General features: G+C 52.1%; 2 protein-coding genes across 4 annotated transcripts; one reads left to right on the top strand and one right to left on the bottom strand.

Moving 5' to 3' along the window:
- The first annotated feature begins 193 nt into the window (after positions 1-193).
- LOC110584102 (testis development related protein) lies at positions 194-4,704 on the top strand. Its single transcript, XM_021694151.2, has 4 exons — positions 194-281; positions 519-694; positions 2,737-2,840; positions 3,908-4,704. Exons 1-4 carry the CDS (start codon positions 194-196, stop codon positions 4,251-4,253), a joined length of 714 nt encoding a protein of 237 aa, XP_021549826.1. The 3' UTR covers positions 4,254-4,704.
- Positions 4,705-14,627: 9,923 nt separating this feature from the next.
- Positions 14,628-65,965, bottom strand: FBXO25 (F-box protein 25). Of its 3 annotated transcripts, XM_021694235.2 has the most exons (11): positions 65,826-65,965; positions 57,966-58,106; positions 39,491-39,594; positions 38,354-38,403; positions 35,911-36,003; positions 25,365-25,458; positions 24,396-24,580; positions 20,843-21,022; positions 18,438-18,581; positions 16,214-16,240; positions 14,628-15,703 (listed from the first exon to the last, which is right to left on the bottom strand). In XM_021694235.2, the coding sequence occupies exons 2-11, from the start codon at positions 58,097-58,099 to the stop codon at positions 15,614-15,616; spliced, it is 1,101 nt and encodes a 366-aa protein (XP_021549910.1). In that variant the 5' UTR covers positions 58,100-58,106; positions 65,826-65,965; the 3' UTR covers positions 14,628-15,613. The 3 variants fall into 3 exon arrangements, with proteins under 3 accessions (XP_021549910.1, XP_021549908.1, XP_021549909.1); XM_021694233.1 differs by lacking the exon at positions 16,214-16,240; XM_021694234.1 differs by lacking the exon at positions 16,214-16,240 and having other exon boundaries at positions 14,964-15,640.
- Between the last annotated feature and the right edge of the window lie 4,820 nt (positions 65,966-70,785).

Below are 70,785 nucleotides of genomic sequence, written 5' to 3'. Positions count from 1 at the left end.
ACGTTTGTTACAGGGTGTGCTGCCCCCGGATGGGATGAAGATGCCCGACAGACACAGCCCACACTGGCTCTCCACCGCAGGAGAAACTCAGGTCCTCGCGAGCACACCCAGTCGCGGGAGTCCTTTAGAATGGTGTTCGGGCCGGGGCCCCTCTGAGGTCAGGCCCGCTGGGACCTGTGGGGTGACTGCAGTCATGTACGAGTGCGGCACGTGCGACGTTCCCTCGGGCCCTCCCTGGCACAAGGCGCAGATGCCAGCGAGGGAGCCTGCCGTCGAGCCCGGTGCGGGGAGCGTGTGTTCAGGACCAGAGTCGCGGGCTGAGACGACCCCCTCCCGGCCGAGCCCGGGTCTGTCTGCCCCGTGGCGTCATGGGCGCTCACGCGGAACTCCTCGGCCGTGTCTGTGTCTCTGCTGTTTATCATCTCAGTGCGGTCGCTCCTGTGACTTGGCCTCTTCCAACGGCTCATCCGCGCCGAGCGTGTTGCTCGCTTGTCCTGACGACTCGCGGTGCCTCCAAGACCGAGTCCCAGCCGTGACCCTGGACGAGCGCGCGCTGGGCGGCGGAGCCTCGCTGTCGTGCCAGCGGCCCGTGCCGAGGGGAGGCGAGGTGCAGGTGGAGGCTGGTGTTACCGGCAGTCCGCGCTGGGCCGTGTGGGGTGGAGATCGGGGCCTGCGGCCTCCGCGGGCTGAGGACGTTGGTGCGCCTGCGGGCGGTGAGCGTGAACTGGCCGCCGGGGAGCGGGCGCCGCGGAGGCGCGGCGGCCCGAGGCGCAGAGCGCAGGCAGGGAGCGCGTTCCCTGCACCGCGCCCAGTAGCCGAGGTTCTTACTCCTCGGACTGGCATTTTAAGGCGCTTCCCTCGGGGTTCCCGTTCGCTGGCTGTGTGGTGGAGGCGGACGTGCCCTTCGGCCCCACTGCCGCCCCCGCGTCTTACTGAGAACGGCGACGCCTGGCACCGTGTGAGCTGAACGCGTAGGGCACGACGGTGTGAAGTGATGCCCACACCCCGCTCGCCTGACACCCGTCTTGTCGGAAACGTTTCCGCTGTGATGAGCGTCCCGGGGTCCGCCGTGCTCCGTCCCAGCTGTCGTGCGCCCGCACACCCCAGCGCTGGTTTCTCAGCGCCTGCACCTGTCCCCTCCCCCAACCTCCTGCGGCCGCCGGAAGTTCTTTGGGGACAGTGTGGTCTTCTGGTTTGGATTGCACTTGCGTGAGACCCAGTGGCGCTGATTCTCAGCACAGCCGTGTCCGAGGGCGGGACCCCTCGTTGTTCACGGCCGAGAAACAGCCCGTGCGCGCACGGGACCCTTCCGCTGGCCGTGCGTATGGGCATCTGCTTCCTTCACTGTGAAGTCCCCCCAGGCATGCGCCCGCTGCCCCGTTTCCCGCCGCGCCTTCACCTGTCAGGAGCCTTGGGAGGACGTCTGCGGCTGCTGGGCTCCCCGGCGACTGCGCCCAGAGATGCTGGGAAGGGTCGACGTGAACGGGGTCTACCCCCGCATGGCGCGTGTCCTCGGAGCAACCGCGGGGTGGGGGTGGCGCCGCCGTGGCGGACCGGCCTGGGGGCAGGTGTGACGGGAAGGACCTCAGCCTCTCAGGAGGCCCACTGTCCTCGCCGCCCACGCTTATGAGACGTGCCCCACAAGTCTCTGACCGTCCGGCCAGGAGCCCATGAGCACCCGGCTTCGGGGGAGGCCCCTGAATGCGGGGGGAGACTGACGAGTTCGCACTGGGAATTCGGTGACGGCCCAGGGAGTTGTGCGTCCGCGAGGACGCGGGGCGGCAGGAGGGCCTGGGACTGAGCAGGCGGGCGGGGGGGGGGGGGGGGGGGGGGGGCCCCTGGCCCGGGTGGGGCCCCGGGGCTGGCAGGTGCCTGCTGAACCAGGTCCTGCGGCAGAGCCGGTGGAAGGACGGGGCCTCCCCAGACCTCGTCAGGGGGTGAGCAGGAGCGCGTGCGGGGAGGTCCCTGCCGGAGCCTGGGCTCCTGCGTGCTGAGCGGACACCCGTCCTCCCTCTCTGCCGGGGCTGTTTCCGCCTGGGCGGTGTGAACGCTGCCGCCCCGGCCCTGCCCGGCCCTTGCGACGCGTCTGCGGGCCTCCCGGCCTGCTGGCTGCTCCCCCCGGCACCCCCGCCTCGAGGCTGCCTGCGTCCGCGTCCGTGAGGCAGGCTCCTGAGGCCTGTCCCCGCGCGGCCCTGACCGGTCCCCACCCCCAGTGGCCCCGCGGGCTGGCGACCCAGCCTCTGGCGTCAGAGTCTCAGACGCGGAGTCAGCACTGTCACGCCGCCTCCTGGTCCAGTTTCTGGGGTTGCTTTAGGTCATGTTACGTGTTTAAGGTTTCAGAGCGTTAGGGTCACCGTCCTCCAGGCCCAGCTGTACGACCCCAGGCGCCGAGTGAGTTCACGGGGACCTTCCTTTCCCTCCGACGCTTCCTTCTTCCTAACGCAGACCTTGGGATCTGCGCAGAGCCAGACGCCGAGGGTCAGACACAGCCTGACGCGGTGCCTTCCTGTCGGCCTCCGGCCGAGGGGCTGAGCAGACGCTGCCCAGCCTGTTCCTGAGTGAGGCGACCGGGCCCGGCCGTGGGCTCTGCAGCCAGGGGACCGCGTGTGCGCGGAGCTGGCAGAGGCGGGACGAGTCTGCGCTGTTGTGATCGCCTGAGGCTCCAGGGTCACCGGGTACAGAACCGTCTTCTTTCTTTCCTCCATCGGAGTTGACCTTTTTCTAACCTCCTGTTAGGTTCAGGGAGCAAGTTTCCGAGGCTGGAAAGAAGTGACTTCTTTGTTTAATAAAGACGACGAACAACACCTGCTGGAAAGATGTAAATCCCCCAAGTCCAAAGGGTAAGTGTCCGTGGGTTCCGGGGCCGGGGGGGGGGGGGGGGGCAGTGAGTGGACAGAGACGCGCTGTGCTCATTTTGATGTCGTGGCAACAGAAGAAAGTAGGAAGTGAGATGCGCTTTCCCAGACCAGCTCTCGAACTCAGAATCGGAAACCACTCAGCCTTCAAGCAGCCTCTAGCCATGCATGAGAGGTTTACTGACTGCAGAAAATCAGGGGAGAGAAAATTTAAAAATGCAAAGGATTGGTGAACTGTAAAAGATTTTAGAAAATTGAATATATTTAAACTGACATATTGCTATTATACACAGAATTTTTAAAAGTGTATTTAAACATGAAAAGATAAACTCAGTGAGAGCTGAGTGGGATTGCCAACAGCGTGTTTGATGAGAGGGTGAGCCTCAGGGGGCCTGGCCGCAGAGGAGGAGCTGCTGTGGGGGCCAGGGGCGCCCAGGCTGCCCCGCTCCAGCCCCATGGCCGGGACTCCTCCTCCTCACCCTCCTGCCCGCCCCACGGAGGGCTGTGGGCCTGGGTCCCCGGGGTCAGTGTCTGTGGGGTCCCCCAGTCCAGTGCACAGGACTCTTGGAGGGTGCGGCCTGGGCTGTGCGTGCACCGTGGCGTCCCGGGGATGCCCCTGCTGTCGGGCCAGAGGGACAGCGGCCTGTCCCCAGCCCCCTCGTGTCTGAGTCTCATTTGTGTTCAGCAAATTACCCACTCACTGCTCTGTGTGTATGTGAATAGCTGTTGAAAACGGATTTGATAAATGGAGTATTTGTCCCCATATTTCTTAACTAGGACCCTGCATTTCCTGCTTTCTACTTTGCTCAAATACTCGAGTATTTCCTTGTGTGAAAACTAGCTCTTTGTGTACGGCCAAGTGTGGTACCTTAAAATACAGCTTTCACGGTTTCCCTAATACGCAGTGATGAATTTTTTTACTAATTTTAATTAAAATTCTTTATTACAGATTTGTGGTCACTTTCTAAATGACTTAAACTTTTAAAAGAGTGTTAGGTGTATACGGTGGACACTAATTGAGGCCCAACACTTGGCTGTCTTGTCTCCCACAGAACTAACTTGCGGTTAAGAGAGGAGTTGAAGACAGAGAAGAAGTCTGGATTTTGGGACAATTTGGTTTTAAAACAGAATATTCAGTCTAAGAAACCAGATGAGATTGAAGGTTGGGAGCCTCCAGTGCTTGCTCCTGAAGATGTGACGGCCGACACGGGTGAGGCGGCGAGTGGCCGTCCCCCTCGGCCAGGCTGGGAGGAGGACGCCAAGGGCCGTAGCAAGTACAGCAGCCTGGCAAGCTCAGGGAACAGCTCCCGCTGGAGCCTCCGGTCGGCCGGGAGGCTGGTCGGCATCCGACGGCAGAGCAGGGGCCACCTGACCGACAACTGGGAAGAGCTGGAGTGACCATCCGGCCCCGCTGCGGACGGGAGAGGCGCACAGAGCCGAGTGTTCCCAAACCACAACTGACGCGGCCCCTGCGTCTTCTCTCCCCGTGCCGGTCTGAGAGTTTGCGGTCTCACGCTGTGTTCGTTCCCACATCCGCTGGTCCTTCCCACGTGGACGAGAGCAGAGCACCTTCTCTGCCCGCCCGCGTCCAGACGTTCCTGTCCGTGGACTGACGGAGGAGAGCCCCAGCCGGCGGCCGCCTCCTGGGAAACGTCTGCCCCTTCTGGTCGCAGTGCTGCCGGGTGCGGTCCTGTGGGCTGTGCCCTGTCCTCCCCTGCGTGCCCTGTTCCCCCCCCCCCCCCGTGACCCCCGTGTCCTGCATGTGGTGTCCATGTGTGTCCATGACATTCGACTGTAGAGGCGGGGCTGGGCCCTCTTTTCTTCCCAGAAGCCCGTGATCCAGCTGTGAAGCCAATCTTCCAAAGGTTATGTTAAATTGTATTCAACCTGGCAAATTAAACCTTTTTTCATCTAAATACCAGGAAAGCAAAGGTTACATTTGATGCAGCATGAAATGCCACTCTCCGCAAAGCATCTTCATCACTTGCGCTGGGAGGGGGCGTCTCCCGCGTGCACGGAGGATGGGGACAGTGGTTCTTACTTTAGGGTTCATCTTACTCATCCTGATCTTCATGTTCTTCTGAAAATGTGTTCTGCGATTGCAGGTTAAATACCGTCAGTGTGGATCAGGTTTAGCAACTTGATTCTCTGAATTGTTATTGGAAAACACTAATTTGCTGATGGAGTTAAAACTGTAGATAAAATACTGCAAGTGCCTCTTTTCTATAATGTGCAGGTGTTTGGTTTCCAAAGTGAGCCAGTTGCGGTGGCTAGTGATGGACGCCCAGGAAGGATGGGCCGCGCACCACGCACGGGGCTCCTTCGCAGCACGGCCGGGTCCACAGCTGGTGCCACGGCTGCCTGAGGCAATGGTGGTTTGGAGGGAAAGGTTTAGGGTGTTTCTGATTAAAAACAAAAACCTCCAGTGACACTGTGCACACCTCTCGTGAGAAAACCCGGTCCCCCGTTGGCTCCGTGTGCACGTCTGTGCCGTGTAGTGAACACACCTGTGGGAACCTGCTCAGGTCCCGTGGCGGGACTCCTGATGGTACAGCGTCAGTCTGTCCTCCATCCATCCATCTGTCCACCTGTCTTTTCTTACTAGAAGCTTACTTGACGGAGTTTTGAACAGGGGGGCATGTTTAAGTGGCATGAAAATCAAGATCCGGTTAGTACCTTGAGATGCTGGGGGTGTGTCTGGTGATGCTGGTAGATGTTGGTGGAACAAGTCCTCAGGGAAAGGGCTCCGTAGGCAGCGGTGGCCCCCACGTGGCTGTGACCTGGGTGCGTGTGTTAGAGCCCGAGCTGCAGGCGCAGGGGAGGAGGCGCTGTGTCTGGGACTCGGCGTGGGCGGAGTGGAGTTGGGACCCCGAGACCTGCTGCAGGTCGCTGCACCCACGTGTGGCGACGCCAAGTGCCTGTAACTCACCTCCGTGCAAATCGGTGACGCAAGGCTGACAACAGTCCATAATATGGTTTCTCAAAATCTGAAGACGAAGCCAGATCGGAATTGGAACGTGCACCGTAAATCACATTTTTCTTATCTACAAAGATTAATGTAAGAATAAACTTTTTCTTCTGTTGTATTTGATTAAATGAAAATAAGTATGTTTGCGGTTTTTAATTTATTTATTGGTGTGCTTTTGGGAGAGAAGTATTTTTTCTGATAGAATTTACCAAAGCAACTTTGTGTTGTTCACGGCTTAACGAGGGAATGTGGTTTTGACTTTGGGGTTCTTGTTTGCATTCTGTGAACACACGACTTCACTGTGTAAAGAGCGAGCGGTCTCTGCTCCTTCTGTTGCTTACTTTGTAAAAGGAAAGTGATGGGCTTCGAAGAAGGCAGAATTCATTCTCAACACTGAGGTTTTAAAAAAATAAAGTATCGTTCATTTCCTCTTTCGTTATTAGTCTGCATGGTTATTGGCATCGACTTCGAGGTGACTCCTTATGGTGACTTCAGTCACAAAGCTGATGGCACTTTCTTGATACCTGAAATCTCATTTAAAAGTGCAAACAGTACACGTAGACTATTTCATAAATAAATGACCAATTCCAACCAAAGTTTTTGGGATGTATCTTTTGCATATTTGAGCCGCCTGCTTCCACCGTCCTGCCGGTGAGGAACCAGGGGGGCGCGCCTGTGCTCTGGGCGGAGTTTAGGGTCAGGAATTAGAGCCGCACCCAGCTGAGAAGCCGCGAGCATCCCAGCAACAGTACTTTTACTTAATCACCCTTGTCTTCTGAAAAGATCACCGTCTCTTACAAGAAAGTCTGTGAGGAAGAGTGGCCTGTTCCAGAGGAGACAGGTACGTACCTCAAAAACTGGGCATGCACGCGGCCAGCCGAGCTCTGCCTCCGGGCGCAGGTCCTTCAGGGAGCAGGCGTGGGGGGCACGGTGCCCGTCTTGTCCTCGGGGTCCTGCCTCTGGAGATTTCCTTTCTTGTCTCAAGGGAGAGCTAGTCCACGTCCTGTCAGCGAGGGGGCCGGGGGACCCCGCCTGGGGAGTAGGGTTCCCCTGTGTCCAGGGAGCCGCCTCCGCCTGCCCCTCCCAGGTTACTTCTAGCCACTTCCCGACCTTCTGGTCCCATGCTTATCCTTCAGTGGGTATTTCTTGGCCTGAACAGAAGACCAGCAGGGCTCTCTATTCAGGAAGCTTTGCAGATTAATTGGCGAAGACAGTTTTTTTAACTTTGTGATCCTTTTAAACAAATGTTCAGAATCACCCACTGGGTGAGGAGCTGAACGCCAGGGTGAGCTGGGGGGGGGAGCCGAGGAGGCGTCCGCCTGACCTTTCCTGAGGGATCCGGTGCGTTCCCAGGGGTGGGGAGCCGTCTGTCCCCATGTTCTGGTCCCGTGGCTGTGCCGGCAGCCGGCAATCCCACCAGCTGGCCCTGGGCAGGTCCTCGCCCCCAGATCCCCCAGGCCCCACCTGCCAGTCCAGGCGCTGGCTCACCGGCCCCGGGCTGTCCCACAGGATCCGTTCCCGGGCCCGGCCTGGGCCTTCCTGCAGCCCTGCTGGAGTAGCCCAAGTACAAGGGGTTCACGGGCGTGCCCCCCACCCTGCGCCCCACGGCCACTGTGCTGCCACCTTCACAGAAACCAGGGCCGAGGGTGGTTTCTGTGCTGGTCAGACTCCCCGGGGTCGTGGGATCTGTGCTGTGGGGGGGGGTGGACGGTCCCCTGCGCCCACAGAACGTGTTTCCCAGACCCCCAGCTGAGACCGCGGACACCTGGAGCCACAGGGCACCGGGAGCTGGTAACCGATGAGCCGGGCACGGTGGTGGAGTCGCGTGGATGCTGTCCCTCTCAGATACCCCGCGTCCCCACAGAATGCCTGTGACAGATGGAGGGAGGGCAGCGGTCGGGCCTCAGGCCACCAGCGGCCTCTGGTGCCGTGGCAGGAGGGGCCCGATGGCATCGGTGGCTGGAGGCGCCGCCGCAGAGGCCGTGAGCCCGGCGACCACAGGGACTTCAGCGAGGGTCCATGCAGTCAGAGACCCTCCGGCGGGTTTCAGGAGCGCCCACGCTGCGTGCTGGTCCTCGCAGTCCCTCGGTGCGTCCCCCACTTGGCCGCCCGGCTCCCTCTCCATGTCGGTCTGCTCGTCGGCCTTGAGAACCACTGGCACTTCACTCCCCGCATCCCCGGCGGCGGCGGCGGCAAGGACCTCTGGCGCGCGTCGGGTCCAGAGCAGGGTCTGCGCTGTGTGCCCTCGGAATGTGTCACGGGGTCACAGAGCCCACAGGGCCGCGACAAGCCCGAGGCCCTGGCGGGGGGCCGCAGCGACAAGGCTGCCCCTGAGGTCAGTACGCGGGCCGGCAGGTGCCGCTTCCGCCCACAGGCCTGTGGACCCAAACCCCTCCTGTTCCGAGCGCTTCCACGCTGTCGAGATGAAGCGCTGCTGGTGCCCCTCCACCGACGAGCGGTGGCCCTGTGGCTCCCGGCCGCCCTCCCTGGGGGCCTCCTCGCGGTTGAGGGCTGGCTCCGGTCCGCGGCTCTGCTGGGACACGGCAGACGCGGCGTCCCCAGGGGCCCGTGACGAGTGCGGCACGGCGGCAGGACGGGCGCCCTGCCTCGCAGTGGACGGCGCCCGTGGTCCCTCGTGGCTCTCCCCCTGCTCACCTTCTGTGACGGGCAGCGCGGCAGTGACTTCCACTGCAAACACCGGGGCGCTGCAGCCCTGAGTGCTGTCCCCGGCACCACCGGCCGGATTACTGGTCCTCTCCCGACGCCCACATGCAGAGTTCTCCAACTGGCTGGAAAATGTCTTTTTAGCTCCTTTTAACTTTTTCCTCAGAAGCAGGACACGGGGTGTGAGCTGTTAAACGCGGTAAGTTGGGGGTTGGGTGTCCTCACAGCAGGGAAGGCCAGGCTGAAGGCCCCGGGTCCTGCTGGTGCCCTGGGGACCGGGCTCCGGGCAGCACCACTGTCAGGACGCGCCACGTTTCTGTGCGGCCCGTGGCCTCCTGCAGGGATCACACAGCCCCCGTGGCTCCCCGGGCTCCACCAGCCTGCCTCCCGGAACGGTTTGTCAGAGAACCTCCCGTTCGGATCTCGCCGCGAGGCCCTCACAACCTCTGCCTCTCGGTCCACAGTCTCTCCCATGTCCAGCAGCAGCTGTGCTGGGCAGCAAGCCTGTCACCTTGGGTGGAAACATTTACATAATTAACACGGTCTTCCAGAATTGCAGGTGAGATGAGGTCATTTGGGTAGAATTTCAGCTTTCCAAATAAGTGATTATTATTGATCTCTTTGGGATTATGTCTATTGAATGTCATTTCCTTAGTAAGTCAAAATTAGTGTTGGGATTTTAGGCAAATATTTATAGGATTTTAAATAGTACAAAGTTTAGATAATTTAACTGTAATTTCAAGAAAGCTGAACGAGTCTGGAAGCAGAGGGGACGATGGGAAATACCAATCACTCATTGGAGTTTTGAGAAGTGAGGTGTGTTTTTCCCTTGGAGACTAGAATTTCCAAAGTCTCCCCCGTGGAGACTTCAGAACTGGTGCAGGAGGTGAGCCGGAGACGCCAAGAATTTCTGTTCTGTAAGAAGTCTTCCAAGCCCCACACGTGGAAGCAGCACATGAGCAAGCTCAACCAGTGAGGAGAACCCGTCCGTCAGGAACACACAACTCCAGGGCATCATATTCTCATACTTCTCTCCCTTTATGTTTGGGAGCCTAGGTGTCTTCAAAAGTAATGTAAAATATTGGGAAAATCTATCTAAATATGAATAATTACTTCAAGTAGAATTATGGGTAGCATTTAAAATTTTCTGTGTATTGGGTTTTTTAAAAAGCTTTTTACAGTGAACATCTATTACTTTTGTAATAAAAAAAGTAACAGCTATTTTAAAAAATAAAATGGAAAGTGTCAAACATATATAAAAGGAAAGAAAAATACAAGTAATGGGTTGGCAAAACTACAGCCTGTTGGCCAAATTAGGGCCACCACCTGTTTTTTCCTGGTCCAGGAGAATTATTTTTACATTTTTAAATGGTGAAAAAACTTAAAAGAATCCTCTATCATGACACATGGAAAGTACAGGAAATGCACATTTCTGTGTCGGTGAAGTCTGACTGGACGCAGCACACTCCCTCATGCACAGGCTGCTTGCATGACGGTGTTGCCGCTGAGTGAGTGCAGAAGGGGGCACGTGGCCCACAAGCCCAGTATGTTTGCAGAACAAGTTTGCTGAGCCCTGGTGTAAACTCCTGTGTGGGCCATCCTCCTAGCCTCAGTGATGGTCCGATTTTGTTTTATCTAGGTACTCCTGACTGCAAGCAATAATGTTAAAGTCAATCCCAGACATCCTTTAATTTCATCATCCTCATGTTTAAATAAAAAACAGTTGAGAACTCATCAAGAAGATAAAATAATTATAAACATACCTGCAGCAAACAGTGACAGAATTGAAGGAGGAAATAGGCAGCTCCAGGATACCAGTAGAGACCTCAATCCTCCACTTTCAATAAGGGATAAAATCCACCAAATGATAATTTACTACACACATTAATAGAATGAAAGGGAAAACATGATCATTTCCATTGATGCAGAAAAAGGATGTGCTTTAAAAAAACACTCAACTAACTCCGAATAGAAGGAATCTGCCCTGACTTATTAAGGAGCATATAAAAAGCCCACAGCTAACCTTCTACTTGGTGAAAAAAGACTGAAATTTTCCTCTAAGGTCAGGAACAAGACAAGGATGTCCACTCTCCCCACTCCTATTACATACATATCGTACTAGAAGTCCTCACCACAGCAATTAGGCAAGAAAAAGAAAAGGCATCCTAACTGTAAGAAGTAAAACTATCTGTTTATAAATGATAGGATCTTATTTGTAGAAAACCCTAAAGATTGTACCAAAAAAATCCCAAGAAAACCAAAACCACCACCAAAAAGTGGAATAGACAAGCTCAGGAAAGTTGCAGGATACAAAAATCAATGTAAAAACAACAGTTGCGTTTCTATATGTGAACAATGGAAAACTACAAAGGGAAATTAAGAAAATCCCATTTATAACAGCAACAAAGAATAAAACAGGAGTAAACTCAGCCACAGAGGCTAAAGTATTGTGCACTGAAAACTATAACGTGGCTTAAAGCAATCAGAGCAGGCACAGATAAACGGAAAGAACAACTGTGCTTGTGGGCTGTATGACTTACTAAGATGACACCACCACCCAAGGTGATCTATAGATTAACTGGACTCATCAAAATCTAGCAGTTTTTGCAGGAATAGAAAAAATCCTAAAATTTACATGGCCTCTCAAGGGATCCCAAATAGCCAAAACAATCCTGAAAAAGAATAAAGTTGCAGGATTCGCATATCCTGATTTCAGAACTCACTATGGAGCTACAGGAATGAAAACAGTTTGGTCCTAGAATGAGAACACACAGACAGACACACAGACCAATGAGACAGGACAGACAGCTCAGAAACAAACTGCCACATACACAATCATGATTTTCAACAAAGGTGCCAACACCATTCAGTGGGGGAAAGGGCAGTGTTTTCAACAAACGGTGCTGGGAAAACTGGATGTCCACATGTGAAAGGATGAAGTTGGGCCTTACCTGACACCATACACAAGTGTTAGCTCAGTGGACCAAAGGCCTAAACATAAAAGCTAAATAAAACTATAAAGTTCTGGGCAAAAACAGCAAGTTTCATGACCTTGGATTTGTCAACCATCTCTTAGGAGATGAAAAGGTCAGCTAACACAGAAAAAAGGGAAATGAGCTCCATCAAATTAACACTTGCATGCCTCAAGGACACAACAGTGAAAAGGCACCTTCACAATGGGGGAAAATACCTTCCACTCACATACCTGTAAGGTGTTGATATCTAGAATATACAGAGAACTCATGCAACTCAACAACAAAACACACAACTTGACTAAAAAATGGGCGCAGGACTTGAATAGACATCTCTCCAAATACAACACACAGATGGCCAACAGCCACACGAGAAGGTGCTCCGGACCACTGATCACCAAGGAGATGCAAATCCAAACCAGCAGGAGACACCACCTCACACCCGTTAGGATGGTCACTGTACAGCAACCATCCCAGAAAGCAGGTGTTGGCAAGAACGTGGAGAAACTGGGGCACCTGAGCACTGCTGGTGGGATGGAGAAGGGTGCAGCGTCTGTGGAACACGGTGTAGGAGTTCCTCAAAATATGATCAGCATGGAGTTAGCATCTGATCCACCAATTCTGCTTCTGGGTATTTATCCAAAGGAAGTGAGTGGAGTCCTGGAGAGATACTTGCACACCCATGTCCACAGGAGTCCACAGGTGGAAGCCACCCAGTGTCTACAGACAAACAAAACAAAATGCGGTCCATCCATGCAACAGAACAGGACTCAGCCCTAAAGAGTTAGGAAATCCTGAGACAGGCCACGGCACGGATGGACCCTGAGGACATGATTTAAGTGCAACAAGCCGGTCACAAAAGGACAAGTACCGTAAGATTCCAGGTATATTCTGCATCCAGGGTAGTCAAATCCACTGAGACAATAGATGGCGGGAGCTGAGTGCAGGGGACTGGAAGTTAGTGTCTAACGGGGATAGATGGGTGCCCAGGGCGGGCAGGTGCTAATGGTCTTCCTGGTGCCCTGTGCAAGCCCTCAGGCATTCCACTGGGCAGTGTCTGATGCACGAGGTAGGGATAAGGGTGGAGGGTGAGGTCAAGCATGCACCTGCACACAGTTCATGAAGGATGTAACAGTATGTTTCATAAACACGAGACCTTCTGCCTTTTAAGACTGGTTTTCAGAGGGCAGCACCCCTTACTGCTGGTAATTATGGAACCAAGCAGCAGAGTCCCTGTCACGGCCGTTTATCTTAGGGTGGCCTTACCTCTGAAAGAGGATTTTCCAAGAAAGGATTCCAAGCTGCTCCTCGGTAACCACGACCCCTAGAGTTCTACCGAATGTTTAAAGCAGATTTAACAACAGTCCTTCACAAACTCTTCCCCTAAAACAGCAGAGGGACCACTTCTAAGGCAAGCTCATCCTAAGTCTGCCAAGACATGTTCATCCTGACACCAAAACAAGACAAAGACAGCACAAGACAGTGCAGGCAGACATCTATGAAAAAGCCTCAGTGTAATACCAGCAAACCAACAACTCTGTACAAAAAGGACAATTTACTACCACAACCAAGTGGGATTTCAGCCCAAAATGCAAGGATGGTTCAACGTACCAAAAGCAACCAATGCGGGGCCCCGGATGGCTCAGTCGGTGAAGCGTGTAACTCTTGACATCGGGGCTGTGAGTCTAAGCCCCACGCTGGGTGTGCAGATTACTTAGAAATAAAATCTTGAACAAAAGCCAACTGACGCCATCACCACACAAGCAGGATGAAGGATGAAACCACGTGATCTCGACAGATACAGAGAAAACAGGACAAAATCCAATACTCTTATGATTTAAAAAATCCTCAAAAGCGTAGGACTGGAAGGTTAAGCCCCAACCTGGTAAAGGCGTCCACAGAAAGCACACAGCCAACCTCACGCTCAGAGGAAAGACCAAGCCTTCCCTCCATGGAAACACGACGGACGTCTGCGTCTGCTGCTGGCTCGGTACCACAGGCTCCAGCTCGTGAGGCATCCACAGAACGACCACTAGACTGAGCTCAGCAGGCCACGGGGCACAAAACACAGCAGCATTTTACGGATTCTAAGGACCGCATTTATGGCACACGTTGTGTGCAGTCAGATCATAAATGTTGTCCTAAAGCAGACCCGGCTCCCGGTACAGAGACCTGAATGGCCAACAGTGCCGCGTCGTGAGGTGTTCAGAGGCCACCTCAGTCCTCTGTGTCCACAGACCGGGTGAGAAACGTCTTTTCGTGCCTTGAAAGGGGTGAGGGGAGGCAGCGTCTGGATGGGCTTCCTGGCTGGTCGCGCCTACTGGGGCCCCCTGGGTGCTCGTCCCATCTCCGGCGTAAGCGGACGCCTCGGCCTGGCCCTGTCGGGGACTGGAGGCACGTGAGACATGCTGCGGGGTCTCCAGCTCACGATGTCCTCGGCTCTCCGTGTCCCGACCGACCTCTGGCAGGCCCCCCGATAGACGTAAGTACTGTCCGGTGTGTGAACTCATGACAGTTATGTGTCTCGCCCCTCCCTGTAGGTGACTGATGGCTGTCTTGGTGCCTGCGGCCTCTACTCATTCCCGTCTCTTCCCTGACACCACCAAGAAGGCTGCCACCGTCCCCGGCCTGCCCAGGCCTCCCTGCCCCTGCAGGAGGTGCTGGCAGAGCGGAACGGCTGGGCTCCCCTCTGTGCTACCAACACGTGTTCGGGGGAAAAGAGCGCAAACTTCAGTGTCCTTCTAAGAAGAAACAATACCAAAAAAGACCAACACTGAAAACAGGCAAAGGACACACATCAGGTAACTTACCGAAAACAAAAACACACAGTCGATAACAAGAAATGTGGACCCACCCTGTCCTTCAGGCAGGAAAACGGTGCCGGGGGAAGGGCTCTGCAGCAGCCATCGCTCAGGACGACCCTAACAGCTCACACGGGCGGCCTGGGCACCCTCAGACCCGTGGTGCCATCACTGGGCTCCACTCCTCGTTTGCCTCAGGGGCATGATGGCCACACACAAGCTGGGGGACAGCCGGAACCAGCAGCACCCTGCCAGCCAGCAAGACCCACGTTTTCAAACATGCTTCTGAAAACACGGCTGGTTGACAAACGGAAAGGGGAAACAGACGCCCCGGGCTCCACGCCGTGTCCAGAGGGCAGCACGTCGTTGGCCCTCAGCACCAGGTCAGCACAGACAGCGACACTGAAAAGCCAGAATCTTTATTTACAAACACGCAAAACCGCAAGCCATCTTAATATGCTTAGAAGAAGAAAACATTAGAGGAGGATGGAGCAGTGACTTTCGGGGGTTCACACCGCTCTCCCACAGCGCGGGGGTGGGAACCGCTCTTTGTAGCAGGAACAGTGGTCTCGGGGGGCAGGGTGACGGGGGACTTGTATATTTCATAACACCTTTATTTTCAAAATCATCTAAAATAGACATGCATTATTTTAAAAATAAAACAACCTTTTAAAGGATTAAATCAACGATATCAAAACCACAGACACTACTTTTTCAGGAAGATGCAAAATCAGTGAAGTCAGATGAGTCGATAAAGACGATTTATTACTTTGTCTAGGAAAGCACTTCCAGGACAGTGAAGGGGAGGCTGCGCTGGGCGGTCCCACCACCCACACCGTGGCTGGCCACAGACTGACCACGGACACAACGGTGCCACACAGCACCCTCGGCGCACTTCGCATTCGACAAGGACTCCCTTGGACACAACTGATGCAGTTAAGATACATATTAAGAAAAATAAATATTCTGCGCCCGTATTTACAAGGATCAACTGTTCTGTCCCCTGCCCCTAATTGCTACAAAATCAGGAAGCTATGGTTTGACAATTAAGCACAGCATTAGCTGTTAGTGTCAGTCTGGCACAGACGTGGTGCTAAAAATCCAGAATCTTACTGAACCATATTTATAAACACGCAAAGGTGCAAACCTTAATGGGCTTAGATGAAGAGGACTTTTAGAGAAAGCAGGAATGATTTTGCTTGGGTTCCCCGACCCCTTTCACAACAAACCAAGGCCCCTGCCATGTCCAGGCGGGGAGGGGGGAGTGTGTTGTCCGCGTTCAGGTCGCTCCCCGGCGACGGCACAGCGCGGTGAACCCCTCCCACCGGGAGGGCGGGAGGCGGGCGGGCGCCCTCAGAACTTGAACAGGTCGATGAAGTGCTGTGGAGACACAGGCATGAAGCAACTGTCGGGGTCGGTGGCGGTGCAGGGATGCCCCGAGTCCTGCGGGAGCAGAGGAGAGGCATCACCACAGCGCCGTGTGGAGCACGTGGACCCGCGCTCCAAAGACGGCCAGCCACAGGGACCCGTCGGCAGAGACAGGTGGCCCAAGCCAGAGGGCCCAGGACCAGGGTTCCCGGCCTCCCTGGCCTGGCCCCACCCCTCCATTCCTGCGCTGTCCCTCTGCTCCCCTCCTGGCGCCCCCTGGGAGCTCACACTCGCTGGAGACGGGGATCCTGTCCAACAGGAAGAATGGCTACGGGAACAGGTGCTCTGCCCCTGAGACCGACAAGCTTAAAAGGAGGAGGAGCCTAAAGAGCACAGGCCGAGTTGGCTGCGAGGCACCTGCCGCGGGGCCCCGGTGCCTGAACGAAACCTCACGGACACGAATACAGTTTCCCCCTCAGGACAACGTCCCCCCAAGGACATCCCGAGAACGGCTCGAAGGGGCGGTTCTGGCCGGCTGGGAGCATGCATGGACGCGACACGAGGCCTGGTCTAGCACAGAGGTACCTTGAACAACAAAGCAAGGCGGCAGTCCTTTGAGATCGTGGAGAAAGAACCAGGAGTGCAGAGAAGGGAGGGAGAGAAAGGAAAACCAGCGTTAGAGAGCAGGCTGCACGGGCATTAGCTTGGACGGCAATGACCTGCAAACGCAGGCGAAACCGTCCGGTAACTCGGGGGCAGTGAAGACGTTTGTAAAGCCAGCGCGTCGAGCGTGAGGACACGACCGTCCTGACACCAGGACCGGCACTGCCCTTGCCTTGGGAGCCTCGGCTGAACACTGGCCAGGCTGCAGCCCGAACCGCTCACGACTCCCCAGAGCACACGCAAAGCGAGGCTGGAGTCTCCAGTTTGTACCGAAAACCTCTAACACATTCTGGAAGGTCACTCGTTCTCCCTCACATCCCCACATCTGCTTTGCCAAGTACCCACCGTCCACCGTAGACACTTTCACTCCAGCCTGTGCTTTGTCTGTGCCCCATCCACGCAGCCCGCTGCCTTCCCACACGCTCCCCAGCCCCCCGCCCGCCCCCTGCGTGCCAGCCGGCCGTGCGTCCTGTAGGCACAGCGTGCGAGCAGGCCGGGAGCCTGCTGCTCATCGCAGAGCCGCCTGTGACCTCTCCCGGGCCCGCTGCAGACGCTGGTTCTGCATGTACTTTGGTGGCAGATGCTCCATGACAAAGGTCCTGGCCTTACCTGGCTCCCCAGCCTGCCCACACCGGGCTTTTACTGGTGTTTCGCACAGAGATTCAGTTGCTGCCTGTGTAACCACTGAGGGAGGGCGCCTTCCCAGAGGCCTCCTGAGGCCCTGAGACCAGATCCCACTCAGGGACCTACTCCTCCAACGGCACCACGAGGGCACCGTTGTGGGTTTGCGTTGGCCCCACTGAGCCCCAGAGGCAGGGACGCAGGGAGCGGTGAGCCCAGTCCCAGCGGGTGAGACCCCCGCGCTCCTCTGCTGTGTCCACGAGCCCCTGTTGTGTGTGGTGTGCACACAGGCCTCCCCTCGCGCCCCGGGGCTGGTGACACGGGCCCACCCATGCCCGCCTGCGGCCCCGCTCCCCCCGACACACCTGCCACTCCCTCACCCGTCGGACCCAGGCGAGAACATGCCTGCTCACGGACGCTCTGCGTACCGCCGTTCCACTGCGGGACTGGAGCCCTACTGAAACAGACGGCAGGGACCTAGAAAGAAAGCCCCACGTGACGCTGCCGACCTTCCACGTCCTAAGTAAACCTCCATTCAAGTAACGCGGGAAGCATCCTCCACACCGGGGCACTCACGGCTCGCTGCGGGCCATCTGGAAAGCACGAGCAACGCTACCGCCAATGTACTCGGAGAAGAGAAAAACCTCAAGGGGTTGCCTCCTTTCCAACAACGCAGAGTTTGCCATGTGAGCCGCCTGACAAGTTACAGATAAACGCACAGCAAAAAGCAGAGCAGGGACGGTGCTGACCAGGCAGGAGCCGACGGCCATCCCCCCAAGAGCACGGGGGGCCACACCCACGCAGGCGCACACACAGATCACGCTCGCCGTCAAGCAAGCAGGGACATCGCAGGACAACGTATTCGCGGTCAAGGAGGCCGTGGGAACACATCCCAGGATGAAGGAGAACGGACTATGACATGAACTACCCTCCGACCGCGGACAGACCGAGCCCCCGTCTGCGTGGTGGGAAGTCACGGGGTGAAGGGCTGCCCGCGCCCCAGGGTACTCGGATTCCAAGTGTGAGTCGGGAGACGCTGGTGCAGCTTTGTCAAATACGAAAACCACGTGTCGCTCTGAGAGGCCAGGACCTCCCTGCTGCAGGGGCTTGGTGTGGGGGGAGCCGCAAGGAGGCACCCACACGGGGTCCCAGGGCACAGGGCAGGAAGCCAAGTGTGGGGCAGCCGCTCAGGAGTGTGCTTACTTTATAAAGGACAGGGACGCTCTGGCCCCTTTCTGTCAGGCTGGCAGGAACGCAGCACCGCCCAGGACCAAGTGCCAGGGGCCCCGGTGCCCTGGAGACCCACGTCCCCAAAGCAGAAACAGACGCCTCACTGCCCGACGTTTCCGACTCAAACCGCCAGCTGTATGGTTTACTCCCGTGAGTCTACTCCCCTGCCCCGATACCCGGCGAGATCAATCTCACGTTCTGGCTGCCGAGCACGCGGGTTCTGGCGTCCCCACACCCTCACGCCCAGAACAGAGGCAGGCTCTGCGTGAGCCCACCGAAGGCCCGAGGCGGTTACCTTCCAGAAGAGGATGCTGCAGTGTCGGCAGAAGTGCAGGGTGTCCCCATACTGCTCCCGGGGCGGGTAGTGCTTCTGGAGCGCGAAGTACATCAGCTTCCACTCCACGTGGCCCTTCTCCGACAGGATCAGATGTCTGCAGAACTGGCACACAGACGCCGCTGAGCACCTGCCCGTGGCTTCACAGCACAGCGGGGCCCCGTGGCGTTTCAGGGCCGCGGAGCGCACAAGCTCCAACTCCCGGGGACTGAGTCGGTGAGGGATGACCACGTGCCCCACGGCGTGTGTACAGCGGGACAGCACGTGGCAAGTGTGAGCACCCCGGTCTGGAAGGACGCCCACGACCTGTACCGAGTAAGATCACGTCACCCATGTGAGGTGTCTAAGGACTTGCACCTGGAGCACACGAGGAGCACTTGCATCTCTGTACGAAAGACCACCTGATTGAAAACGGGGCCAAGGACCCGGTGCGGAGGTGGCCGGGGCGCCACACTCCCGTCACCAAGGACGCGGACGAAGTGCCACCGCACGCCCGCTAGCTCGGCCACGATGGGGAAAAAAAAACAAAACAGTAACGGGGGCGCCTGGGTGGCTCAGTCGTTGAGCGTCTGCCTTCGGCTCAGGTCATGATCCCAGGGTCCTGGGATCGAGCCCCATTTCGGGCTCCCTGCTCCGCGGGAAGCCTGCTTCTCCCTCTCCCACTCCCCCTGCTTGTGTTCCTGCTCTCACTATCTCTCTCTCTGTCAAATAAGTAAAATCTTTAAATAAAATCAAAATAAAATAAAAATAGTGCTTCTAGTGAAGAGTTTAAGGAATGATACAATACATAGTATGTTACGGCTGACACCACAGAAACCTGTGGATCCAGCACGAGAACATCAGCCACCCGCGTGTCAGAATCCTCTTTCCTGCAGCCAGCACCAAAGTTTCAAAAGCCCTGGTACACTGGGCGCCTGGGTGGCTCAGTCGGTTAAGCGACTGCCTTCGGCTCAGGTCATGATCCTGGAGTCCCGGGATCGAGTCCCGCATCGGGCTCCCTGCTCGGTGGGGAGTCTGCTTCTCCCTCTCCCGCTCCCCCTGCTTGTGTGCTCGTGTGCACACGCTCTCTGATGAATAAATACAGTCTTTAAAAAAAACCACCACCCAGTAACCAGGAGCACTGGTGAGGGTGTGGGGATGCCAGAACCCGCGTGCTCGGCGGCCAGCAACGTACGATGGTGCAGCTGCTGGGGACAACGGCGCGGCAGCTCCTCCAAATTTGACAGCTGCCACGGACCCAGGATTTCCACCCCTAGGTGCACACCCACATCCACACAAAAACGTGTACGGCAGTGTTCACAGCTGGAGAACTTGTCAAAGCCACAAGGTGGAAACGACCCTGATGTCCACCAGCCGTGGAGCGGAAACGGGGTCCGTCCGCAGACGGCGTGCTGACCAGCCCCGGAGCGCGGTGGGGCGCTGCAGGCTGCGGCCGGGGTGACGAGCAGGCGGCCCGCAGCGTGGTCCCACTGGGAGGGGAGGTTTTCCAGAGCAGGGAATGGTGCAGGGACAGGGGCCGGTGAGGGGCCGCGTCGGGCTGGTGCTCGCTGCCGAGGAGACGCTGCGGCATGTGAAGCAGCAGGGCGGACAGGATTCCGCCTTGGGAAACAGGGGCTGCCTCCTCCGCGAAGTCGCTTCTCTGTCTGCTGCCCTCTGGACCCCTCATACCAGCCTCGTCTGTCCCCAGGGCGTGCGCTTCTGAGACCCACCGCACCGGACCAGCCCCAGCGCTCTGGCCTCTCCTTCATCCACGCCTGCGCTCCCAGCCACTACCCTCCTCCCCGCCACTGACGCGGCTTATCCCCCCTGCAGCGGGCCCCTCCAACAAACCCCCTGCTCCCATTTTCCGCCGCCCTTCTAAGTCCGCCGGGAAAGCCCCAGGACGTGGCGTGGCCGCTGCAGCCTCGTGCACAAGGCTCTGAGGGCCGGAGGCGCCCGCTGTTTTCCCAAGGACACCGCACCCCCAGGCCCATCCCCTCAGACTGACAGCCTCCCCCGGGCCACGCATCCCTGATCCCGTCCTCCTGCTCTTCTGCCCGGGCCGCGGGCAACCCCGCCTCGGACGTGCTGCATCTGGGCATCTGGTCCCCCCGCACCCCGCCCCATGCCGCCCTGTGCGTAGCAGGTGCCCCACACGTGTGTGCGGCTCTCACGGAGGCCCGCATGACGAGTGAGCACACCGACACCCAGCAGCTCACACGCAAGGGCGCTTCGAGCCAGTTCCCACCCTGGGTCTGCAGGCGCGGGGTGCGGGGAGGGGAGGCCGGGAGAGCCGGGTGCAGACGCTGGGGCAGGCGAGGGATGCACGCCAGCCTCCCTCCAGGTGACGCGTCCCGCACGCCAGGGCCCGAGGCCGCCACACTCACCTGCTTCTCGGCAAAGTGGTACTGACAGAGTTTCTTCCACAGATGCCTGTCCTCGCTGAGCATGGACAGCGTCGGGGTCACCTGGCCTAGTGTGACGATGTCCCAGCCATCGGAGAGTCTGTACAGGATGTTGTTGAGCATGTGCAAAGGGAGGTCACTGAGCGTGAGGCCGTCGTTCACCTGCGGGAACAGAAACGGACAGGGTTTCACTGCGTGTGATGCCCAGGCATGCCAGGCTCCAAGGAGACCTAGCGGCCTGCTGAGAGCGGGTGCTTCAAAATGTGACACAGCCAAAGAGACACGACCAAGGCGTCGCCGTCCCTCACACTCGGCCACGTGAGCCCTGAGCCCCCATGTCAAGAGAGGATGGCCACACGGGGACCCCGGAGAAGAGGCAGGAGCAGAACAGAGGCCGGTCTGTGCCCTCGGCTCCTCCAGGCTCTGTCCGTGTGCAGGATTCGCTCGTCAGACACGACACACAGACCACGTGGAGAGACGGCAGGGTCCGAGGACAGAGGAAACAAAGCCACCGACCTGCCACCAAGGCCCCGTCCAGCTGTCAGCATCTGGTATTAAACGTAGAAGCCACACCCTCCCTCCCACAAGCCTGCGGGTGTGTCCCCGAGAAAGGGTGCGACGTGGTGGGCAGAACCCGTGCGTCGTCCTATCGGGAGGGAGGGGAGGACGCAGATGGACAGAAGAGGGGAGCGCGAGGGGACAGAACGGGGGGCCTGCAGAGGGGCGGCAGAGGGGCGGGGGGCAGATGACAGTGTCGCAGCCCTGGGCTGGGCACGCACCCACGCCACCTCGCACAGAACGAGCCTGCACACCTGGCTGCAGCCTCGTGCTTCTGACGGGGCTTACTGTCCTTGTCCCCAGTGGTCAGCCCTGATAACGGCTGGCTTCTTTCCGGCTTCTGCTCTCTTCGGTGACCCCAGCGCCCCCGCACACAGCGCACATCCACGGAGACATGGCCAGAGTGGGGCTGCAGGGAGGCGCTCAGAGGCCGGCTGTGCCGCTTTCCGAGTCCTTGCTGCTGCGGCGTGGCCATCCTGTTCGAGAAATGCTCTCCCGGCACTGCGTGTGCGGGGACCCGGGAGGAGGCGTCCTCTGCCGCCCGGCGGGGTGACTGCTCACGGCGCGTCTTGGAGGACGCCTCGGCGGCAACCCCTGGCCATAGGGTCCTCGGCACCGGCTGCCTGTCTGGGGAACAGCCTGGTGCCCACGATGTCACCATGCAGCGTGGTCACGCGTGTGTCTTCGGGTCCCGCCATCCCACGGCCATGTGCGCCTGCTCCCCGACAGGCTGCACGGCGTGAGCGGGTGACAAGGGGCTCACACGGAGCAGGTGTGACCACAGGGTCTCATGGGCTGGCCCACGGCAGAGCACATAGATCGCACACGCGTGTGCCGTTCCCAGCCAGGTCTTCACGCCGTTACAGGAACGACGGAGACGCGTTCTGAACGGCTGCTTGGTGCCTCCTCCTTTGAAGAGGAGCTTGCGCGTCAGGAGGAGCTCATGGACGCCCCGCTGCGAACATCCCGAGCTTGTCAGAGTGTGAGGTGCTACGAGAAACCCTGGATGCACGAGGCGCGAGAACCCAGCACCGCGACATGGTCTCCAGGCCTGAGGTGACCGCCAACAAGACACGTGGCCGCCACACCAGCAGCTTCCGTCGAGACGGCTGTGATCAGTCCGACGTAAAGGGGCACGAGCGGCCCACTGGACAGTCCATCGGGGGCACGGGGCCTTCAGCTCAGCCCCCAATGCCTGGCTCAGCCATTTCCCACATGAACCCCTTAACCGCATCGCCGTGCGCGCAGGAACACGGCTCTGGGAGGCCTCGCTAGCCCAACAGCCACAGTGCTCCCCGCTCCCGTGGAAGCTGATCTGTCCTCACTCGGGTCCCTCACGCTGCCGTAGCTCCCGGGGGACCGAAGACAGAGAACCTGGCACGTGAGGGGCCGTCGAGGGCTGTCCCACCTCCCGCCCGTCACTGCCTCAGGGAGCTCTTGCCACCTTCCAGCACACAGCAACAGCAAGGGGTCTGTCCCCACAGGCTGGACCCCGGGCTCAGGCCCCAGGACTCTCGCACCAAGGCCCCTCCCGTGCACGAGCTCGCCTGACCCCAGGACACGCACAGTCCTGGCTGTGTCCTGCCCAGGCTGCTCGGCTCCCAGCACACAGTGACCCCCCGAATCCAGGCTCCCTCCCATCTGGCCACACACTTCTCTTCCCCAAAAGGCCTTCAGCCCCTGGTTTTGCAGTGGCCGCCGGAGCTCACGGGGCCACATCTGTGCGTGTGAGGAGTCAGCGTGACCGCAGGAGACACCATCACCCCCGGCTGGGGCCCAGGGCATGAGGCCACAGGAGAGCCAGCTCCGAGCGTGCGGCCGGGCCCCGTCAGGACGGCGTGCCCACCACTGCCCTCCGTCTGTGCCGCCCCCAAGCTGGTGTCAACAACAGAAAGACCCTAAAGGAGGCCAGTGGCTTTTTGGTCCTGCCAGCCGGCCGAGGCAAGGAGGAGAGACCCCGCCTCTGGTCTTTCCTCACCCACCCCCGTCTGTGCTGAACACACACTTCTCTCTAAATGGTGCACTTCCCAGCCTCAAGCTCCCTTGCTGACCACAGAGCCCCGCTGGCCGCCTGCCCCCAGCTCACTCACTGTGGTGGCACCACCATGCGGGCCGGCCACGTGAGGGACCAGTGGGACCTGGGGCGTAGCCGTTCGTGTGAGGCTTCCACACTGTGCGCGTGTTCACCTCACAGTCGGACCTCCCGACCACAGCCCTCAGCCATGGGGGACATGTGTGACGGCTCGTCTGGACCCGCCTCACCGGCGCTGAACGCAGGACTCCCCCTTGTAACTTCAAGCCGTACTTAGGGAACCTCGACTCCTCTGTAAACCTCGTGTTTACACGGCAAAGGGCTCAAAGCTGAGGCTTCCCACGGTCACTCCCAACAAGAGCCGCTCTCACGTGGGGCCCCGGACGCAGGGGTGAGCACGCAGCGTTGCCACGCCGGGAGGGCGGTTTGGAGAAGATGGGTCGCCTCTCGGGCCCTGAGAGACACGTTTCGTTTATTCTTTCTCTTACAGAGCCCCAGGGAGGCACAAAATACCCCAAGACGCGGACCTGAGCCGACAGTGTTAACACTCCTGTGGGTGAAACTAGTTCCTGGGATAAACAAACCCGAGCAGAACCAGTGGCGTGACCTGCACCATCTTCTCCCCTGGTCGCCCCCGTTCACTCTGCCCGAGAACCACGCACAACCCCGGAGGACAGCAGGGAAGGGGCAGCATGGACGCCGCATGGCGCGGAGTCACTGGCAGAACAAGGCAGCCGTGACTCGGGGGTGGGTGTCTTAGCCCCCGACGTCCCCCTTCTCCACGACGACCATTCCCACTGTCTGCCCAAAAGCAATCTACACCACCACAGGGCCTTCTGGCCCAAATGCACCTGAAAACAAACGTTCCAACAAGCGGTCAGGGTCTTTCACGCGCCCCCGCGGGGGCTGAGGACTCTCGCATGTGACCCAGAGCGCGTCCCGCACCTTAGTGACCTGCAGGTTCTGCAGCTGCTGCTGCCAGTGGAGGATGGTCTCCAGACGGCAGATCCAGATGTTGATGTTTCCCACCAGCACCGACTTCCCGACGCCCCGGATGAGGATGCACAGGGTGGAGCTCAGGTCCTGCAGGAGGTCCTTGATGAGGCGGGGGTTCTGGTGGTCGTCGAGGACTGGAACGCACAAGAACACAGACTGTGGGAAGGCGAGAGAGACCCAGCGCCACCCGTGGACACACCACGGAAGGGGTGTGTTCGCCCAACATGTGCGAACCCAGGGGGCGTGGTGTCGACGGGACGGACCCCACATGACTCCACTCAGAGCGGAGGGGTCAGAGTTTGATGGGACGGGGGTCAGTGCGGGACCACGGGACGTTCTGGTGGCAGGTGGAGAATGTGCTTCATGCAACCAAACTGTGTGCTTAAAAATGATTAAAATGGAAAACTCAGGGTATGTGCATTTTCACCACAATAAAAATAATGAGCTAATTTCACTGCGACCCCAAACTGGCATCATTTCTGAGACACAAGTGTGATGAAATTTAAAAGAACATCAAATACTGCCTGATAGTGTGATTCTAGTTGCATCGACAATTTTGGCTTTAAAACTGGCAGTCAGTGTCTGTTTTCCCTTACACTCATCCCAAGGAGCTTACACACGTGATCAATTCCCACACACGCATAAACTCATGGCGTGAGTGTTAAAGTTCCTTTTACTATCGGCGAGTGATCGATCAAGACAGACTGAAGATAAAGCCTCAGGCTCATGTGAGGCCACGCTGGTTACGGAGGCGCACGGCTGAGGCGACTGGTGAAACTTCCCTGAGACCCGGGGGTTCTTCATCCTCCTGTAGGAACAGCCCGTCCGATACGACGGCGTTACGTGGACGGAGGAATGAAGAGAAGCCCCATCTCCTCACACTGCGCTGGTTATCAGACACGTCGGTCACCAACTTACCCTTCCGGACGATTTTGTCCAAAATGTTGAAGTAATTCTTCTGCGCCACGCCGCTCAGCGACGTTAACTGGGATTTCGCAATTAGCTGCAGGAGCTGAAGGAGGAAAGGACGCACGTTACTTAGTGTGCAGGCAGAAGCCACAGGGCCCTGCCGCCATGCCGCCTTGTCCTCTTCAGAGACCCCACGCCTGTCACTGTCTATGGCGTTCGGTAGTCTCTGAGGGTGGGACATGGTTTCAAAGGGCAGATCCCAGGACACTTTTACCTCAGGCAGGTTCTCCTGTAGGCTGCCTAAACGTTTAAAGACGTTCCTGGGACCCACCTTTCCCTTCGCGTTCCGACCACAGGGCTGTCTCCGTGGCCTCTGCAGCTGAGGGGACCTTTGGCGTCCCCTTCACACTCACCCTGTGTCCTCCTTCCTCATCTGCCCACCCATGCCCCTGCGTCCCCGTGTCCGCTCCTCTCAGGCCCCTCGTCCACCCCACCAGCGCCTCCCGTGCCCATACGGACCACGTCCGACTCCCCACACCCCCCACGGGGATCTACCTCCATGGCCACACCCCGGACAGGACGCCGAGGGGCCGGGTGGCGGCGTCACGGCTCCCTGATGCGCCTCTGCTCAAGCTGCGTCCTGCACTGGTTCTGCGGGGACCCCAGTACTGCTGCCCTCCACACAGGGAACCCAGAGCTGGCCCCCCTGGCCAAGTGGGAACACACCTGCTCACTTCTCCCTGGACTGTTCCCGCCCGGTCGACGTCGCTGTGAGTAATTAGGCCTGCCTCCTGGTTCCGTGAACACGGATGCCCTACCTGCCCTCCCGCTCACCTTGCTGGTTTCCAGAGGGAGAAAAGGAACACACGTAGACTGCGGGTGGTACAGACAGGACGATCACGCAACCATCTTCGGGGGAGAAAGCATCTAGTGACGCTTCTGCAGGCGTCCCCTCCTGCAGTGGTCACAGACACACGCCGCAGGGCCCCACCCACAGCCCCGGGCACATCAAACCGGACCAGCCTGAGACAGGCCCAGTCCTTCCCCGGCTCCAGATCTCATCACCCACAGGTCGCCCCCACCTGCCGGCTTCAGAGAGCCTTCAGTGACGTAAAATTTCATAATGTGATTTTTAGAAGTCTTCTCAATCTCACACATTTAACAAAAAAGGAATGTAACTGAAACTCTGTAATACAGAGCGTTCTAACCAGCCGTCCTGAGCCCGAGGAGAACCGTGACCCCGACCCTGGACCCCCGCAGTCTGGGCTGGTGTCCTGGGTTGGCTTCGGGGCCTGAGACACCCCCCTCCCCCGCCGTCCCTCTGCTCAGAGGCCAACGGGCGTCCCGACACAGACTGTGTTTGAAACAAGCCTCCCGTTTGGGGATCGGCTTGAGCGCACGGTTTGTGAGTTGGGATTCCCACTTCTTGCTTTGTCCCTTTTCTCCCCTTTCCCCAGGACTCTTGTCTTATTCACAGACTTCTAGAAGCGGCAGAAGGACCGCTATTTCCTTCAAATTATATTGTGACGCAATTTACAATTTTACTCTTGTTACTGGACCCCTCGGTGGCCCTGTCATCATGCAGGGTGTCTTGCTGACAGTATCGGTGTGGGGACAGAGCCGGGCTGGGTCCCTCAGACCCGTGAGATGGACCTTTCAGGTTTCTGGAGGACGTGCTTCTGCCCTCTAAAGAACAAAAGCCCACATTCCCAGTGTTCCCACGCCGACACGTACCCGTCTACCATGATCTTCAATTTATGCTGCATCACTAAAAATGTCAGACCTAAACATCGAATTTAATTTTGCTGAGGTCAAAGTGTCAAGTTAGTTGAAGAGCACTTTCTTCGACTGAAAACCGGCGTCTCTCACAATACCGAATGTGAAATATGAGTATCTCAAATTTACATACAGTTTTAATATACAATTTTAAACAAAAGACACAAATCATAAAACTATCTTCCAAAGGTGATAGAATGATAAACAGAAAAGCCGGAAAGGGTCAACCTCTGAGGAAGAAAATCAGGCCACGAAGACACCCACGGACGGCGCGTCGGCCGACACACTGTTAGGAATGTCCTACTTGTCCGGTCACATGCTAGACACACACACGCTCGTGATACTATCATATTGTAGTAAATATACTCTTTACTAAAGTAAAACAATGAACAAGAAAAACAGGCATCTGCATGAGGCCCCACACTGTCATTTCTTGGTCCCTCCTCTTTAATGAATCTTGTTCTTAGGAGAATTGACATATTTTGCTAGTAGCTTTAATCCAACATGTTTATGGGGAGATGATTTAGCAAACACCTGGTGTGGTAGCCTACAGCTGATTCCTGAATCGACAGTAAGGAAGATTTAAGAAGAATGTATGTTTTTTGTGCTAAGGAACACAGAAGACATCTTTTTGTGAAGAATCTTAAGTTCTATAATAAAGAATGAACTTTCTCCATTTCTAAATATCCAGTTTTCTTGAAAAGAGGAGGAACTGTAGATTCAGTAAAACAACCAATAAAAATTTAGAGTATCCTACAAGCCAGTTTGTACCTTCAGCAGAATTTGTGGTGAATATTTAACAGCATAGGAAGTAAGTGACCCAAGTCACCAAACAATTCACACCCACAGCGGCTCGTTCGACCCGTTTGCCCACTTTGGGAAGAACACGCACCCCCTGATCTGCAGGCGCTGGTCGTGGTGCTTGGCGGGGAGTGGGGTTCCTACGTGGCAATCACTCACCTGCAACCAGCAAAAGTGTGGCTCAACAGGATCGGGAACCTTAGAGTTCTTTTCAACAGTTCGAAAGGCCACCATTTCAAGATGTCACGGACACATTTAGGAAAGTCACTTGTTTTCCTTGAGAGGGAAAGTTCTTAAAACTAAGAACGGCAAGGTCTCCATCGTTGGGGCGGTAGTGTGTGTGTCCCCTGGCCCCTCCTATGCCCTAAGGCACCCCTCCCCACCCTGACATCTCGGCGCATAAATGGCCCTGTCCACGGCTGTGGCCCCTTTGTCTCAGTCACCCTGAAGAGATCATCCCAACACAGCCAACATGGAGCAGGGTACCATTTAACCAACGCACTCCCCCACGGCAGCCTTCAGAGGTTCAGAAATGTGCCCGGGGGCCCCGGTAAATAAATGAGACTGAACCCAGACGCAAGGCTCCCTGCCCACCACCCGCCTCGGCCCCTCCCTGTGCACCATGGCATCAACTGGGGATACCACACAGTCCTCGGCCGAGGTTAGGAGAGAGCTCAGAAACGTTCACATCACAAGATATTCTAGCCACAGAGGTCTTTCTCCTTGTCTTCATGACCCCACTATTTAAAGGATCTGTGAGACACTCCGGAAACAGAGAGGAGGTCATCCTCCAAAGCAAGTAACACTAGAACACAGACGTCCAGGACAAGAGGGCGCCGAGGCCGCGAGGGTCTGGGGAAGCAGCCGCCTGAAGACAGAGGGGCCAGCTCCAGGTACCAGGAGCCCACGCGGCCCCCGCGGTCCCTGCGGTGGGGGAGGCGGGTCTTCCTTCTGGAAGCTGACGAGACAGACACGAAAAGCTGATTGGTAACGGGGGGAAACAGAAACAAATGACCCCCTGAAAAAACCTTCCTCCAAGAGCAGGAAAAATTCTAACTTCAAAACTAACTCAGGACACAGGCCCACCGAGGAAGAGCCTGGGGGGCGCCCCCAGGCAGTGGCACGCTCTGTTCCCCGACCGTCCACACCCGTCAGCAAGGGTCCCAACGCCGGCCCCAGTGGCATCAGGGTCGTCCACCCCTCCCCCAAAGTGAAGGTTTTCGCAGGTTCCGCTACTTGTCCTCCAGCGCTGGCTCAGTCTGGAGCCGTGGCTGTGAAGCTGCCGTCACCCTGGACCCGGACGCCGGCTGCACCTTCCACGTGACACCTCAGGAGAGCATCCGAGCTTTCCGCAGCTGGAACCGTCCTCCCTCAAAACACTGTGAACAGTCGTGCTCGGGCCCTCAGGGAAGAGGAGTTTGCACAAAACATGGCTGTTCTTCCCGCGGGTCAAACACCCCGCAGTCCCCCGTCAGCCTCCGCTGGAGCTTCCCACGGCTGCTGGGGCCACGCGCCAGGCCCTGGGTGCTGGGAACACGGGAGACCCGTTGTCTCAGCTCCAGAAGCTCGGAGCCAAGCCCTGCGGCTGCCCGGGATCCAAAGAACCCTCCTCAGCCCGCCTCACCCCGGCTCCTGGGGGCACCCGGGGGAGGCCCTTCCCCCCCTCACCTCGGGCTCCTGGGGGCTCCTGGGGAGGCCCCTTCCCACCTCACCCAAGCTTCTCATTTTAAGGCTCCATGTGGACATAGACTTTCAGGGTTTGGTATTCACCCCCACAGATTCACTACTTAGAATTATTTCCGAGGAAAGCATGATAATTCTGATTCGAATGCAGCAGTTACATGGAAGGTCAGAACAAAGTACCCACCAGTAAAGGACATAAACAAAACTCCACAACTCTGAACTTTTCACGTGGGCACCGTGGGCAAGACGTGGGCCTTTCGGGGCATTCTGGGGGTCCGGCCCTCCCGCCCGTTCACACTGCATCTTTCCTTGGGGGGCGGGGGGGGGGGCAGAGCTGCACAATCCCGACCTGCTGTATCCTCCTGGTCGAGTTACTCAACCACCCCTTACAGAAATCTGGTTTCCACCATTTAACTTTCTTCTGAGCCAGGAAGCTGCTGAAATACTCTTTCAGAATACCGTATGCACTTTTGGAAAATCCCACCTCTCCAGCGAAACGCTGCTACCGGGGGACTCTCGGTACTGTGAGACACCGTCTCGTCTGAACTGGAATCTCCCACGACCCACCTCTCAATGACTAGCCTCATGGCTTCGTTTGTTAGCCATGTAGAAACATGTATAAACATTAACATTTGCTCATCCCCTAGTGTGACTAAGGGATTAACAAACTCCTCTCACAGGAACCCAGGATGAGTCGGGGCCTAAAGAGACTACGGACAGGAGGTCTGCAAACAGTCCCATCCCTGGGCACGCCTGTTTCCCAAGCAGGTAACGAACCCTGGGGAATGCTGAATGTTTGTTAGCAATATTGCTAAGTATTTCTGTAATTAAATCATGGAGGGCGCACTCAAGTTTCATAAAACTAGAAAGGACACAGTACGCAACCCCGTCCTCGACCTCATGAAAGTGCCCCACGGAATTCCGACAGGTGAGCGAGGGAACAGCTTCCTAAGCCAGGTGACACAGCCTCATTATGCTGGGAATTACGGGCTAACGCAAGCTGGAAGAATATGCTAAATACTGAATTTACCATCAGAGGGGAAAATGGATGTTCCTGTGAGGGGTTTTAAGTAAAGTTTAAGTCAACCAAACTGTCCATACGTACGACATGTTCCGAACCAGCTCTGACACCCCCAGAGGTGAACAGCGGGCGTCTGGGAAAACGCAGGACAGGGCAAGGAGTGCACGTGTCTGGAAAGGAGTCCAAGCCGTGTTCTCGGTATCACAGATCAATATATGGCATGGTCCTCCCTGGGACTTAAAATTCTGTGCGTCCCCACAGAAGTGTAAATAGGTATGCACACTTGTGTACTGAAGAGAACATTTCCTGAAGAATACCTGAAAAATGAACAGTGGCCACCCATGGGGTAGGTGGGGCCACGGGGGGGGGCATGCCCACCTGTGCGGGAGGAGGGGGAGGAGCGGGCGGCTCACAGCATCCCACGGCGGTGTGCCCCTCCCTCATGAGCACGTACTATCTTCTAACTACGAAGCGATTCCGATAAAAACTATCCGATTAGCGAGTCAGCACGTGGAAGCAGAAGAGAGTGAGGGATGGGCCAGCGATAGCAGTGAGGCCTCAGCCGTCCGCAGGAGAGAACCGTGGGCCTCAGGCACATGCCCCCTGCAGCCCAAGTGAAGGCGTAAACCCTTGGTGCTTCTGAGGGGACTCCCCCAAGAAGTCCCTACTTAGGAACGCAGCACAGCTAACATGTTTGCAGAGCTCGACGGCTGCCGCTTTCACAAACATCCTGGAAAAGGCACACAGCCCTTCAACCCATGGCCGCCCCTGCCGCCAGCGCACCGCCCTGCCATCCACGGCGTCGTTCTGGCCCCCAGAGGCACCGTCCGTCCCGGGGTGGGGGCACGGTCCGTTCTCCCAGTGCCACGGGAGGGCCTGGGACCCCACAGGAAACAGGAGGTGGAGGGTGGTTACGCCCACAGGAGAGACACCACCTGAGCTCCCAGCAAGGATGGACTAGCTCTGTGTTAGCTGGCCCTGGGTCTGTACGGCCGCCGACCTGGGCTGCCAGGGCTCTGGCAGCACGCCCTCACTCCACCGTGATAGAGGTGGCCTTCGCAGGGTACTGTGGCTCTGCAGTGAGCAAAGCAGGCTGAGTCCCCACGCTCCAGACGACCACCCACACGGGAGGAGGCTGTGCCTGGGCAACGCGGGCCTGCAATGGCCTGTGCCGTCCCCCTCGATGTGGCTTCACTCACAGACAGGACCAGTGTTTATGGCAGAGTGTGGCTGCATCTGGTGCAGAAGATTCTCTGAAATTGCCGGCTTGCTGTTTCCAAGTGTCTGGTTAATCTTAAGTAAGCTCTTCAAAATTCCATCAAATCTGTCTTCATTTTACTGAAAGTAAGCTCATAAAACTGACCAAAAATGCATTTAACTTACTTATGCGTGACTTATAAATGGGATAAATGAAATGTGAGCTGAATTATGGATCAGATATTAAGAGCTGCTCACAGGGGCACCTGGGTGGCTCAGTGGATGGGCATCTGTCTTCAGCTTGGGTTGTGATCCCAGCATCCTGGGATCAAGCCCTGTGTCAGGCTCCCTGTTCAGTGGGGAGTCTGCTTTTCCCTCTCCTGCTCCCACTCCTGTCAAATGAATGGGTAAAATCTTAAAATAAATAAATAAATAAAAGAACTGTTCACTCACCAAGGGTCAAATCTAAGCTGTAACTTGACTTGTCTTTTTTTTCTTTATCAATAAGGAAATTTCTCAGGGCATGTTCTGAAATAATAATTGCAAACAGTTGATAAAAGAAAAACTACTACTGAGTGAAATATTTCAGTTTGCATTGATTTTCTGGGAGTAAATTTAATAGCTCAATAAGTTATGCTAAGGAGTAAACCGGCCAGGACAATTTTCACAAACTATTAAAACAGGAAGAAGCTGGTTTTGAGTTAGAGATAAGTGTTAAGAGCAGTGTGACACCACGACGGCCAGTGAGCCTGAAGCTGATATTCGGCAGCACGTTTACGAAAAGCAACATGGGCACCAGTTAGGAAGGACGAAGACACAGCCTGCCAGTGCAGGTAGCCTGAGGACGGGCCGACTTCCCAGTGTGCCGATGTGGGTGTCCATGTCAGCCCAGAGCAAGCACTGCTATCTGGACTCAGCGCCGGCTGCCTGACGTGAGCACATGCACCCGCCCACTTACACGAAGGAGGAGTGGGACTGGCCCCCATCGCCCTCCCCGGGTCCTCTCCACAGTCACTCGCCACGGTTCCCACCAGCACCAGGTGCAGAAGGGACCCAACGGCTCAGCCCCGATTCTAAGTCAGCTACACGTGCTTGAAGAACACGGCACCTAAAATTGATTTTCTCTTCTCCTTTAAAAAGTGGAGTGAGTACAGCTTGGAAAAACGACACTTATTCCTCAAAATCAGATGAAAATTATGAAAAATTATTAAAGTAACCTAGATATAAAAACATCCAAATATAAACAGATAATCCCAAGAACGGCTTATCATGTTACACACAGGATTGTGGAGGAAACAACTTAGTTTTGACTTGTGTTTTAATTTTTTTATTTTTATTTAAAATTTTATTTATTTATTTGACAGAGAGAGAGAGCACAAGTAGGCAGAGGGAGAAGGAGAAGCAGGCTCCCCGCTGAGCAAAGAGCCCAACGCGGGGCTCCATCCCAGGACCCTGGGATCATGACCTGAGCTGAAGGCAGACACTTAACTGAGCCACTCAGGTGCCCCTGGATTTCTGTTTTTGGAAGACACAGAATTTTCACACCTAACACGGTGAGAACGAAGTCCACACGTCCACTCCAAACTACTTATCTTTACTTCAGCAACTGAGACCATTTGTAATTGGATGCTAAACTGATACTAATTTTTATTAATTAGTAAAACTAATACTAAATTTTATTCAGAAAACGTGTAATAATTATTGATTAGTCTCAGTTTAAAATTGCTAATTTTAAGGGAACAAGAGAATCTCATACAGAATATTGAAAAGTACACATTCTTAATTTCTTTCATACAAATCCTCAGGGAAACCATCACTGAATACCTTTAGAAACATAAGGAAACTATCAAGGATTTTCAAACACAATGCCACCTCACACCTTGTTTGTATGTGTTCCAACATTAATGGGTGCAGACGGCTCAGTGTTAATTATGGGAAGAAGTCCACGAGAATCCTCTTAGCTGCTGGCGAGGAAGAGTTGCTATAAACATGTAAAGCAGCACAAAAACCCCAAGCAGAGGCTCCTGCAGACAAGGCTGTCTGCTGTCAGCGAGGTCAAGGCGCACGTGCCCCTCTCCGGAGTGCACGCCCTGCTGGGCAACAAGGAAAGCACCCAAGCACACGGAGGAGGCCCCGCATCTCCGTGGAGAAGGTGGCAGCGAGCGGAGTGGGGTCCAGGGGGTCCCGAGCAAATCCAGAGATGAAAGCACAGAACGCAACTGGGGGAGAGCCGGAGAGCCGGCGTGGGTGGAGACGTGCCGGAGGCTGGGCAGGGGGCTAAGATGCGCAGCGTGTCCGCAGCAGCAAATACACTGATGCATCCCTGAGCACTGGCTTCTGTCCTTGCTGTTAGCAGAAGGCGTACATAGCAAGTGGGCTTTGGAAGGCAGCCCTGCTGGCCTTTGAAGGGGGTGCCGAGGGGCAGGGGTCGGGGGTGAGAGGTGAGGATTCCCGCCGAGCAGTGACGGAGCCGGGCAAGCCTCACGCACACGGTCTCAGCACCTCCCCAGGTCACCAGGCTCCTCACTCACCATCTCCGCAGGACGACGCAGAGACATGTGGTACTTCCAGGAGGGCACGAGACCATTTCAGTCGGCAATGCACGCAGTACATTTTAACTTTATACTTACGCATTTTTTATGTATCAGAAAACAACCAGCAGAGGAAACATACAGTTTCACAGCCCTTACTGCTGGGATGAGGCTAAAGCAGGTATTTTCATTTTCAAAAAGGTGAAAGTCCTCGTCAGCGGGTAAGAGTGTGGCATGCAGACGGAACGAACACATCGTGGGGAGGTTCGGGTGACAGGAAGGACAGACTCTGGCCCACAGACCTGCCTTGTCAGAGCACAGAGTGCTCGTGCCCTTGTGGAGTCCCAGCTCTGACCCAGCAATGAAGTCCCTCTACCTCGACGTGAAGGTGCTCAAGAGCGCCGAAGACACACCTCAGGACGGCCTGAACTCTAAGAGGGTGTGCGGAGAAATAGTTACTGAACAGAGACCTCCGTGCTGACACACAGCACAGTTTCCTGGCCACTGGACTCTCGACACCCTGAACCGGCTGAGTCCAATCGCAGTGCCTCACCCAGAGAAGAGGTGAGTGACGGACATGCCTGTTGGCCAGGGCACACATCAGGATACATCCCATCGGGGCACCCGGGTAGCTCAGTCGGTTAAGCGACTGCCTTCAGTTCAGGTCATGATCCCAGGGTCCTGGGATCGAGCCCCGCATCGGGCTCCCTGCTAGCGGGAAGCCTGCTTCTCCCTCTCCCACTTGTGTTCCCTCTCTCGCTGCCTCTCTCTCTGTCAATTAAATAAATAAAGAAAATCTTTAAAAAAAAAAAAGGATACACCCCATCAGCCCAGAGAGCGGGACTCCTGGGAAGCATGGGCAGCAGACGGGCCCCCACACACTGGTCACACACGGCGCCCTGGCAAGCTCTGGGGCCAAACCAAACAGGTACTATTACATTAGGTGTAAAGTGATTTAACCCTAGTATTTCTGTCCTGCCACTAACACTTTTAATTCCCTAGAAGCCGTTAAGGAAACTTTGCCCGTAATACACATTACATAGGATATATATTCTTTTTGAGCCAAGATAAAAATGTCCTCTACAAATAGATCATCAGTGCCATCAAGGTGCAATCCAGGCCTCTGTGGAGACCCACTCTGTGTCAATCCCCTTTCTCCTACCAGCTCGCTGCTTGTCTCTGGAGCAGAGCTCACGCTTGTGGGGGACACAGAGTGGAAAATGCAGGTGAAACCATCAGGTCAGAGTCTCGGGAAGAGCCTGTGCTCACCCCCCGGGTCTCCCACGGCAATGCACCTGCGCCTGCGGCTGGGTGAAACTGGCAACATGGGGCGGCCCCAGGAGAAAGCGCGTGGGACGAGGGGCACCAGCGTGGGAGAAACCCCCACTATTTCCGTCTCCTCCTGAGCTCACTCCTCGTGCTCTGCCTGCCATCACAAACACAACTTAGCACCAGCGCCAGAAGCGTCTTGAATATGTACACTCGTCACCTTCAAAACCCAGACCATCAAGTGTCCTCAAAATGGCTTTTGAAATAGAAGACTTACTTTGACCACGTAGGTGAACCTTCGAATATCCTGAATTGCACTTGAGAAGTCTAAGCGATTAAAAGCCTCTCCCAAAGTACAATAGCCGTGCCTCTGGAAAAACAGACACAAGACAGTTGAAATCCATAATCAGTCAATCAGTCAAAATAAAGTGACAGTTAATGTGAATTAGTCTGTGCAAATTTTCTTAAATTTTTGCAAAGGGCGTTTGTTTTTATGATTTATTCCACGTTTAGATTAGCATGGAGTAAAATAGCAATGCTAAATAAATACAAGTCGCATATCATGCAAACACTATGCTCTGCCATTCTTCCAGCACTATGGACACGATGACAAAGACAAATGCTTACTAAATATCTTGTTGATTTCTCTTGTGCGGGCAAGCTGGGAACTGAAATCACAATGGGATGTGTTCTGGGCTATAAGCACCTACAGATGCACAAACCATCTGCCCGGCTACTGTGAAGATGGGTCTGCTACAGACACATGCAGGAACACCCAATTCCTCTGCAGGGAGCCCCCTGCCCCGCGGGTCTGGTGGGCGCCCTATGCACCAAACCAAGGCCCGAGGCCCAGGGCTGGGGGGGCGACTACGTGTGGTTTCCAGGTGGGGAGCTGAGGGGATGCCTGGCAGTGACACCCAGGAGCTGGTTGTCTGACCCACAGGACCCAGAGCCCAGGGGACAGATGAACACATGGGACGTGTTTTCAGTACTGAAAACCCTGCCATCTATTTCAGCTGTGTGTCCCTCATGATGGGCCCTACAGTCGACACTGGTTTGCACAGGATTGTACACTGGGTGTCAGGAGTCATTTCAAACTCAAGTTTCCGCATTTGAAATCCTGAGGGTATGCAGAGATTTTCAAGTCACAGTTGTGGGGCTAGACGAGCTGGTGATAGTCCTAGAAACATGTGGTGACAGATTACCCTCGCCTCCTGAATGGATGGCGGGACAGGGGCTAGCAAAACAGCTGGAGTGCACACCTGAGTCTCAGACCAAAGATGCCCCATGAAGGTTGATTTGGTTTTGTGCCCAGATCCCAAGAACAGTCCTTATATGTGCACAAACCAACAAAACACATTTTTAAAACAATACACATTATTAATGAGTATCTACTACATGCAAACTGTTCTCCTGGGAGCTGTGAGGAAGCAAAGGTTACTTATAGATTATAATCTGAAGTCAGTCACCGCTGACATTTCCATCTTCTCAATGAACGGAACTCTAAATACTGGTAGAGACGGAGACCCCTTTCCAGGCAGCCACCCATGTCACAGCGGCCTCTTCTTTTTTGGGGAATTAAATCTGATTTACAGACTGCAAAACACTTGTTTGGGCCACACGAGCCCGCCTGCGTTTGGGGGGCCTGGAACCACACGTGGAACCTCAGAGGCTGTGGGGCAGCCACAGTGGGCCACGCAGACAAGCAGTGGCGATACCTGGTCCGTATCAGGTGCTCAGCCCAGAGACGAAGCTGAGCGCAGGGAGCCCAGACCCTCCCGAGCCTGGCTGTGTCCCTGCCGCAGGGCCCACGCAACACCGCTGCAGACTCACGAGCAGGTTCCCTTTGCTGCTTAGGCTCTCCCGGATGGTCTCTGCTCTGTAACGGGAGTGGTAACACAGAGCAGAGGAAGTACTGAGCAGTCAGTCGTAAGCCCCAGTCCGTCAGATTCCGTCAAGCGCTCCTCTGACAGAGCTCACTCAGCGTGTGTGTGAGCCGGGAGCGACGTCAAACCCACAGCAGCCCTAACCACCACGAACGAGGCCAAATCAGTCTTCCGGCTCAGAAGCTAGCCCCTGTGCTTCTGGGGAGCGGGCCCACCCTGGAACATGCAGTAGTGATCCATGGTAAACAACCACTTCCTAGACTATGCTCCCCAACTGCTGCGGACAGGCAAAGAAAGAGTGTCTCAGGCAGCGAAAGGAAGGAAGCGTCCCTGGGTACTGAGCAGAGAAGGAAGTGGAGTCGGAGTGAACAGTCCACGGCTCCGAGAAAAGCTGCAGCCAACCTGGCAGAAGCAGGGGCGGGAAGGGCTCGCACTGCTCTGGACAGGGTCGGACTTCACCACAATGTCACAGCGGTTCTAAATGGGGGCCACACTGTTCTCAGCGCCCCTAACACACAAGAGCAAGGACCCATGCCCGCAACACCAGAGGCTCACCCCAGCAGCTTCTGGGGAGACAGAGGGAGAAAATGTCCAATCCTTGCTCTGAAACAGCCCTCCGGCTGACTCAGATTTGTAGTGGGGCACCAACCACACACCGCATGTGCGCGTGCACACACATGCACACACGAATCACCACTTCAAAGATCCTAGGTTTTCATCTGCTAGAACGTAAGCCAGAGAGTTCATGCTGCAAGAGACAGAATGTATTTAATATGACATTACGTATTCAACAGAAACACCACCGAATACTCTTATTTGTAACAGAATACTTACTTCTCTCGTGCTTTCTTTATGAACATAGATCCATTTCTCACGATAAAAACCTAGAATAAAAATTAACTTTGTTTTTAAAATCTGGCAAATCATTTAAAATGAAGATTTTTACTGAACTTCAACAGTTGTAAATGGTAACAAAATTATCTGACTTATACAGATAAAGAGATGCTATCACTTGGTTAAATGTCAACAGAACTGCTTTGTTTCCCGACATCAGTTTAAGAGGTGCTGAAACACTGGGCGCCTGGGTGGCTCAGTCGTTAAGCGTCTGCCTTCAGCTCAGGTCATGATCCCAGGGTCCTGGGATCAAGTCCCACATCGGGCTCCCTGCTCGGTGGGGAGCCTGCTTCTCCCTCTCCCGCTCCCCCTGCTTGTGTTCCTGCTCTCGCTGTCTCTCTGTCAAATAAGTAAATAAAATCTTTAAAAAAAAAGAGGTGCTGAAACATCTTTACATGAAAAATGACTTAAGACAGCACCACATCTTCTCAACTTAGAAGAAAACTAGCTCTATGTACAACTACAGTAATATCAAAACATAAACAACTATAAAAATATGATTAGTCATTAATTCTGTGTACCCTAACAATTCTTCTTTTTCTACTATAGTCTTTTTCATGTAACTCAGTCCCAAAGCTTCAAGGACCGTGATTACTCTATTCTCCACAGGACCCCGTCTTTTCCAGGAGCCTGAATACCCTACGACCGCTGCCAAGGACTCCTGCTTGTGCTGCTGGGGGGAGTGGGACCTGTCGCGCAGGTGAGCTGCCGCCAGAAGCCTCCCTACCCCGCCCGGCCTGCGGTCCCAGTCCAGCTCTGGCCGGAGTCCAGAGTCAACACACCCTGCCGTCTCGCCTCTTTGCTTGGGAGTGAACTGGTGACTGAACTCACGACCATTTTTCAGTCATTCCAGATGCACGAGCTGCTTTGTGGGTTTTGCTATGGTTTTTGCAGATCTTACTAAATGGTGAAGCTGCAAACAGTCTGATAACCAAGTCAGTGGGCAACACGGGACAGAGAGAGCTGTCACTCATGCATCGTCCTTTATTTCTTAAAATAGCATTGTCAAAACAATTCAGTATATCAATACATTAAACAAGTAAAATATCATAAAATTGTTAATAAAAATGATCTTACATTGAGTATCTGTATCATTTCTAAAATGATCCTTTTTCCTCTTTTTGGATGTGTATTCCTGCTCTTCATTACTGAATATTTCTTCATCGTCACTATTTAAGATACTGAAATAAAGACACATTTTATTAAATACTTTTACAGGGAGATCTTCATTTGGCTTTTCTTTTATAAAAAGAAGGTGATATTGGTTTGCAATTCAGGAGACCAAAACAAAAATCGTGTTGAATTCTGAAAACTACCAGTAACTTTCAAAGCAGCCTATCACAAGTCTGAGGTTACAAAGCTAAAGTCTCATCTGTTGTTTGCTGTGAGGAATCTGAGATTTACTCTGGTTCTTTTGAGGATGTCAGACCAGGTAGGGCGGAACACGAGCAGACTCTCCCAGGGGTTCTGGTAGGCGCCACCAAGGGAGGCTCAGACTTTAGACTTCACTACAACACAGACGTTCCAAACAATACTACAAACACTTCGAGAGAGAGGACCGTGGGAGAACAGGATGCCCAACACGGACTCATGATGTGCCAATTCCTGATCCCACATTCCTGCACCCCCTCCAGGCTCACAGACTTAACCAAAACCACCACTGCATAGGAACGCTTTCTTATGAAGCATGGACCAAACAATGCTAACTGTTAAGGCGCTTAACTGAAGGCAGGTAAAGGAAATGTTCGTTTTCCTACTCAAATACATCTAATTAAAAGCTTTCCCAGTTTTTTTCTTCCTTCCTTTTTTTTTTTTGGCTAAAAGAAGGAAACAGAATTTAAGGCAGTAACTCAACAACTTGAACACGTTTTCTTTAAAAGGTAATTTATCGTTAAAAAAAAAAAATAACTGCATACAGCAGTCCACCCCGTCCAAGGTAAAGGTGCACACAATTTTTATTTTCAACACACTCGCACTGGATGGGTTTTGGTCTGGAATCTGGGGGAGGCTCCGTGGAGAGGCGGCGAGCCGGCGGGCGGAGGCCCGGGCCCGGGCCTCAGGCCGAGGGCTGGCGCGGCTGGTTCCCAGCACATGGGACAAGAAAGCAGTGACAGCTCCTCCATGCGCCGGGGAGTCCATTCATCACGTCAGGAGACCAGCCTGCTCTGACAACGCGGCCACTCAGCAGGACGGGCACAAGTGCGTTGACAGAAACATGCGGAGCTTCCCATCCGGTGGCAGGTGCCACAGAAAGGAACTCATGGACACGGCTGGTCCCAGGGCATCACACTTGGTCTTACACGAGTTGGCTGTCATTGACTTGATCCTGAACGCGAAGCTCAGCTTTTCCTAACTACAGTCATGAGCACACCAAGGAAGAGCAGCAGCGGCTGCCACACAGACGACAGCCTGCGGGACGAGGGGGCAGAGCAGGCGGGCCCTGACCTGACCCAGACCCTGCCCCGGGGGAGGCCCTCTGACCCCCCGCATCGGCCGGCGGAACAGTCCCATTCCATCCCGCGGACACGCGGCAGGCCTGGCTGTGGGAGCCGCGTCCTTCCAGCAGGTGTATCACAGACGGTGCGAGCGTGGCCCCTGGGGGTGGAGTCCACCCGCTTGGCCATGTGGGCAGTGAGGTGCTCATCGGACTCAGGCCCCGGGGCCACACCAGCCACAATGCCCCACATGGTCCACACGGATAATCAAGAGAAAATGCCCGCTCTATGGAAACTTAGTTGCCATTTTCACAAAGTGTATCTTCAGTGGTTTTTATACTGTCAGGTAAAAACATACATAAATATAAGTGGGTAAGAAAAATAAATGCTTCCAAAATTAAAATCAACATTTAAAACCATGACTTCAACAGTGCTGGATGCTGACTGCATCGTTCCATTTCACGTGCACATAAGCCACTGAGCGACCGAGTTCCATAGGAAATGCTCTTATTTATTACCTCTGGTTTCACGAGTGAGATCAACATCACCAACCCGGATTTAAAAGTCAGCGGAACTTCAACAACAAAACCAAGCAACTGTATTAAAAATGAGCAGAACGAACAGACATTTCCCCGAGGAAGAGGCACTGGTGGTCAGCAGGCACCTGAAAAGATGCTCCCCACCACCGGCCACGAGGCACGCGCAGATGCAAACCACGGTGAGCGGGCAGCTCCCACCTCGTAGGACGGCTACCATAAAGAGCCCGGAAAATAACCAGTGCTGCCTCTTCTCTACCTCTTCCCCTTCCTCTAACGGGCACGTGTGTTCGCTGGACGTGTCCAAGACATCCCTCGGCCTCTCTTCCGTTTCAGATGTCATTTCCTCTTCTTGCGCTCAGCTTGGGTGCTTTCCACTCCCCCGTCTCCCTGATCCCTGACCTGTCCTTCTGCATCCTCTCGTCTGCTGTGGACCCTTCGGCGTGGTCTCCCTTTCCGTTGCTGTATCCTTCAGCCCCGACTGGCTCTGTTTGCATTTCCTGCCTCCGCGGAAGGTCTGAGCTCACCCACCCTTCCCTCCAACCGGGTGAGCATCTGTACGACCGTTAGACTCTCCCTCAGGCACACGGCTTACCTCTGCGTCAGGTCGTTCTTCCACCGACGCTGTGTCTTGTTCTTCCGGAGCACAGTCCTCTGTCGACCATTCTGCTGGACCTTCTGCGTGTGTTTTTATGAATCCTAAACCTGAGGGAATGGTATCGTGCATGCTGGCTGACTGGCTGGCAGGATGGAGTTGTGGCTGGCGGAGGCCGGGGGTCGTGGGGCTCTCTGTGCCGGGCCGCCCTGTGGGATGGCCAGAGCTCCAGTGGGACTGGGCAGGGACAGCCCCGAGGCTCCCCACGCAGAGGGTACTCTGGCAGGACAGCTGGAGCTAAAGTGGCTACAAACGGAGGGGTCCCAGGACCCCCCCCCCCCGCGTGGGCACCCTGACAGGACAGTACGTGAGGGGAAGCGAGCCCACGAGGATGCAGGCTCTGGGCTCTTGTGCAGGGGGCACCCTGGCGGGACAGCTGAGGTGGGGGGCCACCAGGGCACTCCAGGTTGTGCACAGAGTGCCCTGGCGGGACTCTATAGCTGAAGTGGGCACGGGCTGGGGGGCCCCTGGGCTGTCCATGCAGGGGGCATGCTGACAAGACAGTGGACGGTGGAGTGGGTGCAAGCCGGGATGTCCCAGGTGCTCAGCGCAGGGGGCGCCCTGGTGGGGCGGCTGGGAGGCCCTGGAGCAGCCGAGCAAGGCATCGGAAGCCAAGGTGGCGAGGGTCTGGAGGGTTCCAGGATGCAGTGACCACTGTGCAGGGGTGTCCCAGTGTGCACGGTGCTGGGGCCACCTCTCTGGGGCGGCTGGGGCTGGTGGGGGTCAGGGACCTGGGCTAGGAGAGGCGGCAGGCCTGTCAGGACACCTGGACCCTGCTCCCATCCACACTATCAAGGGGGAGGGGAACGTAAGCCATGAGGCTCACCAGCCCTAGCCCCAGAGAGTTCCAGAAGCTCTCCACAGTCTGGTACAATTTTAAGGGTGTCTCTTTTATAAGCTAGTTGACCTTTTCAACTGTGGCTTTTTTCTGTGCCCTGGGGCGGATGCATGTGCTCACGGTCTCTCTCTCTCTCCCCGCTGTAGTTCACAGCACCGGGGGTGGGGGTCCCTCCACCGTCATGTCCTCCTCTGTTCACTCTCTGCATGGTCTCTAGCTCTGTTGTGTGGAAGCTGCTCAGTCAGCCCTCAGTTCTTCTTCAGGAGGAACTGCTTGGTTAATAGCGCTGGATTTGGGGTGTCCCTGGAGGTGGTGAATTCACGGTCTTGGACCAGAACCAATCCTGAACACAAACTGATCTAGAAACAGGACCTTTGGCGGATGGAATTAAGGGAAGGACCTTGAGATAAAATCATCCTGGATTAACCATGTGGGCCCTAACTCCAAGAGCAGAGGGGAAGCCACAGGGAGACCGGCAGGCAGAAGGCCGTGTGATGGTGGAGGCAGAGGCTGGAGTGAGGTGGCCACCAGCCAAAGGACGCCAGGACTGCGGCAAACACCGGAAGCTGGGGATCCCCCTCGGAGCCTGTCCGCACCTGCATTTTGGGCTTCTGGCTCCTATACCACCGATGTTATGGTTATGGCAACCACAGAAAACTAACACAACAGCCTACGCTTTAAAATTCCTTGAGGTCAATATTGGTCTTAAAAGCACTCTACCAACTCTACTATCAAATACACAAGATGTTGGGAGAGAAACTCAGCAGAGGTGATGCCTCATCGGAAACAAACCAAAGCAAACCTCAGATACAAAATGTGGTCACTTTTACGCCAAACGAAACAAAGCACAATGAAGCCCTCAAACATAATCGCTGACAAATGACTCCAGGCTGACGGCCTCTGGCATCTCTGTCAGAGTCCCTGAGCTGTGCGTCCTCGTCGAAGCAGGACATAGACGGCATTTTAGCTCCTCTCCCCAACGGTGCCACAATCTCTGCTCTCACAGTTCCTGGTGACGGTTTTCAGTTTTACATCAATTCATCAATGGCTGCCTGTGAAACTTAGCTTTTTATCCACACATTTTCTTAAAAAAGATCAAGGGTTATATATTATCTTCTCCTGCTGGCCAAATGTCCACATGTACTCATTTTCCTATTTAAGGTCACTCTTGCATCAGCAATTGGTCTTTCTTACAAAAATATACTAAAAGGAAAAGTCCAATTTATTTAAGTTTTTAAGACAAGATTAAAAGCCTGTTGTTGGGGCTAACACTTTATTCCTGAATATTTCCCACAACACACTGAAGGACTCTGACGCAGACGTGTTACGGGAAGGGGGCGTAGGGCGGGTGGTGGCCACGCAGCCCCACGGGTCACCCAGCAAGGAGACGCGCTGGCCCCCACACACCATGTGGTTTAGTGAAGGAAAACGTGGCCTTGCAGAGGTTCGGGATGGAGTTTTCCCAGAGAGGGACTGGCGGGTAGTCCAACTCCAGCGGCCGCGACATCTGTGAACGGGAAGCGTGGAATGCGGGGCGGGCCAGCACGCCCTGGCCCTCGCTGATGCCCTGCACACACGGGGCAGACCACCGCCTCCGGCTGTGGCCCTTCACGACAGACTCCCAGCACCAGCCATGATACTCACACAGCCACCAACCCTATCAAGTCCCCCCAACCTCACGTCACAACGCAGGCCCTAACCTGTAATGAAGAAGCAGACCCCACAGCAGTGGCGTAGCAGGGATCACAGGCCAGAAACAGGTTCGGGAGACTAAGTCAAAAAATTCAAGTGAGCCACAAGTGAGCCACAGATATATCTAGGTAAACAGACATATAGGGTAAAGGCCATGATGAAATTTATGAACGTGCACCAACACAGAAAGCGGCGAGACCAGGAGCTTAGTGAGGATCCATTATAGAATCCACACTGGAGCAGAATGCTGGAGACAAACGGGACGAGACAGGTAGAGACAAATGGCTATCGAGCAAATAACATGTATTTATTTGTAGGACTATGGGGCGCAACACGGCATGTCATGTCACGTGACAATGTCCACAGAGAACCACCACTAACAGGGTGGTGCAGGGATGGGGCGTGAGGTCAGCAGGAAACTGCATTATTTACTGTACGGAGCTGACGTCAGGAACCAAACGGAAGGAACGAAGTACGATACAACGATTTTCACTTTCAAGGTGAAAATAAGGGGAAAAGATGTGCTAAGTACTGAAGCGGTGAAGGTGAGCAAAACTCAAGATGACAGGCTCTCTACGTGTATGTACAAGAGAGTATCCACGGGTACCAGGGTACAGATCCAATGACGTCTGAAACACTGGGAACTGAAGCCAGACGGAGCAGGAAGTGCAGGGGGCACGGCTCGGCTTTCAGAAGGAAAAGAGCTCGGGATGGGCTCCCCAAGCAAAATCAGACACAAATACCGAGTAGGAGAAGCACACCTCTGAGAAGACAGGAAACATACGTCAGAATTCATGCGACCCCAGAAAAACAACTGTCACAGGAAATCACAGCACCAGGAAATGTAGTTTAAATATATAAATATATATATATATATACACATAAAAACCTAATGAAAGTAAATAGCTTAGACATACAATATAAAAAGCTAGAAAAGGAATTACTAAAGATAAAAGCAAATACCAATAACTAGAAAAAAGGTAGCACTAAAAAATCCAAAGCTAGTTCTCTGCAGAAAACAATCAGCAAGATAAACCACAAGATAGCTTATCAGAAAAATCAAAGTACAAATATTTAAATTTCACAATGACAAGAAGAAAATTATCAATGCAAACAGAAAATTTTAAGACCTGTAAAGGACTATATTATAAAATGCTTTAAAAATTAGTTAGAAGAAATAAAACTGATATTTTTTAAATACATAAATTTGGTGACACCAATAAGAAATCGGATTTTTTTCTTAGAGGCAGGGATGTTAATTACAAAGTGCACCTGAGAAGCAGCCAGGGGAAGCAACTCGTCCCACTGGTCCGGAAACACACTGTAAAACCTCGTGAAGACTGCCTCCATTCTGGCTCGAGGTGGCGACACAGGAGGGCCCTGAATGCAAGGCCTCCCTGCACATATCAAGGCTCTTTGGCCTACGGAACAATTTCCTCAGGGGTAGAAAAAAGGCTGAGCAACTCTCACACATCGAGTGAATGAGAAAAACCTCCACGGGAGCAGGCGGGAGAGGCTGAGACCCGATCTCGCCATAAACCCTAACCCAGCGCAGCAACACACAAGCTTGTCCCTGAGGAGCAGAGGATTTGAACCTGCATGGGGAACCCTGACATTCACGGCCTGCATCTGAAACAAGCCCTCAAAATGTCTAGCTCGGAAAGCCGTGGACACAAGGCCGAGTACAGTGAGAAATGGCTGTGTGCAGACTCTCCCACCCTGCGGCCCAGCACAGACTTTGTGGGAATGAGGCTCTTCTGCGCTTTATAAGGCACTGGCCTGGGGGGCAGGCCTACAATCTAACACCTCGGGGCCAAATGACATGCCCTCCAGAGACAGGGGCTGGAGGGAACATCTCTGCTCTCCTGCCTCACCTGGAAAGGAGCTTGTCCAGTCATCCGGCAGGATGCTTTCTGTGGCTGGCGCACAGGGGACACCGCCAGATCTCCTGGCTCTGGTGGCCAGCAGGGCTTGAGTTGGGGTCTCTCAGCACCATATACACTCACATGCTTTAAAAACGGCTGCCCGTGGGTCTGGCTGCCCATCAGCCTGAAGGGAGGTGCTGCTTGAGATCCGCCCCCCTGGAGCAATGACTGGTTTCAGCACTCTCAACTGGGAGCTGGTAAGAATCAAGAGGCTGCCTGGACAGTCACAAAGATCTGCGAGGTAACCAAGACTGAGGGCAGGGTCGACTGAGAAGGTGCATCTCCTAGACGAGCCCAACCCATCAAGCCTGGGAGAGCTGACGGTTTCCTCCAATGCATAAAAACCCTCACGGCGAGTCAAGTAAAATGAAGAGAGAGTCATATGCATGAAACATGAAATAAAACCTGAGAAAAAAAACCTTAGTGAAACAAAGATAAGTAACTTACCTGATGAAGCGTTCAATACCTGACACAGAGTTCAAAATAATGGTCCTACAGGTGTTCCCTGAGCTCACAGGAAGAACGGCTGAACAGAGAGACAGAAAATGTACAGAAGTACTATGAGGAGTTCCAGAGCTGAAGACTACAGCAGGAGGGGCCCCACAGCGGACTAACAGAGAAAGCAGGAGAGAGAGTCAGTGGGCAGTGGAACTCACCCAATCAGAGAAGCAAAAGCGAAAAAGAATGAAAAAGAATTAAGAGAGCTTAAGGGAATTATGAACACCACCAAGTGGACCAACACTCTCATTACAGGCGCCCCAGAAGGAGAACAGAGAGAAAAGGGGGGAAAAAAACTTATTTGAAGAAACAATGGCTGAAAACCCCCTTACCCTGGGGACAGAAACAGACATCCAGACCCGAAAGCTCAGAGAGTTCCAGTAAGATGATCCCAAAGGGATCCACACCAAGACACACTCTAACTCAACTGTCAAAGTTAAGCAGCACGAGAAAAACCATTTGTTGTATACAAGAAAACCCTCTAAGACTACCTGCAGATTTTTCAGTAGAAACTGTGCAGGCCAGAGGGAGTGCCATGATGTATTCAAAGTGCTGAAAGAAAAGAGCGGCTGAGATTCCTCTACCCAGCAAAGGTGTCCTGCAGAACTGAGGAGAGAGAACGAGTTTCATATATGAGCAAAATTTAAAGGATTTAATCGCCACTAGACTAGCCTTACAAGAAGTGTTCAAAGGACTTCTTCAAGCTGACATGAGAGGGTATTAATTAGTAACAAGAAAAATATGAAAACATGAATCTCACTGGTAAAGGCAAATATATACTAAAATCCAGAATACTCTAATATTGTAAAAGTGGTCAGTTAATTACTAAAAAAGCTAATATAAAGACTTAAAACAAAAACAGTAAAAATAAGTATAATTATTTCTTAATAGATACACAAGATTAAAAGATGTAAACTGTGATATCAAAAACATAATGGGGGTAAAATATAAAGCTTTAGAATGTCTTCCAACTTAAGTTGTTATCAAATTAAAATAGACCGTTATAAATATAAGTTGTTTTATGTGAGCCCTGTAGTAACCACAAAACAAAAACCTACTGTGGAAACACAAAAGATTACGAGGGAGCAATGGAAGCATACCCCCACAGAAAATCATCAAACCACAAAGGAAAAGACCCAGAGAAGAAACAAGGAAACTACAAAACAACCAGAAATTAACAAAATGGCAGTAAGTACATACCTATCAATAATGACTTTAAATGAGGAAGGACTAACTTCTGCTTTCACAAGACATAGAGTGGCCAAATGGATAAAAGAACAAGACCCATCTGCATGCTGCCTACAACAGACTCACTTCAGATGGAAGGACACACACAGACTGAAAATGAGGGGATGGAAGAGGATAGTTCATGCAAATGGAAATCAAAAGAAAAAGCTGGGGTAGTGATATACACCTCGTAAAACAGACTTTAAGACAAAGACTGTAATAATAGACACAGAAGGTCATTACATAATGATAAAGGGGTCACTCCAACAAGAAGATACAACATCTGTTAAATATTTCTGCATCCAACATAGAAGTACCTAAATAAAGAAAATATTAACAGATCTAATAACCATAGAGGATGTAATACCCTCATTTCATCAATGGATATATAATCCTCACAGAAAATCAATAAGGAAACAATAGCCTTAAAGGACACGTGAAACCAGATGGGACTTAACAGGTACACACAGAACATTCCCTCCAAAAGCAATTGAATGCACATTCTGCTTCAATGCACATAGAGCATTCTCTGGCATAGATCACATGTTGGGACCACAAAACAAATCTTACTAAATTTAAGAAGATGGAAATGATATCAAGTATGTTTTCTGACCACAATGGTATGAAACTAGAAAGCAGTAAGAAGAAAACCGAAAATTAACAGATGTGTAGAGTTACAACAACTGGTTATTGCACAACCAATGGGTCTAACAAGAAAACAAAAGACAAGTAAGGAAACTTACCTTGAGACAAATGAAAATGGAAAACAACACAGCAACACATAGCAGTTCTGCGAGGGAATTTCAGAGTGATAAACGCCTACACGGAGAAACCAGAAAAATCTCTAACTAACTTCACATCTCAAGGAACTACAAAAGAACAAATGAAAGTTAGCAGAAGAAAGTAAGTACCAAATTTCAGAGCAGTTATAAGTGAAATGCAAAATAAAAAGACATAGAAAAGATCAATGAGACGAAGAGATGTTCTTTTCAAAACATAAAATTGACCAACCTTTGGCTAGACTCACCCAAAGCAATCTACAGACTCAGTGCCATCCCTATCAAAATTCCAAAGGCATATTTCACAGAAATAGAACAATCCTAATGTGTGTATGGAGCCACAAAAGATCGTGAATTGCCAAAGCAATCTTGAGAAAAGGGAACAAAGCCGGAGGCATCACGCTCCCTGATTTCAAACTATATCACAAAGCTGTAATCATCAAAACAGGACAGTACTGGCATAAAAACACACAGAAATCAACGGAACAGACTAGAGCATGCAGAAATAAACCCTCATGTAGGTGGTCAATTGAGCCAAGAATGGGGAAAGGACAGGCTAATCTTTAATTAACGGTGCTGGGAAAACTGGACAGCTTCATACAGAAGAATGATATCGGACCACTACTTCACACACCCACCAAATTAAGTTGAAACAGATTAAAGACTTCAACGGAAGACCTGACACCATAAACTCCTGGAAGCAAACACAGGGGGTTAGCTCCTTGACACTCATCAGTCTTAGGAATGATTTATTTTAATCTGACACCAAAAGCAAAGGCAACAAAAGCAAAAAAAACAAGCGGGACACATCAAACTGAAGAGGTTCCACACAGAAAAGGAAACCACTCACAACATGAAAAGGCAACCTAGTGAATGGGAGAAAATATTTGCAAATCATATACCTGATATACAATTAATACCCAAAATACATAAAGAACTTTAAACTCAACAGTTAAAAAAAAAAAGTCCAATTTAAAAATGGGCAGAAGATCTGAACAGACGTTTTTCCAAAGAAGATATATAAATGGACAGCAGGTATATGAAAAGGTGATCATAATTATCAAAAATGTGTATCAAAAACACAGTGAGATTTAAAAAATTTTTAAAAATACAATGAGATACCCCCTCGCATGTGTCAGAATGACTGAAATCAACAACACAGGAAACAACAGGTGTAGTCGAGGATGCGGAGAAAAGGGATCTCTCCTCTTACGCGGTGGGTGGGAATGCAAGCTGGTGCAGCCAGCCTGGAAAACAGTACGGACGTGCCTCAGGACGTTAAAAATAGAACTATCATGCGCGGCAATCCCACTTCGGGTATTTATCTGGATGAGATGAAAACACTAATGCGAAATTACATCTGCACCCCTGTGTTTGCTGCAGCGTTATTCACAGTAACAAGGCCATGGAAACAACCTAAGTGTCCATCGATGGACACAGAAAGAAGGCATATGCATATACAACAGAATCTTATTCAGCCATAAAAAACCATGAAATTTTGGAACTTTCGACAACACAGGGACACCTTTAGAGCACTGTGCTGAGTGAAGTCAGTCAGACACACAAGGACAGACACCAGATGATCTCACTTATATGTGGGCAAGTGAAGCTCACAGATACCGGACCAGAGAGACGGCTGACTGCTGGTCGCCGGAGCCGGTAGGCGGGGAACATGCAAGATGGGCACCAGGGGTCAGAAGTCACCAACTTCCAGTTCTAAGATAAGTAAGTCCTGGAGAACGTGAGGTCTGGAGTGGCGACTAGCGTTAAGGGTGCCACACTGCATATTTGCATGCTGCTGGCAGAGAAAACCCCAGAAGTCCCCATCCCAAGCTACAATGTGTAAGTATGCGTGGTGGCCGTGCCCCCTAGACTGTGGTGGTCATTTCAAACTACGTGCAAATACCAAGTCATCACGCTGCACGCCCGAGACTTCTCTAATGTTGTACGTCAGTGTACAGAACTGAAACACAGGAAACAAATCCGATCAGCAAGACGCGGACAAGCAAGTTACTGATCTGGACCCATGAAAACGAGGTAAGTCCACACACACTGACACGGAACTACTTCCAGGAAACGAGCAGCGGCAAGAAAGGGTGACGTGCACAGCCCCATGTACACACGTTGATAGCAGGAGCATGCACGGAGACCACTCGCTGGAACACGCCCGATGCGCCCGCCCTGCACCCTGGACCCCCATCCCTGGGAAACGACTCTGCAGAGGAACAAGAGAACCCCATCCCCCCAGTGCTCCCCGCTCGCCTCCTCCCTGCCAGCGCGCACACTGCTCATCCTCTCAGCCAGCCCTGGGAATGCCAGCTGCAACACACACGCCCAGAACCTGCACCTGTCACCTCCCCCAACACCTCCATCCTCCACACGCCACGGGGATTACCTGAGTCTCTGCTCTGCCCTTGCTTCCCTGCAGCCCATTTCTAACACAGCGGGTAGAAGGAGCCTGTGAAAGCCTGACCTGAACTAAGTTCCTCTCTGCGGAGCACCTGTGACTGCCACCTCCCTTGGGGAGAAGCCCACGTCCCCACAGCACAGGAAGAGTGTCCCCGTGACTGGCCCTGGCTCACTCCAGCATCTGGTGTCCTGCTGCCCCCCGGGAGCCTCCTCTCAACGGACCCCTTCCTCAGGGAGCCCCCTGTCCACACTTCCACGTACCCGCTCCTCTCCCTCGACGTTCTTGCCTCCCACACCAGCTCTTCCCCCTCGCAGCACTCGTTACGTGGAAGGAGCCACACGCTGCACTCATTTTGTCCACCTTCTGTCTGTCGCACCAAAATGAAAGCTCGGTTGGGGCTTGGGTTTTGGGTTTCCATGTTCTGCTGCATCCTGGCGCAGAGAACACCTCGTGTGCTGAGTGGGTATAAGAGCACGTGAAATAAGAACCTGGCACCTCTCGGGTCCGGCTCATGGAGGGATCCGTCCACGCGTCCAAGGGGCAGAGGTAGACTCAGGTGCGCTGCTCCCAAGCAGCTCTTTCTGGAGGGGACGTGACGGCAGCAGCGTCCTTCCTGCCTGCAGGCAAGTCACTCCCCCGCCCTCACGGTGAGGGGTCCGGCCAGGTGTCCGGCCACGGTGTAGGCGCACTGGGGCTGGGAGGGCTAACACGGCTCTGTTGGCAATGGGGGAGTTAATAAAAATCTACCAGTCTTTGACTCCGACACCTGAAGTGTGCTGCATAAAAGGAGCAGAGCTTCAGGATTCTGAGAACAAGCGTGTTGTCTTCAGATTCCCCGGGGCGGCATGAGCTCTGGTTGCCCTCAGGAGACTCAGAAGTCAGAGGAGAAGGAAGGAGCTCTGCCGGAGCGCTCACCGGGCTGCAGCGTTTACATGGTGCTGGCAGCCCATCGGGCACAGAGCAGAGGGTCAGTGAGCACGAGTCTCCCGAGTCAGTGGAAGAACGAGGAGATGAGCAGCTCAAGAAACTAGGGCACGAGCAAGGGACTGAATGAGCTGATGAGGGGGAGGGCAGGAGGAGTGAATTCACAGTGGCCCCGGGTGCACCCTGGGGAGGACTCTCCCTCTTCCCCTGCCTAGCTGCTCACTGTTGGTTCATTTAGGGGTAAGCATTTGCTAAGGGGGTCTATTAAAAAAATTTAAAAAAAAGAATGGAAGTTTAGGGTATTGGCAAGAGCATCACTGAAACAATGGGTCACGGAATATAAGCTGGACAAAGAGACATGAGGGGAGAGAACGCGGGCAGGACAGGAAAACAGGTCAGTAGAAATCACTGTTTCAAGACTGGGATGCCGACATTCACGGTTTTGGACTGTGGGGACGGGCCTCCGATGGAGAAGAGAAGAAGGCCCAGAAGGAGGGGTCCCCTGAGTGGCCAGGCTGTGTGAGTGCCCGGACAGACACTGAAATCATACTGGGTGAGAAGCAGTCTCGGCTGCAGAAAATGTCAGCGATGCCCTCAGACATCCAGACAAAACACAGCAGCGCCGCGGCTGGTTACCTACGCAGAAGAGGACGAGGGCTACAGAAAAGAACTCTGGCTTTTCACGTTGCATTCTACAGGACTGTATTGTCCTTGCTTTATAACTGACAAAAAATGCAATATGAAAACAAAGTCAGAGACAGGCATTCACAACCCACATGAAATCATTGCTCAAAAAAGCAGGACCAACAAATACTGCCTGAAACACTCATCGCTGAGGCTGACACTGAAGCTCACTTATGTTTACGTTTTTCTTTCCAGCCACTGAAGAAACAACCTAAGGAAGGCTGTCCCAATAAAGATCCTCAGGGAAAAACACCGAAATGACGGGGGTGCTTCTCTGACTACAGAAAGGGGCACAGGAGCGTCTCCTCACCCAGGCGCTGTGGCTGAGAGCAGCTCTTACTTCAAGGGTCAGACGATCTCACAAGTCCTCTCCATCATGATCAGAGACCCGTTCTGCATTCTCGTAAGGGAACCAAAAATACAGCCTCTTTCCTTTTTCCTTGGGGACACCCACCACTTAAAAATGCTTTTAAAGAACTCAACTGCCTTCGAATATCCTGGGAACTATTAAAGTTGACGATACTTTCTGTGGAGCCCCGAATTTACAATGCCTTCCATTGCTCCACCGAGAACCAAATGACCAAAATTAGCCTTAAAACACTCAAACTTGGGGGGCGCCTGGGGGGCAGAGTCAGAACAGCATCCAACTCTTGATTTCAGTTCAGGTCATGATCTCAGGGTTGTGAGTTCAAGCCCCACATCAGGCTCTGCACTCAGCACCGAGTGTGCTTCTCTCTCTCCCTCTGCCTCTGCTCGTGCTCTCTCTCGCTCTCAAATAAACAAATCTTAAAAAAAAAATACTCAAACTTGGATTGGAAACAATGGTTAAGGAGAAGTCAATAAAAATAATGCAATGAAAAGGTTTAATAAACTAATCGCAAAGGGAGAAAACCCTAGAAATGTCACCGTTAAGGCAGAGCTGAGCACACCCCCTCTATCACACTTCAGCCTCCCAGGACGAGGAGTGCCTTCCATCTACGGCCTCCTCTGAGCCTCAAGTTACTAACAACAGCGCAATCTGATGGGGAAGGCTATGAATTCTCAAAGACACGCAGTATCCACATGCTCCTCTTCAATGCCCTCCCTTTGCAAAAATCATACAAGATCTGTCATCAGACATAAAACTGCGTGCCAACCACACCCTGATAGAGAGATCCAGCCACATTATTACTAAGTACGGTTCTCCCCAAGGCAAGACCTCAAGGTCTGTTTGGGGGCCGGGGCCCCCCTTCTCCTTGTCCAGTCTGTTAGCTATTCTCTTGCTGATTCTGCCCCTCCCCGCCACCCAGCTGCATGGACGCTGCGATGGACACACACTCACCATCCCTCACCAGTCTGCGTCTGCTAGAACCCCGAACTGGTTGTCCTCTCGTCAACGTGTAGCCCAGAGGATCTACCTTGTATTGGGCATCCACAGCTTAGTGAGCAAACCTCCTCAGAAGGGGTGCAAGATGGATCCCAGGACATCACACTGTGCTCTGCAGTACGAGACGTGGTAACTACACATCTTTCACATGAAGAACAGAGGACGCAGAATAGGGGTTAATATTTGCTCCATCACCATTAACCTCCGTAACATCATGAATGTTGCTTCAAAAAGCAGCTTAATCAGGATTCAAAGTGTGAATGGACTGGTTACCCCTGAACTGATCATGCTCAACTGTGTGATTTCTTACCTTTATCCTCCGAACTTTTAATCCTAAAATGAGGTGAAAAGAGAACAGGGGGATATTTAAAGGTCTTCTATTTTCATGCCCATTAAAAAAAAAAAAAAAATTAACAAAGTTGGTTAGAATCTTGATTGCCTAAATGATTTTTACGACAATTTTCCTAGTTTCAGAAAGCGTACCCTAAACCAAAGAATTGGGAGTGCTATTTCTCAAAGACATTCAGGTGAAGAGAAGGTCATTTTATACAGCAATCTGAAATGGTGGTTATCTATAGTTTTACTTTCTTTATCAAATTTTAGGTTCAAAATTAAATTGCTTTTTCTTCCCGGGAAAGAAAAATATCAGACATTTGCTGCAGTTCTGGGTCATTCATGGCCTCTGCCCACAGGTTTGGATATGTATTTTTGTGGAAAGAGGAAAAAGAAGGAGAAAGACAAAGAAAAAAGGTAGAGTGGGGAAAAAGAGGCTACTAGGTTTTCAAGGCAACCGGACGTCGTAAAGGAGTGTTAACTAACTCTGCCTTCGCTTCGCCCACTGGCGGGCGGCCCACGGTTCCGGGAAGATCACTGTGTCAGTAAGGGCACCCGGGTATTTTTCACCACACGTGGAGAAGTGCCTGTCAGCAAAGCCCGCTACTTCAGAGGACTCTGAAAGCAGTCTGAATGGGAGCAGGAGAGGGGAAAGGAGACAGACGGACATGGAGTTTGTCATGCAAAGAAAATGGGTCTGACTGTATTCTCTAATTCTATGTGTATACAGAAGACATTTAATTCTTAGATGTTTAAAATGTGTGGGATGAAGGGGAAAAAATGCATGAGGAAAAAACCCACAATCGTGCAAATTCCTTAGTGTAGGAGGAGTGGCAGGTTTCCCACATTACAGCTTCCTCAGTCTGACACATCACAGCCTGTTGACCCACCCTAGAGTGGTGACCGCAGGCTCCTCCACAATTCACAGTCATCACTGGGAGTCCATGCAGACACCAACATTTCTAGATGTATTCAACCAAGCTCAAATTTAAATAATTTGCTATGAAAACTGTAGGATAAAAAGTAACTTTGAAAATTCACAGCCATGTAACGTTATCTAAGACTAATAGCGTATATAATTACCAATCTTATATAAAATTTACAGCCATGAATATTGAATAAAATTCAGAATGGCAGAGAAATGCTCCAATATAAGTTCAATAAATATAACATGTTATCTTTATTATAATCTGAAATATAAATTAATTTCTGCTTCAAATACTGCAAAAACCAATCTCTAGTCTAAAGCTACAAAATTTCTGTCAGAAAATCATGTGGCCTGAAGCAAAAATAAACTATTGGGACTATATCAAAATAAAAAGCTTCCGCACAGAGAAAGAAATAATCAGCAAAACTAAAAGGCAGCCTACAGATGGGAGAAGATATTTATAAATGACACATCAAATAAAGGGCTAGTATCCAAAATCTATAAAGAACTTATCAAACTCAACACGCAAAAAACAAATTATCCAACTAAAAAGTGAGCAGAATGGGGCCCCTGAGTGGTGCAGTCACTTATGCGTCCGACTCTTGGTTTCAGCTCAGACCATGATCTCAGGGTCGTGGGATGGAGCCCCATGTTGGGCTCTGTGCTCAGCAGGAGGTCTGTGTGAGATTTTCTCCCTCTGCACCCCCCCACACACGCACTCATGTGCTCGCTCTCTAAAATAAATAAGTCTTTAAAAAAAAAAAAATGGGCAGAATGAACAGACATTTCTCCAAAGAAGACATACAAATGGTCAACAGACACATGAAAAAGTGCTCAGCATCGCTCGGCATCAGGGAAATCCAAATCAAAACCTCAATGAGATATCATGTCACACCCGTCAGAATGGCTAAAATTAACAAGTCAGGAAATGACAGATGTTGGCGGGGATGCGGAGAAAGGGGAACCCTCCTACACTGTTGGTGGGAATGCAAGCTGGTGCAGCCACTCTGGAAAACAGTATGGAGGTTCCTCAAAAAGTTGAAAATAGAGCTACCATACGATCCAGCAATTGCACTCCTGGGTGCTTACCCCAAAGATACAAAAGTAGGGATCCGAAAGGGTACGTGCACCCCGATGTTTATAGCAGCAATGTCCACAATAGCCAAACTGTGGAAAGAGCCGAGATGCCCTTCAACAGATGAATGGATAAAGAAGATGTGGTCCATATACACAATGGAATATTATGCAGCCATCAGAAAGGATGAAATCTTGCCATTTGCAGTGATGTGGATGGAGCTAGAAAGTATAATCCTAAGCGAAATCAGTCAGAGAAAGACAAATACCATAAAATCTCACTTACACGTGGAATTTAAGAAACAAAACAAATGAGCAAATGGGGGATAAAAAAAGAGAGAGAGACAAACCCAGCAACAGACTCCTAACAACAGAGATACACTGCTGGTCACCAGAGGTGGTGGGGAGATGGGGGAAACAGGTGATAGGGATTGAAAAGTACACTTATCATGATGAAAAACTATAATAAAATGATAAAAAAAAATCAGATTGTCTGTCAGTTAAAAATACAGTTGATAATTATGCAAATGCCAAATAAAAACACAGACCAAAATCACCTACTCAACCCCTAACACTGAAGGAGGAGGGCCTGAGATCTCCCCACAAGCACCACCTGTGATACAGACTGCCACTCAGCACGCCAGGCTTCCGAGTCCGTGTAGTCTCTGTCATCTGGATGCACGGCTACACGACAGGGAAAGCCCCCAGCCTCCTCTGCAGCTAGTGCTCTCGCCGATGAGGTGTGCGCAAGCGCAATCACATCCCCTCCCCTTCTACCCTGCTGACTGGGACGCAGATGCCGTGGGCGATGCCCCACCTCGGGACTGTGCAGAGGAGGCTACGCTCAGCACGGCAACCACACAGAATGTCCTTCCATCCTGAGCACAGTCACTACAGCAGCTCAGGCTTCCAGGGAGAAAAGCGCATTTGTCCTGTGCAAGGTCTCAGACAGATGCTGCCAAAACCGATTCTCGGTATCCTGAGGTTCCTCAGCTATTATATGGGGTTAACGTAATCCCTTTTTCTCAGCTTACTGGAACGATTAAATGTCTTCAATAGAAGAAAGTAGAACCTATGGGAAGGTCCCAGACCGTCTACTAGGCTCAGTCTTCAGCTAAATAACGTGTGACTTCTCATCAGCCTTGCATATGGGCAAACTCAGCCAATGACAAGTTATGGCGCTCTGTGGGGACTTCACCATACATGTGTGGCAGGCAAAGGATGGGGCTCTGTGCGGCTGTAACTTACATGCTGTGACTGATAGTACGCGGGTTAGTCTCTCTTTCCAGGTCCCGACTCCAGGATTCACATCTCTTCCAGCCATCTTCTGTCTTAATCCAGCTCCATCCAGGAGATCTCCAGTCCTGACCCAAAAATGGCATAGTTCTCCTGTAAAAGAAGTACTTTATTTTTTTTAAAGATTTTATTTTTTTATTGAATTGACAGAGAGAGAGAGAGAGAGAGACAGTGAGAGAGGGAACACAAGCAGGGGGAGTGGGAGAGGGAGAAGCAGGCTTCCCACTGAGCAGGGAGCCAGATGCAGGGCTCGATCCCAGGACCCTGGGATCATGACCTGAACCGAAGGCAGACGCTTAACGACTGAGCCACCAGGTGCCCCAGAAGTAATTTACTTTAAAAAATGTATGTACAATTAACAGGCTTCCTTTCACTTACTCCTTAATTTTAAAGACTAAAGTTAATGCCTCCATATAGCCTACATGCTCAGGAGAGACTGATGGTAACACAGCACCTCGGTCATACCATCACAGCAAGAAGGACATGCGCCGGTGGACCGACTAACCCGACACGGCGTACGTCAGGACAGGCTCACCAGAGGCACCACCTCAGCTTGTACCTGCAGAGCCAGCAGGAGTCAGGGACTGAGGAAGAACAGGGAGTGGTACACCAGAGAAAACGCTCTGCACCAGAAATTAGAAGCAATGGAACATGAAACATATTCCTGGTGAGCACTGTACGTTCTTCAGTTTGGATGAAGCTTATGGTGTGAGACTGGGCGTAGGGGGTGGTGAGAAGTGAGAACGGGAAGGGATCAAGTCAAAGGACCGGACTTTCCTCTGCGGGCAGCAAGGGGGCCAGAGCGGAACTTCAGCAAGTAAAGGATTCGATGAGATTCAAGCTTTACAAAAACCTCGGGGTCACGCTTTAAGGATGGAAGCCAGAGCTGCCCAGGGCAGGGGTGGCACCGGAGGGAGGAGGAATTAGGACGGCGGCTACCGAACACTGGCCACCAGAAGGTCAAAGTGTGGCTGCATTGGAGGAGAGAGATTCCAGAAGCATTCAGGAGGCAGAGTTCAAGAGCAGTCAAGGACTTCCGTCTTGCATGCTGTCTGTCTGGCTCTCTCACGGACTCCAAGGCAGCCAGCTGCCATGTGCTCAGCTATCCCAGGGAAAGGCCCACAGGGCAGGCACAACGTGCCAGAAAGGCTGGATGTGTGAGGGGAAACCAAAGATAGCCAGGTTTAGCTTCTGGCACCTAGAGATGTTGATTCAGTTTTGGACAAGCCTGTTAGATTTGCTGAACCCATGGCGATAGGCACTATCCTGGAATCCACGTGGAACAATCCAGGTGTAAAAATTATGACCTTAAAAAATGATGACACAGGGCGCCTGGGTGGCTCAGTCGTTAAGCGTCTGCCTTCGGCTCAGGTCATGATCCCAGGGTCCTGGGATCGAGTCCTGCATCGTGCTCCCTGCTCGGCGGGAAGCCTGCTTCTCCCTCTCCCACTCCCCCTGCTTGTGTTCCTGCTCTCACTCTCTCTCTCTCTCTGTCAAATAAGTAAATAAAATCTTCAAAAAAAAAAAATGATGACGCAGATATTATTACTTTCATGACGCTTGCAATTTGTTGAGAGCAAGACCTCAAATACTAGCTCTTCCATTGCCTCTCGGTCAGTGGTTCTCAACCCTTGCTGTACGTTAACATTACTGTCTTGGAAACTTTTAGAAAATACAGTGTTTACCTTCACCCCAATTAAAGAGGAGTATCTGTGGGCAATGGGAGTACACAAGGGAGCTCGATAAACACTGCACGAATGAATGCATATACAGATCCATCGCTCAGGAGAGAGAGGAAGGCTGGAGGACAGGACAGGAAACTCATCAGCATTAAGGTAGAAGCCAAACCCATAGGAATGATACCACAAGAGAGAACACATGGAGCCTAGGGAAAAACTCTAAGGGACGAGGACATTTGAGGCACAAGCGATAAATAGGAGCCAAGAAAGGGAACTGAAAAGGAAGAGCCAAAGAGGTAGGAGGAAGGGAGTAGGAAGTCAAGAGAAGAATGTATTTTAAGAAAGGAATGATTGACAGAGAGGAAAATACTTATTAACAAGCTAGCACAGTAAGAATTGACAAGTATATATTGGATTTAGCCACAAAAAAGTAGCAGATAACTCAACCAAAAATAGTTTCAAAAATGTGTTATATTAATCTCACATCCGAAGTAGACTTGGAGCATTTCGCTAATGTGGAGTATTCCTAACAGAGTACCTGAGAGAAAGAAGTTTTCAAATATAATCTCCCAACTATATTTATTACAACTAACAAAAAAACAGGCTATTAAGTAGACATTTATACTGGCTTAGAATCTGAGACAAAAAGATTAGAAGGAAATTCTAAGTCTTCAACTGTATTCCTGGGTCAACTCTAAGTGCTCCCTTCCTTAACGCAACTTGTTTTCCAGGAAGAACATCTTAAACAGTCACATTTTCACTCAAATTCTTATTTTAGAAGATACTTAAAATCATTATTTAAATCTCAGCACTATTTTTGTAAGTATCATCTTTTTTTTTAAAGATATTTATTTGAGACAGAGAGAGAGAAAGTGAGAGAGCACAAGCAGGGGGAGCGACAGAGGGAGAGGGAGAAGCAGGCTCCCCACCGAGCAGGGAGCCTGATGTGGGGCTCGATCCCAGGACCCTGGGATCATGACCTGAGCCGAAGGCAGACGCTTAACGACTGAGCCACCCAGGCGCCCCAGAAATTTTTCTTTTTTTTTTTTAAGATTTTCTTTATTTATTTGACAGAGAGAGAGTGAGCACAAGCAGGGGGAGTGGGAGAGGGAGAAGCAGGCTTCCCGCTGAGCAGAGAGCCCGATGCGGGGCTCGATCCCAGGACCCTGGGACCATGACCTGAGCCGAAGGCAGACGCTTAACGACTGAGCCGCTCGGGCGTCCCTGTAAGTATCATCCTACAGATTTGTTTCAAACTACCAATCACCCTAAAATGCAGGAGCTACTACCACGTCCGGTCAGTTCATCATTATCTAAAACTGTCTCCATTAGTATGCGCTCCTACCGAAGAAGGCAAGTGCAAACCATGACAGAGAAGATGCTGCTTAAAAGGTAATGTAGTCTCATAAAACACAGACGAGAGAAGAATGTCTGTGAGGACCATCTCCGACAGTTGCCAACATTATCTCTTGGCATCATATACGGTGGATTCAGGAAAACCTGTATTAAAGAAAGTGGCAACCATGCAGAACACTGCTGCACAGACCAAATATAGACCACTCCAATGACAGTCAAACACAGACCAAACGTGTTATTATGCTATGTGTCCCTTCCCTGAAGGTGTACTATCTAGTCCAAGAACTAAAAAGACAACAGCCACATCTTCTTCACCCATTCATCAGTCGATGGACATTTGGGCTGTATCTATAGTTTGGCTATCCTGGGTAACGCTGCTAGAAACATCAGGGTGCAGGTGCCCCTTCAAATCTGTATTTTTGTTTCCTTAGGGTAAATACCTAGTAGTGCAACTGCTGGGTCGTGGTGGGGGGTGGTGGGCTAGATGGGGGATGGGAATTAAGGAGGGCACTTGTGATGAGCAATGGGTGTTATACGTAAGTGATGATCACTGAATCCTACTTCTGAAAGCAAAATTACATTATATGTTAATTACAATTTTAAAATTTTTGAAAAAATAGATAACAGAAATAAGAAAACTCACACAAATAATATACGTAAATATATTTAAAAGATTTAAAAAATGTATACGTATGTACTGAATGAGCAGTAAAGCAAGAACAACTAAAAGAAATTCAGAGCAAAAAGCAGACCATTTGGGACCTCTGAAGAAAAACCAGGGCATCATCTTGGCCTTAAAGCACAGTTAGATTTTAAGTAAATGGAGAGACCAGGGGAAAAAAATACCAATCACAGAAATGGTGGGCAAACAAACACGTGACACCTTTGAGAATAACAAACAAAATAGGCTAGCTGAAATAGAGAAATCTTTGGGAAGGCTGGTAGGCAGGCTGGAAAGGTGACCAGAAGCCAGATCATGGAAAACTTGAATGTCAAAGCTGTTTGGACTTTATTCTCCAAATAATTAAGAGTTTTGGGGCAACGTAGTGATAGGAGCAGTGCTATTCTGAGAATAACCTGCCAGGTCCTGTGCGGCAGATGGAGTGGGAGAATGGAGGCAGACAGCACAGCTCAGGCAAGAGAAACTTCCTGCCAACACCTCAGCTAAGAGACTTTCTAAAACATGATGACGCAGAAACACTGCCCTTGTCTATGTAGGCACTATGCCCACTACGCCCACTCACCACTTAAGACACTTCATTCAGGCCCCAAAAGCAACTCCTAGAACAGTTAAGCAAAGTTTTCACTGTAAAGAGTGAGCGTGGTGTTTCGAGTAATATAATCAACTCTTTTGCAACTACCTCTGTGAGAAATGAGTATGGTTAGCCTGATAGTTCAGGTGCTGTGTGTATTTATACGGATTGGAAGGAACGAAGCCCAGCCCCATGGACCATGGAAATAAAAAACAGGAATTTCCAAGGTTTTTATCTTCAACACAGATGAAAAGATTTGTTTCGCTGTAGACATGTGGATTCCATAGATTTGACAAATGTTCTTTGCATCACAATGAAGCTTTATTTTAAAGTATAATCCTATACAGTTCACGAACTAAGGCAGACTCTGGAAGAAGAGTTACTACAAACAATAACAAAAAGCCATCAAGGGAAAAGCAAGAAAAAAAGACAACGTCCAATTTGAAAAGCCTGATATCAAATTTTCAAAAATACTCCCAACCTGAGGCATCTAAATTTGCAGATTGGAAATATTACTACACTTCTGGAATGATGAACAACCCATCACTTTTTCTGTTTGTTTGTTTGTTTGTTTGTTTTTTATTCTTATGTTAATCCCCATACATTACATCATTAGTTTTAGATGTAGTATTCCATGATTCATTGTTTGTGCATAACACCCAGTGCTCCATGCAGAACGTGCCCTCCTCAATACCCACCACCAGGCTAACCCATCCTCCCACCCCCCTCCCCTCTAGAACCCTGTTTGTTTTTCAGAGTCCATCGTCTCTCATGGTTCGTCTACCCCTCCGATTTCCCCCGGTTCATTCTTCCCCTCCCGCTACCTTCTTCTTCTTCTTTTTTTTCCCTTAACATATATTGCATTATTTGTTTCAGAGGTACAGATCTGAGATTCAACAGTCTTGCACAATTCACAGCGCTTACCAGAGCACATACCCTCCCCAGTGTCTATCACCCAGCCACCCCATCCCTCCCACCCCACCCCCCACTCCAGCAAACCTCAGTTTGTTTCCTGCAATTAAGAATTCCTCATATCAGTGAGATCATATGATACATGTCTTTCTCTGTTTGACTTATTTCGCTCAGCATAATACCCTCCAGTTCCGGGCGCCTGGGTGGCTCAGATGGTTAAGCGTCTGCCTTCGGCTCAGGTCATGATCCCAGAGTCCTGGGATCGAGTCCCACATCGGGCTCCCGGCTCAGCGGGGAGCCTGCTTCTCCCTCTGACCCTTTCCCCTCTCATGCTGTTTCTCTCTCGCTCGCTCTCTAAAAAATAAATAAAATCTTTAAAAAAAAAAAAATACCCTCCAGTTCCATCCATGTCGTTGCAAATGGCAAGATCTCATTCCTTTTAATGGTTGCATAATATTCCATTGTATATATATACCACATTTTCTTTAACCCATCACTTTTTATGGAAATTTATTTATCTGTCCTGCTAAAAGACCTGAATTGCTATAACTTTATGTTTTAATTAAAATCACATATGTTTTGAAAAATTTCAAATACGAAAATAAAAGCAAAACTTACTCTTCAAAATCAAGCACAGAAGAGCACCTCCTCAAAGGGCAGCTACTCAGTTGCAAATACCTGGTACGAATTGCAATTTCATGCACATTTCACTCTAACTGATGTCAGAGAGCATCCAGGGCTAAAGTCTTAGAGATCTTCCCTTAATCTCTGCTGTAGGGGGCACGAGGTGGAAGCACAGGACTTCTCCAAGTTGACTGGCCCGTGGGAACTCCCAAGAGAAGAGACGCAGAACCAACCAAGAAATGTCTTCCTCCAACAAGCAACCCTTCTTAGCTAATGATAATCCTAGCACACACTTATTAGACCTTAGTATGAATTAGGCTTCCTCTGAACAATTTACTATCTCAGCCCCCACACTGCCCTGAAAGACAGAAAGTGTCACCATCCCCCTTTTACAGCCTTAATCCTCCATTTTATAGAAGAAACTGAGGCACAGCATCTGGCAGAGCTGGGAATCACATTTCTGAAGTGTCCAGAGCCCATATGCTCTATCCCTGTATTTTTATAACAGCAATTCGTGAACACCCTGTGAAAAGAAAAGGTCATAGAATTGTGGGTTTTCTCAAAAAGTGTTACCTTACATTACGTAAGTCACCAGATATGGTCTAATTTAATGACTGATCTAAATGAAAAGACACTAAGGAAAACATGCCGGGAGACATAGTCTAATACATTTTAGAAGGCTATGGGTACTGTGCTGTTTAAGTCAGACGACAGGAAACGTTGAGTAACCAGTACTCTGGAGTCATGATTAGGTTCACGTTCCAGACAATAAAAGCAGTAAGTGTAGACCTAACGTTAATGCCATGCATAGTACACCCAGATAAAAAGAAAGTTACAACGTAAATAATAGTTTTGTGTTTAGCAAACATAGGTGGCAAATGAGTTTCTTTTCCCCTTATTGCTTATGTTTCAATATAAATTGAGAAAACTTTCATTGTTCTGTGATAAGAAAGAATGGTCGCCAATTTCATAAGCATTCGATCTCTTTTACTGCTTTCTTATCCTTACAAGATTTCCGAATAACTTAGGGTCAAACATGAATGTGGTTTTTAAGTATGGAGGAACTTGATCCAGAAAGCACATCAAGAAGCAGTGAACTGAGGGCTGACCATCAGAAATTTCCTGTAAGGAGGCCTGAGAGATGGTCACAGATGCTGCAAAGAAACAGAGACGAGGAAATAAACAGGGAGAAATGCAATCTGAGGGGTATGAATTCTTACGAAAGAATGAGAAAATGTGTCTTCTGGTTAGGGCTGGAGGATACAGATTTGGAAGAGGCAAGAAAAGAGGACTTCACAGGATTCTTTAGATGCCTGAGTTTTCAAAAATGAGTTTGAATAGGCCCACAGAGACAGTGGAATCCAGGAAAGAAGGGTGAAAACGAACTTATGGTGAAGAGAAGGATGCAGAGCCCAGGCATCAGCTGCCAGTGCAGGGAGGCAGGCTCTCCGAGGATGCTGGAGCCATGGACGAGGACCAAGGGCCGGGCTTGGGGAAGATGCTGGAGCCACAGAGGAGTGGGGACCGAGGGCCAGGCACGGGGAGGACACGGGAGCCACGGACGAGGACTGGGGAGCGAGGGACCGGCTTAGGGAGAAGCTGGCACCCGGGAGGGGGCTGGGGACCGAGGACCAGGCAAGCGGAGGACACCGAAGCCAAGGACGGGGACCGAGTGAGAAGCTGGAGCCGCAGCCGAGGACCGGGGACCGGGGTCGGGCAGCAGGTGGGGCGCGGACGAGGACCGCAGGGCGGAGGCGGCAGATGTCCCCGGGAGAAGCGGGCTCGGGGCGCGCGGGGGAGGGCGGACTGGGACGGACACGCCGGCGGGAGGAGCTCCGGGAACCGTCGGAGGACGCGCAGCCCCCGAGGAAAGCTCCCGCGGAGGCCGAGGCCAGGGCGCGGCGAGGCCGGGCGGCGGCCGAGCGGAGGCCGCGCCGTGCGGCCGAGGACCGCCCCGCCCCCACCCGGCGCGGGGCCCCCGACCCTACCTGGCGCGGGGACGGCTGGGGAGGTGGTCACCGTCCCCACCTGGAGCGCGCGCCGCCTCAGTCCCCGCCCGGAGCGCAGACGCCCTCGGTCCCCACCTGACGGCGGAGCGGAGGCTTATTGCCGGAAGTCGCCCGCCGCCTACCCGGGAGCCTGCACCACAAGCCCCGCCCCGGGCCGCGCTGATTGGCAGGTGCGGGTCCGCGTGGCCGTGCTGCTACCCGGCTCCCCGAGGCCGAGACGCGCGCGTGCGCAGTGGGCCCCGCGCGGCCTCCGTCCTGCGCGTGCTCCGTGGGTGCGGCTGGGTGCGCGGACCCGCGGGCGTGGTGCGGGGCGGCGTCCTCGCGTGGGCGGGCGTCCTGCCTCCTACGTGCGTTCGTGCGGGAGAAGCTGGGAGGGCCGGGAACCGGGCGGCCGTCCGCACCCCGGTCGCCGCGCGGATCCGCGGGTCCCAGTCTGCTGCGGTGCCCAACCCCACGCCTGCTCCCCGAAACAACCTGAGCCTCAGGAATGCGGTTTCCGTGGGCCCCCCAAAGCCCCGTCACCCTGATCTTTAGTCCTTAACCTTACGGCTCGGGCGTTTCCCGTATTTCGCATACGCAGATCTTTCAGGAGGGTTGGAAACGCCCCGGGGCCAGCTCGCGCGTGTGGGCTTCTTCCCCAATCTGGGAACAAGAATGTGGGTGTCAGCGGGCGGCAAGGGTCAGGAGGCAGGGCTCGGCCCCAAGCCAGACTCGGAGGCTTGGTCCAGGGCCGCTGCTAATGAGCTCTGCGAATACGGAAGGCCTGCACCACCCTGTGCCTCATTTTCCCCACCAGTGGGACAGGAGTGCTCCTTACCTCACAGGGGTTTTTTTAAAGAATTGAACGACTGAACATACGCAAGCTATTAAAACCATGCCTGGTGTATGGTGAGCGGTATAGAAGCATTTGATCTTAGTATTTTTGTGTGTGGAACACATTGCAGGAAGCATAGTAGGTATTCATATTTTGGAAAAGGGCTTTTTAAATTATTTCTGATGTGCTTATTACAGTAGCATTCTTTGACTACATACTTTTAAAAATGTAAATGTAATGTAAGCGTGATTATGGACCGGAGACAGCAATAGTGCTTACATACCCCCAATTAATAAATGCCACCCTCCTTCCTCCTTCCCCCTTCCCCCCTTTCACAGCTGCAGATTATTCCATTATGTGAATAGATCATAGTTTTTAAAAATATTCTCCATGGGGGCGCCTGGGTGGCTCAGTCGTTAAGCGTCTGCCTTCGGCTCAGGTTATGGTCCCAGGGTCATCGGGCTCCCTGCTCGGCGGGAAGCCCGCTTCTCCCTCCCCCACTCCCCCTGCTGTGTTCCCTCTCTCGCTGTGTCTCTCTCTGTCAATAAATAAAATCTTTAAAAAAAAAAAAATTCTCCATGGATGGGCATTAGGTTCTTTATTTTGCCATTGGAAATAATGCCCAATGAATAACTATGGATGCTTTTTCTGTTTATTTTAAAATTTGTTGTGGTGTATTTGCTAGTAAATTACTATAATTGGAATTGTTGTATCAGGGATAACTGCATATAAAATTTTGGTAAATATTGCCAAGCCAAAACCCACTACACCACCATGGGAGCCATAAGAAGAGTATTAAGTTTAGCCTAATTTGCCCACATCCGTGTAACTCCTTGTGAGTTACGGGGCAGATTGAGAGGAGGCAAGGTAACAGGAATCCACAGGGTAGAAGCTGGAGTCCCCACACAGTAAGGAGAGCCCACAAAGCCTTTCAGATCAATTCTGGTCCACAAATCTCTGAGCGCATGCTGTGCTTCAGTTACTCTATGCTTACCACAGATAAGCATGTCCACTGCCCTCTGGAAAGCCCGCTGACAGAGGTGGAGACAGGAGCAGGGCAAGAAAGATTGCCTCTATGAGGCGGAGGTGTGGCTGGGGGCGGTGCGGGAGTCATGGGAGGGGGGTGCTCAGTGTGGGGAAAGTGACCTGGGAGAAGGTGCCTACTTACCTCAAATACTACAGGCACTCAGTTCATCTACAAGTCTCTGCTCAAGGTGAGGGAACACGTCACATTTCTTTGTTTGCTTTAAGATAACCCAATTCTGATAATATGCAAGGACTTGGGAACACTGACACTCGTTGCAGTCCTTCCCCCAAAGTTGGGGTCTCTCATAGCAAGCCAGGGCAGTCACTGGTCACAGGCCATGCTGGGCGCCTCCAGGCCTCATTGGAGGCCTGGGGTGATGGCCAGCACAGGGACCCCCCTGCTTCCTGAAGTACACTGCACAACCATCTCCCTGACCTCCCCAAGTGCTGCCCAGAACAGGGTAAGCATCCCCGGTCCTCTTGGCACGGGCTTGACTTTGTCCCCTTAAGGCTCAGAGAATGTCTCTCCTCTTGTTCCCCTCTCTGGAACACTTCTATGTAATGGAATCTCTCTGCAGCACGTGAAGACTGATTCAGCTTTCCTCACAGCAACGATACCGAAGTAAGGAAAACCAGACCAGATCAGCAAAACAAACCCCTATCACCTTATGTAGTATCTAGTGTCTCCAGAGTCTGGGTCATGCAGGCTCAAGCAGGCACCGTGAGAGATGCTGTGAATACACACCTGAAATCTCCAGGTGTCAGGAGCTCACAATTCAAAGCAGATATAGGATGGCAAATACGCAGTGAGAAAACAGGGCCATGAGGACCACAAGGAGGTTCAAAATGAGAAGGGCATCCAGGGGCGGAAGCAACCCCCTCTGATGGAGACGCCTCCAGGAAGCACTGGGAGGTCACAGGGGCACTGAGTTTCAGAAACCAACAGGCCATAGTAGGGAGGCAGGATGCAGGATCCGGCCATCTTTTTGTTTGCTTATTTGTTTGCTCTTGGTGTCAGGTCTCCTTATATTTCAAGTAGGGATTAGCATAGAATTTGGGGGGTAAGGGCGCCTGGGTGGCTCAGTTGGTTAAGCGACTGCCTTCGGCTCAGGTCATGATCTTGGAGTCCCTGGATCGAGTCCCGCATCGGGCTCCCTGCTCAGCGAGGAGCCTGCTTCTCCCTCTAACCCTGCCCCCGTCATGTACTCTCTCTCTCTCATTCTCGCTCTCTCAAATATATAAATAAAATCTTTAAAAAAAAAAAAGAATTTTGGGGGTAAACTAAGTTGGTGGCCAGGAGCACACGGTAAGTGTGAGACGTCAGAATGGGGAGGCTAACATGAAGACAGCAGACCCACTCACAGCATCTCATCCACCAACTCCTGAAGCTCTGTACTTGACAAAACATACCAATAGTAGCCTTGTTCAGCTCTGAAAACCTGTCTGTGCAGCCTGGCATGATGCCAGCTAGGCGTGATCCTGGATGATCCTGGACTGACAGCACACGCTCGGGAGTTCAACAGATGTGGGACCGTCGTCTAGATGCCTGGACGTGCGACTTTGGGCAATTACAACCTCCTGAGCCTTGGCTTCTCACCTGGAAGTGAAGCCACTGCTATCTACCTCTAAGGCTATCAGGAATGTTAAATATTACTATTCGTATTGATTCTCCAGCAAACTCTATTTGCCTCTATCTTTCTTGCCATGTGTTGGGCAGTGAACCAATCTGCATGTAAAAGGTAATGCTACCTAGAACTCTGCTTATAGATATATTTACATTAATACATGTGGCCCAGCACATTCCACTCCCAGATATTTATCAAAGACAAATCCAAACACGTTCACAAAAAGCACAGAGTATTAGCGCTGTACTCCTAGTGGAACCTAGAGATCTATCCACAAAATAGTATTTTTTTTTTTTTAAGATTTTATTTATTTATTTGACAGAGAGAGAGATAGCGAAAACAGGAACACAAACAGGGGGAGTGGGTGAGGGAGAAGCAGGCCTCCTGCCAAGCAGGGAGCCCGATGTGGGACTCGATCCCAGGACCCTGGGATCATGACCTGAGCCGAAGGCAGACGCTTAACGACTGAGCCACCCAGGCTCCCCTCCACAAAATAGTATATTAACAAACTGTGATGTGTTCATGTGATGGAGTACTACTCCCCATATAAAAAAACTATAAAATTTCTACATGTAACAACACAGATGAGTATCATGAATATTATCTTAGTGAAAAGAATGCAGACACAAAAAAGAATGTACTGTAGGATTCACAGAATTCATTCATATAAAATTCTAGAATAGGCAAAACTAACATATGGTGATAGAAATCCCATCTGTGGTGGCTTCTGGGGGCAAAGGGAAGGGACAGAGGCAACTTTCCGGGCCTATGGAAATGTTCGTTGTTGTTTGGTGCAAGAATGTGAACGTGTTAAATCTGATTTCCCATTTCACTCTGTTATACCTCAATAGGTCAATATGTATTTTACTTTGGGAGGAACATTTTGTCTCTGACATTCTTAGATCTTACGCAACATATTGAATTAAAAAAAAAAAATCGAACCAACAACTATGTTGAATGCTTACCTCACACCCAGAATCATATGAAGAGTTGTAGGAAATGAAGAAAATGTAGAAACTCTCCTTGACCTCTAGGAGCTTGTGCTCTGTGATTGAGGATGCAGGAAGCATACTTGAGAACTGTTGAAGAGCAATCCAAGACTTAAATAACAATTCAAAAGAACAGAGGGAAGGGCCAAAGCAGTTGCATAAATGGGTAGTAATGTTTATAGGGAGTTATAGGTACAAAGAAATCTTTATAACGAAGGAGAGTCCAAGGAAGATACTAAAATTCACTTTGACAAGTGGGAGATAAAAAGCAGTTTCATAACTGAGTATGGAATCCAACAGGATGACATCTTTTGTAACATCTCTTAGAGACATACTCATGGAGCATCTGGGTGGCTCAGTCAGTTAAGCATCTGCTTTTGGCTCAGGTCATGATCCCAGAGCCCTGGGATTGAGTCCCTCATCAGGCTCCTTGCTCAGTGGGGAACCTGCTTCTCTCTCTGCCTGCAGCTCCCCCTGCTTGTGAG

This window comes from Neomonachus schauinslandi, chromosome 2 (assembly GCF_002201575.2).
Source record: "Neomonachus schauinslandi chromosome 2, ASM220157v2, whole genome shotgun sequence".
Taxonomy (NCBI): domain Eukaryota; kingdom Metazoa; phylum Chordata; class Mammalia; order Carnivora; family Phocidae; genus Neomonachus; species Neomonachus schauinslandi.
The sequence above is the reverse complement of the archived record's forward strand: the minus strand, read 5'-3'. Positions and strand labels throughout refer to the sequence as shown.

Excerpts from the sequence above, each read along its gene's own strand:
- FBXO25 (XM_021694235.2), bottom strand. The coding sequence starts at position 58,099 with ATGCCATTTTTGGGTCAGGACTGGAGATCTCCTGGATGGAGCTGGATT. Across the intron at positions 38,404-39,490 it reads AAATGATACAGATACTCAAT|GTTTTTATCGTGAGAAATGG; the intron begins GTAAGATCATTT and ends TTTTTATTCTAG. Across the intron at positions 16,241-18,437 it reads GCAGCATCCTCTTCTGGAAG|GACTGCCGCCTTGCTTTGTT; the intron begins GTAACCGCCTCG and ends ACGATCTCAAAG.
- LOC110584102 (XM_021694151.2), top strand. The coding sequence starts at position 194 with ATGTACGAGTGCGGCACGTGCGACGTTCCCTCGGGCCCTCCCTGGCAC. Across the intron at positions 695-2,736 it reads GGCCTCCGCGGGCTGAGGAC|GTTCAGGGAGCAAGTTTCCG; the intron begins GTTGGTGCGCCT and ends ACCTCCTGTTAG. Across the intron at positions 2,841-3,907 it reads AAATCCCCCAAGTCCAAAGG|AACTAACTTGCGGTTAAGAG; the intron begins GTAAGTGTCCGT and ends TGTCTCCCACAG.